This window comes from Henckelia pumila, chromosome 2 (assembly GCF_033568475.1).
Source record: "Henckelia pumila isolate YLH828 chromosome 2, ASM3356847v2, whole genome shotgun sequence".
Lineage (NCBI taxonomy): Eukaryota > Viridiplantae > Streptophyta > Magnoliopsida > Lamiales > Gesneriaceae > Henckelia > Henckelia pumila.
Window position 1 is genome coordinate 101,494,463 of NC_133121.1, and position 60,948 is coordinate 101,555,410.

Genomic DNA, 60,948 nt, shown 5'->3' on the forward strand with positions numbered 1-60,948 from the left:
GAGGGTAGTAAAATCGTTAAAATAGTGGGAGTGAGATTCATAAAATAAATTTTGCCTTATTTTATGTCTTAGTAACTTAATTAAACAATCACTGATTATTGTCTGTTTCTTTTCAGTATTTCATTAAGATGAATTCGCGCAATCCACTATTCTCTATTCTCGAACAAAACAAACTGACTGGCGCAAACTATACGGAATGGTTTCGTAAATTGAAGATTGTCTTGACCTCGGAGAAGATGTTCTACGTGTTAGAAAAATCTCCTCCGAAGGAAGCACCAGCTGATATAAGTCCGGAAGAGTTGGCCAAACTTGATAAATGGTGGGACCATGATATCAAGGCCAAATGCTATATGCAAGCTTCGATGTCTGATGAACTTCAGAGGTGATTTGAGGATACCGTGAATGCTGCTGACATTCACGCACAACTCAAGGAACTTTTTGGGGCTCAATCGAGAGCTAAAAGGTTCGCTACTGTAAAAGAGTTAATGACGTGTCGCATGCGTGAAGGGACTTCGGTCCGTGATCATGGGGTACGCGTGATTTGGCTCATTCAGAAGTTGGTAACGCTTGAATTGGTATTGGAGCATGAAATCAATGTGGACTTATTACTTCTCTCTATTCCTTCATCGTTTGACGGTTTTGTGGTGAATTTCAATATGAACAAGATAGAGGCCTCCCTTGAAGAGATGGTCAATATGCTTGTAACTTATGAAGCCACTTTAAAGAAGGATAAACCGGTTTTCTTGGTGGGCTCCTCTTCTTCTACTAAGAAGGGGCCAAGTACAAAGGGTAAGAAACGTTCTGCCCCATCCAAGAAAACCGGACCCGAGAAGAAGAACAAGATAAAGGCTTCAAACATGGAAAAATCCAAGGATGTTTGCCATTACTGCAAGAAACCCGGTCATTGGAAACGTAACTGCAAGGAATATCTCGAGCAGTTGCGAACTGCGAAGGGTATGTTTTATATTGAAATAAATGTTTCACTTAATACTACTTCTTGGGTATTGGATACCGGATGTGGATCTCACATTTGCAATGATTTGCAGGTGATGACAAGAAGTCGCAAGCTTAGGATGGGTGAGACCCAGCTGAGGCTCGGAAATGGTTCTCGAGTTGAAGCCAAAGCTGTGGGAGACATTTGTTTAATTTTGCATAATGATTTTAAGTTATTTTTGAGAGATGTTTTATATGTGCCAGATTTGGTTAAAAATATTATTTCTATTTCTATGCTTGATAGAGATGGTTTTTCTTGCAATTTTGTGAATGAGATTTGCAATATTTACAAGAATGAATGTTTAATTGGATGTGGACAACTTGAAAACGATCTATATAACTTAAAATTAAAAGACGTTCCAATTAATTATGTTGATAAACCGGTAACAACGAACAAAAGAAAAATCGATAGTCAAAACCCAGTAAACCTTTGGCATGCTAGGCTAGGTCATATTTCTTCAAGGAGGATGAACAAGCTAGTGGGAGAGGGCATGTTTGATATGTCTGATATTAACTCTCTACCTACTTGTGAGTCATGCCTCAAAGGAAAAATGACTAAATCTCCTTTCAAAGGGAAGCCAGTGCGTAGTCAAAATCTATTGGATTTGATCCATACAGATGTTTGCGGTTAGTATTGGTACAAAATTTGGTCACACCTACTTCATTACCTTTACTGATGATTATTTTAGGTATGGGTACTTATATTTGATGAAATATAAGTCTGAATCATTTGAAAAGTTCAAAGAATTCAAGGCTGAAGTAGAAAACAAACTAGGTAAGAGTATTAAAGCACTTCGATCAGATCGAGGTCAGGAAAAATACTTAAGTACCGAGTTCTTGGATTATCTAAAAGAGAATGGGATTCTCTCTCAGTGGACTCCTCCTATGACACCTCAGCTGAATGGTGTTTCGGAGCGTCGCAATCGAACCTTGTTGGACATGGTTCGATCTATGATGAGCTTCACTGAGCTCCCACCTTCGTTTTGGGGCTATGCTCTTGAAACGGCGGTATTGTTGTTGAACAACGTCCACACTAAAGCAGTGGACAAAACAACATACGAGTTATGGAATGGCAAAGCTCCTAAGTATTCGTACTTGAGGATTTGGGGATGTCCTGCTTACATGAAGCAGACAGTGGGAGATAAGTTGGATAGTCGATCCACCTTATGTTATTTTGTAGGATATCCGAAGAATTCAATCGGATATTATTTCTATCATCCTACTGAAACAAAAGTGTTTGTTTCAAGGAATGCCACCTTCTTGGAGAAGGAGTTCTTATTGGATAAGAAAGGCAAGATGATGGAACTCGAAGAAATTCGAGAAGAACCCGAGATACAAAATAATGATCCTACACCTCAGGAACCATTGATTGACACGCCTATTATTAGAAGATCCGAGAGGACTTCTAGGCCTCATATTAGATATGGTCTTCTTCTTGAAGAGGATCAAAGTGAACCCGACATTGGATGTGATCCAAGAAACTTCAAGGAAGCAATTTCTGATGCGGATTCGAATTTATGGCTTGAAGCTATGCAGTCGGAAATAGATTCGATTCATACAAACCAAGTTTGGTGTTTAGTAGATCCTCCCGATGGAATTGTTCCAATAGGGTGTAAATGGATCTACAAGAGAAAACTTGGGCCTGATGAAAAGGTACTGACCTACAAGGCACGATTGGTGGCAAAAGGTTATACTCAAAGACAAGGTGTTGACTATGATGAAACTTTTTCACCAGTCGCAATGTTCAAGTCCATAAGAATCCTTATTGCCATAGCAGCATGGTATGACTATGAGATATGGCAAATGGATGTGAAGACTGCATTTCTTAATGAAAACATTAAGAAAAAAATCTATATGATGCAGCCCGAGGGATTCACATCCATGGGAAGCGAGCATAAGGTATGCAAGCTTCAGAGATCGATCTATGGTCTCAAACAAGCATCAAGAAGTTGGAACCAGAAATTTGATGAAACAATAAAGGATTTTGGTTTCATCAAGAATCCGGAGGAACCATGCGTGTACAAGAAAGTAGTTAAGGATGCGGTAACATTCTTAGTACTTTATGTTGATGACATCCTACTCATTGGAAATGATGTAGGGATGTTGCAGTCAACAAAGATATGGTTGTCAGGTAGATTCTCGATGAAGGATTTGGGTGAGGCGTCCTATATTCTAGGGATACAGATCTATAGAGATAGATCTAAAAGAATGATAGGACTTACTCAAGCTACCTACATCGACACTATATTGAAAAGGTTTTCAATGGATGAGTCCAAGAGAAGACATCTACCTATGTGTCATGGAGTCTTTCTATCCAAGTCTATGTGTCCCAAGACTGACGAAGAGATAGAAAAAATGACACACATACCATATGCGTCAGCCATAGGGAGTATCATGTATGGGATGATATCTACCAGACCGGATGTGGCATTTGCTCTGAGTGTCACGAGCAGATATCAAGCCAATCCCGGTCAAATGCATTGGAAAGCCGTGAAGGATATTCTTAAGTACTTGAGAAGAACTAAGAATGTATTCATGGTTTATGGAGGAAGAGATCTGAAATTGAAAGGCTATACCGACTCTAGCTTTCAAAGTGACGTGGATGACTCGAAGTCAACCTCTGGATTTGTGTTCATGCTCAATGGCGGTGCTGTCTCTTGGAAGAGTTCCAAGCAGGACACCACAGCGGATTCCACCACTGAGGCAGAATACATTGCGGCATCAGCTGTTGCTAAAGAGGCCGTTTGGATGAGGAATTTCGTCCAAGAGTTGGGCGTTATTCCTGAAGCTGTTGGTCCAGTCCCGGTGTACTGTGACAACACGGGTGCCGTTGCTCAGGCAAAGGAACCAAGGTCTCATCAAAGATCCAAACACGTACTGAGGAAATACCACATCATCCGGGAGATCGTGGAAAGAGGAGACATCACTGTCGAGAGAGTGGCCTCTGCAGACAATATCGCTGATTCACTTACTAAGCCCTTGCCAGGACCATTATTTGACAAACATCGCGAAGCAATGGGACTACGTAGTATGACTAGTTGGCTTTAGGGCAAGTGGGAGATTGAAAGAGTTGATGCCCCGCTAGCCAACTTGTGGCTAAGGGCTTTGAGAGTCTCTTTTTGTAAACAATCTTTGTTTAATATAATATACGTTCTTTAAATGACGTTCACTTTATCTTATTATTATATAATGATATACTGTTGCTATTTTGATAAAGACCTTGAATATACTAAAGTAAGATGAGATAGTGAATATAGAGAGATCACTGTCATGAAACACATCTTATGTTCACTGTATATTCTAAACAGTTCCTAGTCAATTGAGCCGTCCACAAATAAGGATAAGGATCGCTCGAGATTGAGACTAGCATTTGCGATGCCGAGTACCACGTTTTATTGGTATGGAACATAGAGATGTTCGAAGCATGCAAATGGATATTCATATGATGAATGATCGAACTACCCTATTCGGACTTTCCAAGTGGTTATCACTTATCGAGTGGATATAGTCCGCGGTTTTGGTTGTACACCATTAGTCCTTATTACTTGAAACATCATTGAGACTCTATATGTTAGTACTGTGCTTTGACTCGTTTATCGACTCTATTAGGGTCATCAGGTGTTGGGATTGGGTACATTTACGACACATATAGGAGTCGATGCTTTGTTATCAAGGATTCACCGCACACTTGCGAGTATGGATATCCTATGCAATCTGAGGAGATATTAGTGTGACGAATCTCTGGCCAGAGTACATGATGTGTTTTAGGTTACTTGGTTTCCTAGTAGCACATGCGATGTCACTATTTGATCTTCAAGATGCATTGCATAGTTATCGAATCTCGAACGACTCTCGATGTACCAATGATTGTTGATTCGATCGGGATATATGGATGAAGGGACCGTACTGTACGCTAACCAAAATCTATTGGTTCTTGCAGGCACTATCAGTGATACCTAGGGAATCATGGGGCGATGTTGCTAGGCGCTCTTACCATGATTCGTTGGGTAAGTCAAAAATTGTTGTTCCGAGTCACAAGGAGTTGTGAGCCCACGGCTAGCTGTATCCCTGAACTATTAAGGGTCACACAAGTAATGGATTTTTAATCCCCGTTGAGATAATTAAATTTAAAGAGTTAAATTTAGTGAATAAAGAAGTGAGACTTTTTATTTAAGAGTAGAGGGAGTAAGATTTCCTAAAATAACATAGTGATGGACATTTTTGGAAATCACTGAATTCGGATTCAGAAAATTTATCTTGACTTTAAAAGATGCAGAAATGATTTCTGTACACATTGGTGAAATTGGTTTATCAATCTGAGTCACGATGAATTTTATATTAATTTCTGAACATGCGGGCTTTGCTTGTCAGGCTTGAACTTATGACTAATGGGCCCTAAGCTGTTAGCAGCCCACATTATAAATAAGTTATTGCAGTACAGAAATTACACACAACAAGGCATAAAATTCAAAACCCTAGAGCTCTCTCTCTAGAGAATTCGGCCGCCCCCTCCCCTACTGTGTTCGAGAATTTCAATCTGCAAATTTTGAATTTGCAGTCTGAATTAGCAGATCAAATCTGTTATTTCTCTTCGTAGAAACTTCTGATAGACTTTCTAGTGCAGTCTGTCAGAGGGATTAAACTTCTGTTCGTGGACCTGATTGAAGAATTGTTCGTTCATCAGTTCCTGGGATATACAACAAGAGCAGTTTAATCTGTTGGTGTCCATAATCTCGCTTCGAGATTTTAAGGTAAAATTTACATTGTTTAAATTTTATGTTATCAATTTTAATCGTAGGAATTTGATACCCATATGGAATCGTTCCATATAAAAATTTTAAAACTTCCGCTGCAACGGGTATCATTTTTTTTTTCGATCACGAGAACGACCGTGTTCCAACAACAAATACTTTTAGAATTTTACATAATGAATTGAATTGAGCATTCAAATTATGTGAATAGTTGACAAACTATTGATAGTGCACAAAGATGTTAATGAATAAGCCAAAAGTTCTTAGATCGATAAATATGGATGTTTTTGAATCAAAAATTCAGAAGATTTTATGAATTTTTATTTATGTCTTAGCAAAATTGATAGCACTATTATAAAAGCTCAAATTGATAGGAGTCCCCATATTATCTGGAATGAATAAATGGCATGGGCCCACGAAGCGCATCATGATTTTTGCGAAAATATTTATTGAGAAAAACTTTCAGAATATATAATCAAGACAAGCTTGATTAAAAAAGAGGATATGCATATCAATTTTATGATTATAAATACGTTGGTTTATTGATTTATTTTGCCTCCAATCAACTATTAAACCATGAATATAAATGTGTCATATTTGGGGATATCTGAAAAATATATTGTAAATATTATGTCAATTGATTATATATGTTGAAACTTAATGCTTGTGTGATAAATTCATTACAATAAATCTCTTGAAGGGAATATAAATATGTTGGAAATAAATTGAATCTTATGATTAATTATTTTGAGCAATGAGATTTTATAACGCAAAATTCTCATTTGTTATTCTTTTGAAATAATGTTTCCAACATTGAGAGATCAGGGGCGGAAATAGAAGCTATAAAAATAATTTTGAGATCGATCTCAATGAAATATAAAATGATCATGATGTTCAAAGTTTAAATCTCAAAATAGATTATTTGATCTTGTGTATAAGATATTTTATACTACTTAGCTTCATTTATGTTCAAGTTGAACAATGTATGTAAATCATATTTAGTGAAAAAGAATCTCTTTAAAGAAAATGAGTGAATATTTCAATGTGAAAAAATAATGGAGGTCGGTCGTTATAAAATAAATAGATGTCATGCAGAACCATATCTTATATTACTTGCAAATAAATGAAAAAAGATGCTAGCGTGAACGACCAATTATTTCAATGAATACAATTTGAATTATTTGTTATTCTTGAAGAATAACAAGTATATTAAAAGATGAGATTTCACCAATTATTTGAGATCGAAATCATATAATAATTCATGTGGTTTTTCTATTATGCAAAATGATTATTATTTTGAACTAAAATTTGTATATATTTTCAATAACAAATGATATGTGGCAATATGATCAAATTAAGTTTCTCAAAATATTTCAAGCGAAGTATGAAAAAAATATTTGCACTTATCATGGATGCACTGATTTGATGGTAATACATATAGAAACATCCTCGAATGATTTGATGCTCAAAATATTATTTTTGCCTACTTAAATAAAAATAAGAAAAGATATTTGGTCTTGATAGTGCAAAAGCTGAAGTTAATTGAATGAACTTTAGTGTTTTAAGCATAGCTTTTATGTTTTACGAATACTTGGAAAAATGAATAAATATAGCTAATTGCCACGTGGATACTTGGTTTAGGGAAAAACGAAGCAATTTTGTGCAATTAAAACTGATGTCTTTTGATGCAGACATAATATTTTTGTAAAGAAAAACGTAGCAGAGTAAACTTATGCAGAGATACTCAGATAGCATATAGGCTTGTTATGCTGGTGTGTGGCGTGATGATACATGATTATCAATTTTTAAACTTTCATAGTGTAACACCCATCTTGGTATACTTCTATCCTTCCATCCTTCGCATAAAGACTTCTCATGGCATACTTTTATAGTGCTACTAATTGGTCTTGCACGTTTTTGCAGCTATTGGTGTGCTTTTGGGTATTTATTCGAAGGTGTGTTTAACAGAATGCCTCCAATCTCTTGCATCTCTCACATTTAAGGACATATCGAGAAAGAAAAAGTCGATTCTTATTAGGTTAACATATTTTTGCTCTTGTAATATCGAAATCCTAATTTAGTTTTTTTCAGAGCAATGACATGGAACTCGGCAAATCAGAATGTGAAGCATTCAGAGCCTGTAGCTGTTATTGATCACGTGAGTATTGTTTCTATTTTCTTTAATATCATTTTTTGGGTTTGAAATGATTTTGGTTTTGAATGGATGTGTTCTTTTGGGTGCTTAATCTGTTGTTTTGTTGCATTGAGTTGATTGAAGTTTTGTTGGGACATGATTGTTGTAACTTGATGTTTTTTGAATTGTTTTGCATTTATCCTAATAATTTGCTGATCGTAATTAAGGGCTTTTATCTTTTTTTTGTGTTAGATGCTATGAATTAATTACCTATTTGTAGCATTCAGTTCTAAAAACTGAATATAATGATGAATTGAGTTGCGCAGAACATGCATAAAGTTGATTTTACTTGTTTCATTATGTGATTAGGATATTAGAAATTTCTTGGTATTAGAAAACAAATGTGTTGAAGCTTTGAGAATATGAATTTCATTTTATTTAATGGAATTTTGCAATCTGAATGCGTTGGATGGATAAATATTAGATGGTTTTGCCCGGTGGAAGATCAGGGAAATGGATCAAAATTTACCTGAGTTCTGTATTTAAAATTTCTGGTAACATCTAGTTTTGTGTTGGTTTTTTCTTTTTCATAGAATGCCATAATTTAGAGAATAAAATTTTAGACTGAACTAATCACAATTTGTCAGAAGGATTCAGCCCATTGTTAATGAAAACAGCTAGCAAGATCTCATTAGCTTTGATATACAAGCCGAGCAAATGATCTTGTTTATGCTGTATTATTTCTCAAGGGTTTTTCAATTTTTATGGCTTACATTCCTGGATATTAATGGCTGAAACTTTTCATGTTCTCTTACTGCTAAGTCGTTAATTTATCAATTTCCTTAAATTTCAAATTTACTTTGTGTTCACACGTTTTTACTCCAGGCTGCCTCGTTCTTGTATCACCAAGAGAAGATGAATATTCTTTTTGAACCTGAAGTCCACGACGTGTTTGCCAGGATACCAGGTTTTGGCTTCGTTGAAACTTTCTACAGTCAAGATATGAGGTGCGCAAACTTTGGGCCGTTGCTTAATTTAATTCTGGTTGGGCTCCTTTTTTCATAAAAAAATTTTGTTTCTGAAGAAAATTATTCATGATTTTTTATTAGAGATATGTGATGATTTTCTCCATATTTCATATTGTTGGCTACTGCAGCGACCTTCATGACAGGATAGATTTAGTAGCTTGCTTGGGAGGCGATGGGGTCATATTACATGCACCGAACTTATTTAGATGTCCTGTTCCTCCAGTTGTTTCATTTAATCTTGGATTCCTTGAGTTTCTAGCTAATTCACATACTGTGCCTCTTTCCTCCACCTATGATTTTGAAATATAAGAATTGCTCATATTATTTTATCTAAAAAGGTATTGTTGCTTCATCTCATTCACACAATAAGGTTATGGACATGTTATTTTAGCTATGTATTTAGATTTTTAAATGTTAAACTATATAATTTTGATTAGTTTTAGTGTTTGTTGTGGGATTAGTTTTATTTTTCCTTTGTTTGATTTTGTGTTTTGGGAGATATCTTTATCTTATTCTTTGATACACATTTTCATTAGTTTTTATGCATTTGATCTTCCGTGGCTAATTTAGATTAGCCACGATTTTTTTTATTTTCGTGGCCAATTTAGCCACGGTTTTTTCTAAATCGTGGTTAATTTAGCCACGGTTTTTTAAAAAACGTTTTTTTATTTCGTGGCTAAATTAGCCACGGTTTTATACAAAATCGTGGCTAATTTAGCAACGTTTTTTTAAATTTCGTGGCTAAATTAACCACGGTTTTGATTAAAACCGTGGTTAAATTTATCCACAGTTTTAAACCGTGGCTAAATTTAACAACGGTGGATTTAACCACGGTTTTTATCAATTTAGCCACGGTTTTGGCTGTGGCTAAACTCAAAGTTTTTTTGTAGTGACGTATGCAGTTGGACCAAAAAACACTGAAAATAAAAATTTAGTGTACCAAAACTCACATCGAAAAGATTAATGGATCAAAATAAAATATAGACAAGTTAATGGACCAAAAAATTATTTTTCCATTAATTTATGTTGAATTCATGAATCATGATTGGATAACTATCCAGCTTTTGGTGCTTAATCTGGGTTAATTAATAATCACATACCCATGGTTTTGAAATTCAACTTCTAATGTGAATTTTTTTATTAAAAAAAATACATAAGTGAAAGTAATTTTTGGTACATGCCACAAGAGGTTGGTGTTTGAAATCGGGTATCGGAAATCAGAGCCCACCCGATCGAGTAAAATCCAACCAGGTCGGATAGTTTTAAAAAAAATTGGATTCGGGTTCTACCCAAACCCAAAATTATGTTTTTTGGGTTGGTGTCGGGTAGTAATTATACTATCTTATCGGGTTCGGGTACCCAACATGTTTTTTTTTAAAAAATCAATATATATAAGTCTATGTTATCCAATCTCGTATTTGTATAAGTCTGATATTTAAAGCCCAATATTATTTTTCATCTTTTCTCTCCATTTCTATTATATTGTTCAACTAAATTGGTGGTTCGTTTTTTTTTTTTATTGGGTATACCATTACCATGCCAGACATTAATTCCTGAGCAATGATGGTTATTTTTTCACAAATCTCAATTATTAATTGTTTGATAAAGTTGATATTTTTTTCCAAAACTTGTGAAAAATAAGTAAAAGTCAAAATATAAAAGTAGTTCACAACCATAAATGTTGGATCGATTTAATATTCAATGAATCTGTAAAAAAATAAAAAAAAAATCCCGGAATTTCGGGTATGCAATTATAATTTTTACCCAAAAAAAAATCCAGTACCGACAATTTTCAGATCAAGTTGGGTAAAGTCATGTCAAGTACCCAACCTAACAAAATCCGACTGGTGTAAATACCTCCCACAAAGATAAAACTAACAACTAAAAAAAAAAAAAAAAAAAAAAAAAACTAACTACTAAATTAATTGTTTAAAAAAAACAACTAAATTAGTAATGAGTCTATTCAGTCACACTAAATAACTTACTTTATCGAATATTCAAATATAATATAATGTTATAAATATATTGTGCATCGACGGCTAATATACAGACACGGTGTGTACTGCACCGTCCAGTTTGGAAAGTAATCTTTTTTCTTTTTTTTTTTTTTGAGAGGGTTTGGAAAGTAACCTTAATTAAGCTAAAAGGGACGAAAACGAATCTCAAACTGTATTTGGGAAATGTCTCTTTTTCATTCGTCCACTCCATTTTTGGCTACCTCCAGGACTTGCTGGAACACTTGTCCGCCTCTCACGTCTCGCTCGCTTTTGGTGAGCGTGACTCGCCGCCGACGCCATCCCTCCCGCCGCGTTTTCAGGCTCAATTCTTATCCTACAATTCAATGCGATTCGGCCATGGCCATTGATGGAGGGTCCAGTACTTCCAGTCGGGTATATTTCTTCCAGAAAGTTGTTATGTTTTTATGAGCTGTGGATATGAAATTGAGATGCTTATAGCCTGTGGAGTTGTGATTGGGAATTTTGTTTAGGACAAAACTAATCAATCGAACAAGGATTTGAGTGCTTTTGAATTGTATTTGGAGCTCCCTCTATGGAAATGCTGAATAAGGACAAAGTTAAAAAGTTTCGAACTTGACTCGGGTATTGGTTATTTATATTTATTGATAATGTGCTCTTACAATATTAAGGTATTGCTGGAGAGCTTGTTGTATTCTAGAGCATTTTGGGTCTCTAAATCAACAATTGCTTGGGATGTGGATGCTGGAGATGGTTCATGTTATCTTTATGGCAGTAAAACTGCGAATTTGTCTGTTGCAAATGGTGAAATTCAAGGTTTTGTGATGACCCTTGGTAACATTCTTTGATTTTTTGGGTTTGGAATATTAATATTCTCTACTTGTCATACAGGCTATGATGTGAAAATTGACCTCGGAAAAGGGAACGATAAACTTCCAGAACATGTAAGCTACATGGTGTGTTTGTGTATTTGTGGGATCACTCATTCTATTGTTATTAAGCTTTGATTTTCTTTGATTTTTGTATGGTTGTAGGTAATTGAAAGATTTCCTCACATTAGAGATTATAAATCTTTACAAGTTCCTCTGACTGTGGACGTCGCAGGTTTACTCAAATACCAATTGGCTGTTGCTTTTATAACCTGTAAGTTCAATATACTTGCTTCATATTTTACTTTTTCAAATGAGTGGCTGTAGTAGCCTATAGACATGTCATGCATCTGGGAATAGCTTGAGCATTCTCAAGTATTGTGTTTAACCTTTTAATCTCATCTCTGTTATCTTTTTCAATTGCATATTTCACCAAGCAGTATTTCATGATGCATCCTCGTATGTTCATTGTTAAGTTAACAACTCTTTCAACCAAATTAAGTAATATAATCTTGAATTTTCCAGCTTCAAGCCTTCAACAAAAAAGAAGTGTATCATAAAGAGATAAAATAACTTAGCAAAGGACTTCTGTTGATACTTGATAGATTAGCTGCTTGAATTTTTGGCTATTATTTCCCTTTACCAATCCCTTTATCTTTGACATATTAATTAGAGCTGTTCCAGACATGCCTCATGACATGTGTGTCCTTGTGTAGCTGGAGGAAAATGCACCACTATTACTGGCTTGCAGTTGCCTGGTGTTCTAGACGAATTATTCTCTTACAATGGCCCACTTGGCCCAATTTTTTCCGATGAATCCATTTCACTGTACCTTTGGGCACCCACTGCACAGGAAAGCACAATTATTCCAGTTTTTTCTTTTCTTCCCTTTTTTAAAACTTGTTAATTCCAATCTCACCCGACTTCAGTGTGTATCCTTTATGTATAACAGGATGTACGTGTGCTCATATATAGGGAACCAGAAGGTGGGGATCATTTGGAAGTTGTCCAACTAGAAGAGCAGAATGGAGTTTGGAGTGCTAGTGGACCACTAACTTGGAATTGCTGTTATTATGTCTATGAAGTATCTGTGTACCATCCTAGCACCTTGAAAGTTGAAAAATGTGTGGCAAATGATCCATATGCAAGGGCGTAAGTAATATAAAAATGGTTATTAATTTAAACTACTACTGAATAACTAGCATAGTGAACGGTTTACAAACACGGATATGTTGTATGTGTAGTCTCTCAGCTGATGGAAAGAGAACCCTGTTGGTCAATTTAAATTCTGAAACATCAAAACCTGAAGGATGGGATGACTTGGTTGATGAAAAACCTGTTCTTCTTTCTTTTTCTGACATCAGTGTCTATGAATTGCATGTGAGGGACTTCAGGTAAACAACGATCCTTACTTGTCATAAAATTACCTTTTGGCTTTCTGTACGTGGATTTTATGAGTTGTCTTGTTGAAATCTTGAGGAGTTGTTGAATGAAAAGGTAATCTAAATATCTAAGCATGCAAGTTTGATGGCAAAGGAATTTTTTTTTTGAAGCGATGGCAAAGGAATTTTGACAAAGTGGATTTGTTTTTTTCTTTTCTCTCTCTCATTCTCTTCCTATAATTGTAGTATTGTACCTATATCTTATCAAAAAAAAAATAAAATTGTACCTATATGGACTCGCAAATCAGCAAAGGAATTCAAACTTAGTAATCAAAAATAAATCCACTTTGTATTTATTTGGCCAAATAAGTTTCATTTGTAAGAACTTGTCAGCAAAAATCTTAACAAAAAGGCAGAGAAATATAGTCATTACCTTAAAACTTTTCAGCTATTTTTTCCTATTGTTCATCTGTCTGTGTTGCAGTGCCTGTGATAATACAGTTCATCCTGACATTCGTGGTGGTTTTCTAGCCTTTACTTCCATGGTAAAACTTTGAACCAGTTTCTTTTCAAACCTGATTTCAGTTTTTTTTATCCTATATTTTTGTTTTTTCTTCCACTCGATCTTTTCAAAATTAACACTCACACAGCTCTTAGTTTCTGATTATTATCAGTTTCGACAAACACATCTCTGCACAACTGTTAAGAAGCATGGCCTTTACCAAAGACAACAAAAAGAACTATTGGTACTCTTGGTAGTTGGTAGTTGTTGCTGATGGAATTTTTTTCCCCACTTGAAGGATTCGGCTGGAATGCTTCATCTTAAGAAGTTATCCAAGGCTGGTATCACACACATCCATCTCCTTCCAACCTTCCATTTTGGTGGTGTTGATGATGAGAAGGGTAAATGGGAACATTTAGGTATGGTTTTGTAAACTGTATTATCCTTTCTATTTATTATGTTTTTTTCCCAAAATTTTACATTCATTTGTTGGTTGAAAATAAATTTTCAATATTTATCGAATTGAGTTAAATATTTGACAGGAAATCCAAAGTTGTAGCTTGAAAATATCGTCCAACATTTGGTATTTGTGGATTTTCTCATTATTATATATTATAAATGTAGTGACCCGCACCGTGATCACCTACTAATAAGAAGTTTAAGCATGCATTTAACTTAACAAAATAATTAATCAGAAATAACAGTGGAAACAACTAAAATTCCAAATAAAATACTGTTATACAACCATATCGAAAAACAAATGTATTATCTCAAATACATTAAACAGTAAACTTAGAAATCACAGCTGGCCTCCATATCCTAAGCCCTCCTGGAACCACCCGCCTTATCCAACCACAAATCTGTTCCATGGAATACGGTGGCTAGAAACAACAAAGTACGAGACGTAAGCATGAAACACTCAGTACGAGAGTGAGTATATGTTATTATGCGTTCATGTATGCAAGTGAACTGGGTACCAAGATGCTCAGGTCAAGAAACGGTCTCATAGACCAGGCCCAGGGTACATAAAACTCTGCGCCGTCGCCTCAGGAGGTGACTCCTGTACCTGGTGGATAATGGTGACCTTATACTAGTACAAGTGTCCAACCATAACGGTGACCTGACACAAGACTTGCGTATCCAACCATTCACAAACTTGTAGGGTGATCACCCTACTACAGGATATATTTAGGATAAATGCTCAATATGCTCATGTATGCAACATACAGTCATGATATGTTGTATCATATAAATCATGCAATCACATAATACATGCATACTCAATCTATATATCTCGAATAATACTTTCGTACCTCATATACTAGGCAAGCTAAACCAGCTCCATGTTCAAGCCTATAGTCCGCACTACAATGCAAAGTACTCATGCATTATAATCTTATTCTAACAGCCTTAACTAAACTATAGCATACTCCTTATTTACTATAAGGAGCTAGAGCTATACCTACGTCCGTCGTCAGCCCACTGATGACGACTGCCCCAGAACTTGGGCACCTCTCTGCTGCAACCCCGGAACGCCTCGCGAACACCCGGACCAAGCCTAGGAAGGCCGAGAGAGAAAGTTGGAAATGGTGTGAAAAAATGAGAGCTCGGATCACCTATTTATTGGCAACGATCGGAAGCTCCGATCGCTTGATCGAAAGCTCCGATCCCCGCATAAATGCCACGTTGCGGAAGGTCCAAATCGGAAGCTCCGATCCCTTCTTCGGAAGCTCCGATCTTCTACGTGTCTAAACTCCTTGACACGACTTAAGTGTGATGGCCTAACACCGATCGGAAGCTCCAATCTTACTTCGGAAGTTTCGATCCAAACGTAGCCTCCGAACTGTTAGAGTAGGTGCCCATAAGGCCAACTGTTGGCAGGACATTATTGACTCTATGTACAAACAATCTTTATTTAATACAATTTATCTTCTGTATGGCAATCTTTATCTCTATACCCATGCAAGTTGCATTGATAAAGACCTTGAATATACTATAGTGCATGAAAGATGAGATATCATTGGATGATAGTCATGAAACAAATATTTATTCCACTGTATATTCTAAACATAGTTCATAGTCGATTAAACCACCCAAAAGAAGGATAAGGGTCGCTTGGGATTGAGAATATCATCTGTGATGTGGAGTACCATGTTTCATTGGTAGTGGACATAGGATATCCGAAGCATGCAGGATGTGTTCATTGAACAACCCTCGTAGGACTTTCCAAGTGGTTATCAGTTTTCGAGTGGATGAATCCTGATTATGGTTGTACATCATTAGTCATTATGACCCGGGACAAAACTAGGCTCTGTGTACTAATACTGCACTTTGATTAGTTTACTGGCTCCAGGAAAGCACTACAGTGACATGGTTGGGTGTAGCTATGACATACATGAGAGTCAGTGATCGTAGTCGGAGATTCACCGCACATTTATGAAATGTGGATATTTTATATGATATGAGGAAATGATAGTATATTTAGTCTCTGGCCAGAGCATGATATATGTTTTAGGGAAATGGTTTCTCTAGTTACGTATACAATATCACTATGCGTTATCCAAGATGATATTATATAGTTATCGAATCATAGGCAACTCTCGATATACCAATGTTTGTCGATTCGATCGGGATATATGAGATGAAGGGACTGTACTGTACGTTAACCATAATCGACTGGTTCTTGCAGGCACTATCAGTGATACCTAGGGAATCATGGGGCGGTGCTACTTGACGCTCTTACCATGATTCGGTGGGTCAAATCAGAAATGAGTTCTGACATTTTATGATCAAAGGTTGATACATAAAATGGGGCTAATAAGGGTAAGCCCACAAAGAAAATGTCCTGAATCACAAATAGTTGTGAACCCACAGCTAGCTGTATCCCTTAACCATTGAGGGTTACACAAGTACTGGTTTTCCTGTTCCGTTAAGATAATAAATTCAAAGAGTTGAATTTATGATAAACAAATTTGACTGGATCAATAGATAAGCTTATAAATTGTTTATAAAGGCTTATAGAAATTTTGAGAGCAAAATTAATTAAAAGAGTTTAATTAATTTTTTCGAGTTGGACTTGGATTTAAATGACCACTAATATATATATATATATATATATGGATATATGAAATATATATTTATATTGGTGGGACCTTTGTTTATAATATATATATATATATATAATTGTTATATATATGTTATATTAAAAAAAATGAAAATAAAGAATTAAATGTATTGTCGGCAATCATGGCCGACAATACAATTAATTCCCTTCAATCAATTGTTTTAATTGATTGAAGCGAGGATAGAAAGATAGACATCTGCTTCATTTTTCTTTGGCTTCGGCATTCGCTCTTTCATTTCGCTCTTGTCATTCGGCAGAATAATTGATACGATCAATTATTAAATTCAATTTTCTCAACGAAAAATTTCTTCTATTTCTTAAGTGCATTTTAGAAGAGTAACATTCGTGGAACTGATTTGAAGAAAAAAGTAAAAATCCAGTTTATTGTTCGTAGGGATATACAACAAGAGCTATTTTCGATTTTTCGAAATATCTTCGATAACAACAAACTTACTGGACCAAATTATTCTGATTGGCTAAGAAACCTAAAAATTGTACTCGCGTCGGAGAAGTTAACATATGTACTAACAAAAACACCTCCAAAAGAGGCAGCTAAAGACATCAGCCCTGATAAGCTGAAAAAGCTTGAGATGTGGTGGGACCATGATCTTAAAACAAAGTGTTATATGTTGGATTCGATGTCAAATGAATTATAAAGGCGATTTGAGAAGGCTGTGAATGCTGCTAGCATTCAACTACACCTACAAGAGTTGTATGGTGCACAAACAAGAGCTGAAAGGTTCACAACTGTAAAGGCACTCATGACTACACGTTTGCGAGAAGGGACTTCGGTTCATGAGTATGGTGTCCGTATGATTGGGTACATTGAGCGGTTGGTAAGCCTAGACATGGTTCTTACCCATGAGCTTTTAGTTGACGTCCTGCTATTGTTTTTACCAGATTCATTTGATGGGTTTGTGGTAACTTCAACATGAATAAGATTGAGGTCACCCTTGAAGAGTTGGTCAACATGCCTACTTCATTTGAACCAACCATGAAAAAGGAGAAACCGGTTCTCCTAGTTGGCTCTTCGTCTCGTGCGAAGAAATGGCCAAAGGGCAAAGGCAAGAAACGTTCTGCCGCAACCCAGAAAAACAAACCCAACTAGAAGCGTCTGTTGAACGCTCCCAAATCCGACAAGAAAGACGATGTATGATATCACTGCAAACAGTCAGGGCATTGGATGCGAAACTGTAAGGATTATCTAGCTCAGAAACGTTCTGAAAAAGGTATATTCTACATTGAAGTAAACGTTTCAATTAATTCTTCTTCTTGGGTATTAGATACCGGATGTGGTTCTCATCTATGCAATGATTTGCAGGTGATGACAAAAAGCAAGAGGCTCCAAGAAATTGAGACTTTCTTGCTGCAAAAGACATTGGAGATGTTTATTTGTTGTTGAATAATAATTTCAAGTTGTATTTGAAAGATGTTTTATTTGTCACTGATCTTGTAAAGAACATCATTTCTATTCCTATGCTTGATAGAGATGGATTCACTTGTATTTTTGCGAAAGTGTTTTGTAAAATATACAAAAATGAATGTTTGGTTGCAAATGGAAAATTGAAAAACGATCTATACAACTTAGAAATTAAAGAAATCCCATTGAAAAATATTCAAACAAAAAGAAAGGTTGATAGTGTCAACCCCGCACACTGGCATGCTAGACTTGGACATATATCCCAAGGAAGTATGAATAGGCTAGTGGGAGCAGACATGTTTGACATGATCGATATAAGATCTTTACGAACCTGTGAATCTTGTCTTAAAGTAAAAAATGACCAAGTTACCATTTGATGGTAAAGTCGAACGTGCACATAACCTATTGGATTTGATCCATACAGATGTGTGTGGTCCACTTAGTATTGGTACTAAGTATGAACATACTTATTACATTACCTTTACCGATGATTATTCAAGGTACGGGTATGTGTACTTGATGAAATACAAATCTGAATCTTTTGAAAAGTTCAAAGAATTCAGAAATGAAGTTGAGAAGCAAAGAGTTGTGAACCCACAGCTAGCTGTATCCCTGAACCATTGAGGGTTACACAAGTACTGGTTTTTCTGTTCCCGTTGAGATAATAAATTCAAAGAGTTGAATTTATGATAAAAAAATTTTGACTGGATCGATAGATAAACTTATAAATTGTTTATAAAGGCTTATAGAAATTTTGAGATTCAAAAGATTCAGATTTGTGTTTCATCAAGAACACATACCCGTACCTTGAATAATAATCGGTAAAGGTAATGAAGTAATTATGTCCATACTTAGTACCAATACTAAGTGGACCACACATATCTGTATGAATCAAATCCAATAGGTTATGTGCACGTTCGACTTTACCATCAAATGGTATCTTGGTCATTTTTCCTTTTAAGACAAGATTCACAGGTTTGTAAAGAGCTTATATCGGTCATGTCAAACATGTCCGCTCCCACTAGCGTATTCATACTTTCTTGGGATATATGTCCAAGCCTAGCATGCCATAAGTATGCGGGGTTGAGACTATCAACCTTTCGTTTTGTTTGAATATTGTTCAATGTGATTTCTTTAATTTCTAAGTTGTATGGATCGTTTTCCAATTTCTCATTTGCAACCAAACATTCATTTTTGTATATTTTACAAAATTCTTTCGCAAAAATACAAGTGAACCCATCTCTATCAATATCAAACATAGGAATGGAAATGATGTTCTTTACAAGATCAGGGACAAATAAAACATGTTTCAAATACAACTTGAAATTATTATTCAACAAAAATAAACATCTCCAATGGATTTTGCAGCAACTCTTGCTCCATTGCCCAATCTCAAGAAGTCTCACTTTCTCGAAGCTTCTTGCTTCTTGTCATCAGCTGCAAATCATTGCATAGATGAGAACCACATCCGGTATCTAATACCCAAGAAGAAGAATTAATTGAAACGTTTACTTCAATGTAGAATATACCTTTTTCAGAACGTTTTTGAGCTAGATAATCCTTACAGTTTCGCATCCAATGCCCTGCTGTTTGCAGTGATATCATACATCGTCTTTTTTGTCGGATTTGGGAGCGTTCAAAAGACGCTTCTTGCTGGTTTTGTTTTTCTGGGTTGGGGCAGAACGTTTCTTGCCTTTGCCCTTTGGCCATTTCTTCGCACGAGACGAAGAGCCAACTAGGAGAACCGGTTTCTACTTTTTCATGGTTGCTTCAAATGAAGTAAGCATGTTGACCAACTCTTCAAGGGTGACCTCAATCTTATTCATGTTGAAGTTTACCATAAACCCATCAAATGAATATGGTAAAGACAATAGCAGGACGTAAACTAAAAGCTCATGGGGAAGAACCATGTCTAGGCTTACCTACCGCTCAATTTACCCAATCATACGGACACCATGCTCATGAACCAAAGTCCCTTATCGCATACGTGTGTCATGAGTGCCTTTACGGTTGTGAACCTTTCAGCTCTTGTTTGTGCACCATACAACTCTTGTAGGTGTAGGTGAATGCTAGCAGCATTCACAGCCTCCTCAAATCGCCTTTGTAATTCATTTGACATCGAAGCCAACATATAGCAGTTTGTTTTAAGATCTTGGTCCCACCACGTCTCAAGCTTCTTCAGCTCATCAGGGCTGATGTCTTTAGCTGCCTCTTTTGGGGTGCTTTTGTTAGTACATGTGTTAACTTCTCCGACGCGAGTACGATTTTTAGTTTTCTTAGCCAATCAGAGTAATTTGGTTAAGTAAGTTTGTTGTTATCGAAGATAACAGATAATGGATAGCGATGAGCCATATTCGAAATTTGTACTGAAATTAGAAACAGATAAAATGTTATTGATTATTTAATCAATTTAATAAGACATAAAGTATGGTCTTTTATTTTATGAATTACCCTCCCACTGTTTTGACATTTTCACCACCCTTTAATGAAAACGACAAATCATATTTCCTCTGTGAGAACATGAAGTCCAAAACATGAAGTTCAACTGGCTAATTTTGATCCCTGAATAATATCAGCTGATCTCAATTTCCAAATGTAGTTTCCAATTACATGTAATGTAACCTTCATGTTATTCGCCTCATGATTATATATGAGCCCAATAATATGACGTCTCATATAAATTTCATGTCAAACCGACCCATCAATGTCGAGTTACAGCGGACGGTCCCATAAGATCCCCCAATAATATGAGCCGAAGTTATGGGAGTTACACCTAACTCACATCACATATGTCAGTGGAAGTCACAGCTTTCCGATGTCCAGGCCTCCCCAATAATATGAGCCAGACCTGATCATGGGTAGCGTTCATCATGCAACCACCGTCAATGGAAGGCAGGAATCATTAAACAATTTAATTTTTTCTTTTAACGGTCTTGATATAAATTTTGAATCATATTCAAAATAATGGATTTTAATTTTGAAATTTATCTCATCTTTTGAACATTTCAAAATCGTGTCATGTTTGTAGTATGTTTGTCGGATTATGCAATTTTGTTATCGTATAACACACATACTAATTTACCATTATATCGCATATATATAATAAATATTTAGGATGATCGATCACCGAGATCTATGCCGATCCTTGTTTTACCGAGACAAGGATCTAGGTCGTACTATAGTTAATGTAGGTATGCAATGCAATCCTATTACATTGTACCATTTATTTTACACATCTTCGGTCTTAAATTTTTATTATCATCTGCATTGTCTTCGAGCTCCCACTAATTCTAATGTCGTACATTAAAATTTCATGGCACATAAAGGAATACATCACAAGGGGTGGGGATTGAGCTATAGACCAAACTCATTATGCAGTGATAGTTCATTATTACAAAACCGAATGAAAAATAAATCCTATCATTCACCTAGCACATTGGTCATGGCTCTCGATCATCCATGGAATAATAATATCAAATATTATATAATCCATCAAGTCATGTATCTTGTAATTTTATTATTAACCGCACAATTATTAATGAATTAACAAATTAAATAAACATCTTTATTTAATTTCTAATTAATTCAATATTAATTGATTTTCTTGTAAAACTCATTTTACTATAAATAATTAAAATCACATTCTAATTATTTATTTCATAAAAAAATATTTGAAAAATCGCATCTGGTCCGAAACTCCTTTCGAAATACCCACTGCCCGAACAATTCGGTCAGCCATTAAGTGGACCGTGCAAAATAATTGATATTCATACACAGTATTCCATGCAATTCACGAATTGCAACCATTGCAATTATTTATTGGCTATTGGCCCACTAGTTATCATTATTAAATATATATATATATATATATATATATATGTATCATTATTTGAGAAAATTTCAGTTGCTCAACAAATGATGCCCAACTCGTCCCCGACCACTAAAACCCGATACCGTGTTTTAGTTATGCGAAAATTGAAAAAAAAAACAACTAAAATCCGGTATCGGGTTTTAGTGGTCGGGGACGAGTTGGAAAAATATTGTTGGGCATCTGAAAAGTACTCATCATATTATATATATCCATAAATATATATACATATATCGTATATATATATATATATATCGTTATTACTATAATATAACATATATCCATATATATATATATAAAATTTATGACGTAGCGATTTTTAAATTTTTATATGCGGTTAGAAACAAAAATACTCAACATGAAATAAACCATACGGTATAGAGAATCCGGCTCTGATACCACTGTTGGGATACCGGATCTCTCGTGCCAAAGACACAGCGAAAGTTTAAAAATATATTCTGACATTCAAAATAATCTTGAACACCCGTATGGTTAATAAATTATTCGTAGGGAGTTTATAAAGTTATACCTTCGGTGAACAAATTCACTAGACTCCAACTATTTCAAAAAATCGAAAATAGCTCTTGTTGTATATCCCTACGAACAATTTATTAACCATACGAGTATTCAAGATTATTTGAAATGTCAAAATATATTTTTAAACTTTCGCTGCGTTTTGGGCACGAGAGATCCGGTATCCCAACACGAACTTCCAATATTGCTTCCGAAATGATCGGAGGCTCTGATCCTGAGTTCGGACGTTCCGAACTCCTCCAAGCCAATTTCCAAATTTCTTTAATTAAATCGATTTAATCTCTTAATTAATTCCTTAATCATTCATTCCTTAATCATTCAATTAATCTTGTAAAATGAAGCCGTACTACTACAATAGTTAACTGCATTTTTGAGAACCCAGGATGATATTTATGTTATTTAGAACCAAGACTCCGACATTTAAGACTTTTGCTTAACTCTGAGTTTGTGTTAGGTACTTGGCCTTTGAGGGTTCTATTGGTTTGGGTTGTTGGGCCAAGTCAGTCAAAATATCTGCGATCGATTGAAGGTTTAATAATCCAAAAAAGGGGGAAAATATATAGAGTTTGAATGGTCTGGGGAAGGGGATAGAGAAATAATATGTTACCAGCAGAAATAAGGGAGAAGAGGAAAGATTTAGAAATAGGGGAGACGAGGAAAGATTTATTCCGTTAATAAGTTGTGGTATCTGTGTTTTCCAATACATTTTCTTTGAAAGGACTTTGATCACAATATCTTTAAAAAACTGCTGTTTCTATTGAAATTAATAACTTATCATTATTTCATCTCCATTGTTTGCTCTTGCTTTCTGCAAATCCTTGAACTTAAATCTGTTTTTTCTATCAGTTGCTCATGTGAGGCAAAATTAAGTATAAGATAAGACGCTTGAAGGTATTTTCTATTTGTTTTTCAAACTTTTGAGCTGTCTTTACTCTTAGCTATTAATCCACGTGAGAGAATGTGTGAGTACTATTTCTTCCATTTGTTGCTGAATCGTGCATAGTTCCATTTTTTTTATCGTTTTCCTAGTCATGGTTAATCTTGTTGAATGAATGTTTCCTTCCTTCTTGTTAATGAGATATGTTTTCATATTTTTCGGCCCGCCTCAGAATAATGTAAAAAAACAGATTTTCAGGTACTTGAATCATTTCCACCGGACTCGGAAGAGCAACAGGCTCAAGTCACTGCCATACAGAACGTCGATGGATATAATTGGGGGTGAGCCACTCGGTCATACTTGATCAATGCCATGGATATAATTGTCTATGTTTCTTGGCTGGTTACTAATTTGTTCAACGCCCGTTTGGCGAACAATTTTCCCCATCCACCTCTGAAAAGTTATAATCCTGTTCTCTGGGGTGTTCCAAAAGGAAGCTATGCAAGCAACCCAAATGGTATTAATCGCATAATAGAGTTTCGGAAGATGGTCCAGGTATAAACTAGGTTGACAAGCATATTCAGCCTTCTTCTTTTAAAAGATATGGTTGTGATGATATAATATGGTAATGCATTTAATTGGAGTCTCTAAGCTTCATTGGCTTTTTTATCGGTTGTGTCTCAATGGTAGTCAATGAATCTGATGGCAGGCACTCAATCGCATTGGACTTCGTGTTGTGCTTGATGTCGTTTACAATCATTTGTATGCCAGCGGTCCCTATGACAAAGACTCTGTCCTAGACAAGGTCATGTGACAGTACCTGTTTCCATTGTAATTCTGGTGTCGCAATTTTTTTTCTTTCCCTCTTCTCTATGTACCTATCCATTCTAATGTTACTTAATCCTGTATAAAGTATCACTGTACCAAAGAAAACTCTCCATAAAATTGTGATGGTGAAAACCATTTTGCTGGCTGAGGTGAAGCATTTTTCTGTACAGCTGACATTTTTTTTGCTTATAACCAAGAGTTAAATTTTTTTTATTATAGATATGGACGATATTTTCTCCCTCTCTCCGAGGAATATTATTTTATCACTACCTTCCACTCTGGTCTTCCCTTTTCTTTGTCAAGTGTTAACAACTCCAAGAGCCTTCTTTTACATCATGTTTTCATGATTACAAGAGCTGTCATCCACCTCGAACCTTATCATTCATTACAATCCTATATGTTCCCTCACACTTATAATTTGAATTGACTGAGCCAGTAGATGAGGTATTTCTGAATCACGAACTTATCAGGGTGTAGAAAGACATATTAAAATGTCACATAGCTATTCAACTAGTGGAGAGTGGTAGCTGAAGAATTAAACTAGAAGTTGGGATGCGGTGGAAAGTGGTCTTCAGCAACTTTATAGCATGGAGTCAGGCCATCAAATTTTGGTTTTTTTCTGTAGTAGTTCGGGAGATAGATTGTTGCTCAGGTATGGAAATTGTGTACACCAGTAAAGGCTATGATTAAGAAGATTGACCCTAAATATGGAAGGGGAAGAAAGGATGTGTTTTTTGTGAGCCTCCATATCCATGTGGAATGTATTGTCTGAACAATTTGTGAGCCTCCATATCCATGTGGAATGTATTGTCTGAACAAGTCCATTGTCGAAACAAATTTTGCGAGTTTAATGTTGAACTGCAACAGTATAAAATTTCTATTTGGCACATTTTTTGTCTAATCCGGGAGTCTAACTTTGTCATATTGAGGCAGTTCACCTTATTAATACCAGTGTTGCTGTTATAATTGTGATACTATGTGCTAATTGCAGATTGTTCCAGGTTACTACCTTAGAAGGAACCTTGATGGATTAATTGAGCATAGCACATGCATGAACAACACAGCCAGTGAGCATTTCATGGTTGAAAGATTGATAATTGATGATCTTTTGAATTGGAGTATCAATTATAAGGTGACAGTTTTGATACGCTTTCTCCACTTATCTCATATTACTTGCTTTGACAAGTTGCTTGAGTTTGATATTGGTCTCTTAATCAAATAGAGTTGATACAGTCATTGTTGCCAATGTTCTCAAATAATTCATGTTCAACCAACACAGAAAGGAACGGGGCATGCCAAATGTGAGAGCCATCATTGAGTGCATGCTCATCCATTCTAAATTCATAACATAGTTCTATACTACATATGACAGTAAGATTTCAGTCTAGTAATTTTCTGTGTCCCTTTTACTTGAATAGACCTAAAATGCCGCACTCCAAAAAATCCACCATGCAATAACACCTCCAAATTATACTTCTATGCAAAGGATAGGGCCCAACTCCTCAACAAAAAAGTGTTAACTAAGTTACTCTGTAATCTCCAATATGTAATGCCTCTCAGAATTTAGTTTAAAATTTTTTCCAGGCTTTGCTTTACGTTGGATTCTGCCTTAAATTGAGTCCTTGTAGACTAGCAGTCATTTTGAAATTCTCTACCCCTAAACGGCATTCTGAATGATTTTTCACAAGAGACATTTGAATGCACTGTTGTTTTCTAGTCATTTTAGATGCTTTACTTGTATTTATATATTTGAATCCTTTGGTGCTTTTGCAGGTTGATGGATTTCGATTTGACCTTATGGGGCATATAATGAAACGCACCATGGTATGATTTACATGCCATCACACACTTGACTTGTTGAATATATTTGAAAGTACCATTTAGTTCACTAACCACTTTGTTCATGCACTGATTGACATATAAACTAAAGAAATGAGAGTGTGCAAATAAATGTAGTAAATAACAAGCCTACTGTGGAAGATGTTAGATCGGATACCATTTCAATTGATAATAAAATCTTGTCGAACTTGTGATTTCTACTCAACAAGCATTCACGCGAATGGATTTGAGAATTAGAATAAGAAATAATATTATATAGAGGTCCGTGACTTTTTTAGTTTAGTCAAAGTCAAGGAGAAACTTTGCGTGAAATAAAAATATGCAAGGATCGTGAAGTACTTTGATATTGAATCAGATGCATGGTAGTCATTAAGTTGTTACTAAAAACTAATGAAGTAGCCTCACGTGTTCTGCATAAAGAGTAATGAAATAAAGTGTGCAATAATTTTTTATTTTACTGGTGTAGGTAAATGCAAGAACTGTTCTTAAGAGCTTATCGAAGCTGGAAGATGGAGTGGATGGGCCTAGTATCTATTTGTACGCTTGGAGGATTATATTTTTTCATTTTCATTTATAATGCATGTGTCATTAAGACATTCTGTTGTAGCTTATATTCTTGAACAATGAACATAATCGCTTTTATATCAGTTTCCACACCTTTTACATTTACCCCATGCTTCTAACATTCACTTTCAGATATGGTGAAGGATGGGATTTTGGAGAAGTGGCTAATAATGGGCGTGGAATAAATGCATCACAGTTTAACCTTGGTGGAACTGGAATTGGCAGGTAATAGTTCTCACCTCTCTTCCTGCTAAGAATTGTTGCAATGACTCGTGTTAAAATCTGATATTAACTCTAAGACCTGTATCAGCTTCAATGATCGGATTCGTGATGCAATGCTAGGTGGATCCCCATTTGGTCATCCTCTTCAACAAGGTTTCATAACAGGTTTGTTTTTGGAGGTAATTTTACTTCGCAATATCTACATTGTACCAGCAGTTGAATATTTGATATATTTGAAAAATTCATTTTGCTCTTTCTTCTGTGAACAACCACTGTTCTTCTGGAGTTGGTAACAATCCTTGGATGACACAACTTTTTTTGAGTTAAGTCTTATTGTAAAGGTTTTAATTAAAATTTTTTCGCTTTTATACATCTTCAGCCAAATGATCACGATCATGGTAGCAAATCTGCTGTAGAGAATATGCTTGCAGCAGCAAAGGATCACATTCAGGTACGAAGTCATTCTAATCATGATAGCTGTTGTTGCTCTGGTTTGAGGTTTCATGACAGCTAGTATGAACTGAAAGTAGGTGATAACTGAACTGAATGATACATGTTCGCATTCTAAAGAAGACTAATGAATAGTTGACAGGAACACAGATCTTAGTGGGAGTGGAATCATAGTCATCATCCCTAGATTGAAAATTGATTCAACAATATTTTGTAACTAGTGATCGATGCACATGCGTTCCTTGTGGGTAAAATAATACATAAATATAATGAAATTTATATATGTGATATTATTTTTAAAGTACTAGGTTTAATTAAGTTGTTTTACAAAATCATCAAGACATAATGAAAAATTTTAAGGCATAGTTTTCTCATAAATAGGTCTTTTTGTCCCTTTAGCAATTAGTAAGTATGAAGTTTTTTCTATTAATAGTTCATGGATGGTCAGGTTACCTATATTTGCTTGCTCTCTTATATTTTTGTTCTTGCTTCCAAGTCATTGAAGTTTTTTTACCTTTTTTTCATCTTGAATAAATTCTCTAACCGGGTATTTGTTGTGGAGGCCAGGTCGGCATGGCAGGCAACCTGAAGGAATTTGTGCTAACCAACTATGAGGGGCAAGAGGTAAATGAGTATCTTGGCACTACAAAAGCTGCTTTTTTTTCATTGCATCAATCTGTGTTTGTTAAATGTCTGCTTTCCTAATCATCCTACATGGCTTGAAAAATAGACAGAGAATCTTAGAGGTCAAGTCCACCTCATAGTGGAAGGAATAAATGATGTGGTATACTTTCAATTGTGAAAGAGGGTTTCTCCATTGTACCTTGTACTGGAGAGGATCCTGATCCCTTACGAAGAATACTAGTAAAACATCTTTTTTGCCATTTTGTGCTGAGAAATCATAGTTTATTTCACCCATTTGCTTTTGATCAGGCAAAAGGATGTGAAGTTCCAACCCACGATGGGGCACCTGTTGCGTATGCTTCTTGTCCCATCGAAACGGTAAGGAATACACATATTTGGAGAGAAATTCCCCTCATGATAGCCTTCCATTCTTTAAATTCTATTTTCTCATGGAAGGTGGATTCTTACTGAAATATCTCATTCATACATCTATAATGTTAATTCTTTGAGTTCAGGTAAATTATGTTTCTGCTCATGACAATGAGACCTTATTTGACATTGTGAGTTTAAAGGTAAATACAATTCTCGATGATACACATATATTTCATGTATTGATGCTGTCTCTGAGTACATGTTATCATTTTTAATAGACTCCTGTGAGAATATCTGTGGATGCAAGATGTAGGATGAACCATTTGGCTACTAGTATGATAGCACTTTCGCAGGTTTAGCTCAACTAAATTTGTAATTATATTATTTAGTTGCATTGCTTCTTGTATGTGGTTGCATATTGTTCTCAACTATTTGTGAAAAGGTTAACAATAGACTTTACAGTAACCAACAAACCCTTGTCAAGTAAAAGTTTTATTTACTAGGAAAATGGGTAGTTTAGGCTAGTATAGACAGATGTATTAATAGGTAGGTAGACCTTAGATAGGCCTAAGACTTAAAATTTAATATTTGGAGCATTTGGTATAATGAGGATATAATAGGAAATAGAGCACAATGGCCAGGTCTGTAGGAGTATCCATATAGACTGCCCCCCCACTTAGTGGGATAAACGCTTGTGTGTTGTTGTGGTATAATCATTACACTTACCGTGAGAGAACATTTGAGTTAAAAAATGGGTAACATTGTTTGTTCAATTGCTTATTTAACAGATTCTATCATTTAACCAAAATTTATTTAGCTTGTAGTTTAGTGTACATTATTGTCCATGATTTAGGGGATCACATGGACTTGCACTAAGGCTGGCTGTCTTTCTGTATTAATATTTGAAAAAAGTTAACTTCTATAATTTAGCATTTCAAGCTCTTGCTATTGGCTGTATTGTAAGCTCACAAGAGAAAAAATCTGAAGATCTGAGGATGAGTCATCTGATGAAATCATTTTACTAACAGCTCAACCATTGCCTTTTGCCACCTATCACCATAAAATGATTTACTTAACTCAGGCTCTAATATCCACCAGATGAGTGTATTTATAGTGAATGGGAATTTCAATATAATCTGAGTAGATTAATTTATTTCACTCCACAGGGAATACCTTTCTTCCATTGCGGCGATGAGATCCTGCGCTCAAAATCCCTAGATCGTGATTCATACAATTCTGGTGATTGGTTCAACAGGTGTTTCATTATACTAATCTCAAGTTTTTCCATTTCTTCATTATTGGTTGAGTCGTTCATTGTTCTCTTCTTCTATTTAAAGCGCACTGCATGTGGAATTGAGATGTTGAGGAAAAATTGTCATCACAATCATGTAGAATAACTGTGTTAAAATTTACACTCTTTCAGCATCCACTCCCTCTTAAGGTTTCTGGCAGTCGTTCCTTAGGTGACTTCAATCCAATCCCTCTCTGGATGGTTCATAGTTAGTCAGATATCATAATATTTGAAGTAATTAGGGAATAAAACATATGCAGTGTGAATGTTTCTGATTTTGAAGTTCCGTAGTTCAAATTCTCCTTTCAGGTTGGACTTCAGCTACGGTTCAAATAACTGGGGTGTTGGTCTTCCTCCAAAAGAAAAGAATGAGCGAAACTGGCCTTTGTAAGCATAATTCCCATTTTCATTTTTTATCTTTTCCATGTTTGTTGGATCAAGTTAAACGTGAGCCTTATATTATTTTGCTGCGCTCTCTATTAACCACTTTTCCCCCTTTTCTTCAGAATCAAGACCAGATTGGCCGATCCATCCTTTAAACCTACAAGGAGTCAAATCCTGGCAGCACTTGAGAATTTTTCAAGCTTTTTAAGTATAAGATATTCTTCACCACTTTTCCGTCTGAGGACTGCTAATGCGATCCAGGTCAAAATTGATGCTGCTGAGATAGTTAGATGACTTCTGCAATATTAATTTGACATAAAGAACGCTGGAATTTTCCTTAATGGTGATAATAATTTTTTGCTATGTGATATATTATTTGAAATCTTACTCAGAATAGTTTTGCTATGAGAGAAAACTATTATGCAAAATTTTTTCATGGTTTTGAGATCATTTAATTTCGTTTACATTTTCTGCCAATCTCAAAATTACTACTTTCAGGCAATGAAACCTGTTGTTTCCACGTTAATAATTCTCAAAACTTTTGACTCATTTCAAGAGCAAGGCATTGAGACAAGGTTGATCCCATTTAAAATTTTTCTATCTTCATCCAGGAACGAGTGCGGTTTCATAATATAGGTCCATCATGGATCCCTGGTGTCATTGCCATGAGCATCGAAGATGGATACGGTGGAGTTGCCGGACTTGCTCAACTGGATCCCACGTGGGTGATAATGAATTTTTGTCAGGATTTATTTAGTGGTACTAATTAAACGAATCGATGGTATCATGTGTTTTGTGTTTGCAGCTACTCTTACATTGTTGTCATCATCAATGTTGGCCCAACTGTTGTCACATTTACCAGCCCAGCTTTACAGGGAAGAAACCTACAATTGCACCCGATACAGGTTCTTATCTATCTCCATGCGCCAGTTTGTTTTCATATTTCTCCAAAACTAATGTTTTAACCCAGAGGCATCCTACTCAAAACACCCTAACTGGTTTAGCTGCTTAATCAAGTTAAAACAAGAACATATCCTCAACAGTCGGATCGTGCTGTAGTACTCTGCTTGTGTGACCTTTAATTCATCTCAACATAGACTCATAAATCATACCTTTATGTCAGTTCTACCTCTCAATAGTTGGCTCATGTTGTAGTTCTTTGTGTGTGGCCTTTAATACAGATGAATTCAACAGATGACATTGTTAAGGACTCAACATACTATTCACCTTCAGGTTGTTTCAGAATACCCTCTAGGACGACTTCTGTTTTTGTTGAATCTCGATCAAGTTGAGACACTGCATTTTTGTATATAGAATTTATTGGTTTGTTACCATGAATGAATATATCTGATTGTGTAGCATGTGTTGTTACGTAAGCAAGTCCTCTTAAATAAAAGATTTATCCTGGTCTTTGGCAAGGGAAGTCATCATAAGGAAAGAATCACTATTCACAACAAGAAAATTAAATATGTATTTCCATCATAGGAATCATGGCCGCGAATCAAAATACATAATCATTTTTTTCTAAAAGAACATTCGAATTATCAAATGAATACGAGGAAACTTCACCACCCTGGCTCAGGAGCTGGTGCACTAGCAACTGGAGCAATAGCTTCATCAAAAATCCCTGTAAAGACAACCAAATCGTCAATGCCAACTTGATACAACATTTTCAAAATGGATCGAGCTTTCGGATGGTATAAAACGTAAAGCATGAATATGAATCATGCGTAGCTAGAAATAACGAACCACATAGGAGAACGTTTTCGGGAGGAGGACGTTCCTTGGCTGGGTTGGGATCAGCATCATGAACTCTGATGTAGAGTTCTTGGCCCATGTACCAATGGAACAAGTTTTGGGATCTCAAATTCCACATCCCTGGATTGTCAAGGAATGCATACACTGCAGTCCATCTTCTGGGATACACTTGCACGGTGGACCGGACGACTGGGTCTAATAAGTTGTAGGTACTACGTGATCCAGGAGTCCATTCTCCTTCGCCGAACCTATGTTTTGTATGCAATTCAAACAATAGATCGATATAAGGAATTACAGATATATACACAATCTATATGCAGATTATATTGATTGTAATATAGGAACCAATGCATATGTGTTAAAGAAAGCAAAGCAACGATCATGTCAATCTAAAAATACATTTTTTTGCATGATTATCATATTTAGAGTTTAACTTTTACGAGCGATTCATAACCCTGAGCCGGCAAATCTATAACTTAAGAACTAGCAAACGAATAGGCCTTACCCCACGACATAGAACCCAAACCCATCCAAATGCCAGGAATCCATGTCATCAAGATCATTCTTGAACACAATCTCTATCCACCCTTTATGAACTCCTGTCACTACAGAAACGCCATATGCAGCAGCATCATTGACAGAACGGACCGGGAACTCATCGAGTTGATACACACCGGAGCCGTTTGTGAATTGATCTGCAAGTTTTAATGGTGTGCTGGGAGTTAGATATGATACATTGTTCACTGTATAGACTGGTACGCCATTGATGATGGCCTTGGATCCATGGAGGACAAATGTTTGGGTTAATGTTATGTTTGTGACATTGAATGTGCCTTGTGGATTAGGCCTTGCTGCACCTGCAGTCATATTCCATCTGACAAAACACGCACACACACAATCAAATTAAATACTTGTATAAAACTTACCATGCATGTGTAATAACATTATACAAATTGTGTCCTAAACTAGCATTTAATGATCTACCTGATAGATCTAGCTTGATTGATTGAAAAATCAATGTCGAAAGGATCTGGTCCCTCTGGAATAGGCCCATTCACCATTGAATTTGAATTTTCATAGTGTAGTATACCTTTGCCAACAAGGGAGGAACCATTGGATTTGCTACCAGTATTGACTAATTTTGGTGTAGCCACCATGTAGTAATCAGATTCATCTTGATTCGCTGTCACGAGTACCGAATATGACTGCCCTACGTGCACGTCCAAGGAGTCTAACACAATCTGGTTCGTGTAAGAACCTTCAGTTTCGACGAGCACCATTTGATGTTTCTGAATTCTGAAATTGAAACTGAACATGGTCCCCACATTTGAAACCCGGAGTCGATAGGCCTTGCCTTTTGAGACGGTGAAAGACTCGTATGATGTCGAATCGGGGCTTCCATAAGGAGCCTTGCCGTTCATTAAGAACACCTTGGGGTAAACATCAGTTGATAATTCACCTTGTAACATTGTCCTAACATCCTGCAGCACAATGTTCCAAGTAAAGAAAACCATTCTTGTTAATCAAGATTTTGTCAACAACTAATAGTACCAGTAGTTAAATGACTAGTTCAGTCTATAACATAAGTTTTCGAGTTTTCGCCGCTAAGAGAAAAACAAGAGTACTACATCATAACCGAGTCCATGTGTTACCTTAAACGAGTTCTCCATCCAGTCGCCAATCAGAAGATCAAATTCGGCTTCCGGCTTGGGAAAAGGTACAAGGATCACATTTCGATTGTTGACACGAATGGGACCGAATCCTCCTGCAGCCTTTTGAAAGTTGATGGAGGGAAAGTAAGAGTAGGTGCCAATCTGGTCTTTGGTCTGAAAGGCGTAAGTCCAGTTCTTCCCAGGTTCAATAGGACAGTTAGTGCCTGAAACCCCATCTTGCCATGAATTTAGCCTCTGTTGTATGCCATTCCTGAAAATTCAGACGGTTTTTTTCATTATTATGATAATTTTGATATTTTGGACGTCCTTGTTGACACTGCAAGGTGTTCATGTGAACATCGTGAAAACATTTAATGCAGTTCGTTTCTCAAGACCCAAAAAGATATGTAAGGATACGACTGACGTGACATTCCATGAAGTGTCCAACAACAGACGTCCAAAATATCATACATCTATGTATATATATAGTATACGTACCATGTGAAGAGCAAAGGCTCATCAAGATTGTTGAAGATATTAACATGAATCATATCATTGGTAGTCGAGTTTATAAGCGGCCCTGGAAACATTCCATTTATTTTGATCACCTGCACAATTGTCACATGCACATGCAAAATATTTACCATCAAATTAACCTCTCGTCACGACAATTATTTGATCGAATTCGCGATCTATTAATCGAAAAATTTCATGTATTACGTCATCAAAACACATATAAGATGCAGAAAAGTGATCACTTACAGGCTGAATATTTGACACTGGATAAACAAAAGTGTTCTCAGAGGTAACAATCCATTCAAGAAATATATCGATACATTTCACTTCTGAGATACAAAAGAGTATGGCCAAAGCAACAGTTAGCCACTTCGTGAAACACATCATGTTTATTAATTCGCAGATTTTAGTCTCTAATTATCTGAATAATGAATGCAACACATTGATTTATAAAGTAAGTTTATGTCCGGTTCTTGCTGAAAAATTCAAGTGAAATGTCCAAGAAGAAAAATGTTACAAGTTTTAAAAGTATGTACTCTTGGTATATATTCGGAAATTACGATAATATAGCCGGCATTTAATATAATTCTTTATGAAAAAACAATGTTTTTTTTTTCTTGTTTAACTTGGTCAAGCCAGCTGGGTTTAATTTAGCTAGAATATTAATAATTATCTTGATTTGTGATTGATTTCTTGTTGATTATTATTAAATTAAGTAAACTAATAAAAACATGACATGAAGTGGCTATGGGGAAAACATTTTATTAAGCAACTGTTTCTAGTAGGTTGTATTAAGATTGAGTCATTTGAAATCCATGACTTCAAGTTTATTTTTATTGTTAAATAAGATAGAGGAAATTTAAATTATTTGAAATATAAATATAATTATAGTGTAAATCATTTGAAATACATGACTTCTGCTTATTTACACAATGATTGGTATTAATCATAATGGATTTGAATTTCTTTCCTATAATTTATCTAGAGAGGAAAATACATTAACTTCATGGATTTCAAAAACTTACCTCCAAACACAACCTTCATGAATTTCACGTTAATCCATTATTTTTAATTAAAAAAAAGCAACCAAAATAAAAAAAAATGAATAAATTAAAACTTTCTATTTTTGAATGAAATGAAATTGAAAGCTGTCTAGTTACATCTGTCGATTTGGTAAGAAATAAATATAAGAATAAAGGACCTTTTTTTGGATTTTACAAATATTAAATTAAAGCATAAAAAAAACATGATGGTTTTCCTAGAATTAAGGGGAGAATTCAAATTAGCATGGTTTTTCAGCAAAGCAAAAAAGGAAAAGAAGGTGGTAATTAATTTACTTTTATAAAAAAAAAATTATAAAGTTGCCATATCTCATATGTCTCTGAAATTATATTAAGAGGATGTTTGGGAGAACTTAAAAGCTCTTTCAAACAGCTTCTTTCAAACAGCTTATAAGATGTTTTAGAACTTTTAAGCTCTCAAATTTTGTTTGGCAAAAAATTTTAAAAACTGCTTATAAGCTGTCAAAATAAGTTGTTTGACAGCTTATAAGTTGTTTTTAAAAAATTAAGAGGGGATGTACTTTTTTCAAAAAGATCTTATTTTAATATTCTATCTCTCTAAAATATCCTTGAATATTTTCATAATCTCCATCATATCCTTCGCCCATTAAATATTAAATATTATTTTTTAAAAAAATTACAAATCACATAAATTTTTCTAAAGTAAAATATTAAAAAAAATTATTTTTTAATATATATTTATTCTAAAACTATTTTCGTATGTGTATAACTTAAAATTTTATTTTTATAGAATTATACTTTTTTTGGTAATTTTGACAATAAAAAGATCTTATAATACCAAACATATCAACATTTTTAAGTTGTTTAAAATAAGTTTACTCAAATACTTTAACAAATTATTTTTAAAATAAAAGTTCTAACAGCTTATAAGCTCGTAAAACAGCTTTTAAGCATTAGGAGCTTATAAGCTCTTTTTAATAAGCTTAGTCAAGCTTAAAAGCTATTTCAAACAGCGTATAAGCTGTTTTAGAACTTTTAAACTCTGAAAATGTGTTTGGTAAATTTTTTTTAAAAACATCTTATAAGCTGTCAAAATAAGTTGTTTGACAGTTTATAAGTTGTTTTTAAAAAAAGTAAGGGGGAGGTAATTTTTTTTAAAAGATATTATTTTAATATTCTATCTCTCTAAAATATTCTTGAATATTTTAATAAATTTCTATTTTATCCTCCACTCATTAAATATTAAATATTATTTAAAAAAATTACAAATCACATAAATTTTTCTAAAAGTAAAATATTAAAACAATTTTATTTTTTAATATAGGTTTATTTTTTAAAAAAATTTGTATATGCATTATTTTCATAGAATTATATCCTTTTTGGTAATTTTGACAATAAAAAGATCTTAAAATACCAAACATATCAACATATTTAAGTTGTTTAAAATAAGTTTACCCAAACACTTTAACAGCTTATTTTTAAAATAAATTCTTTTTAATAAGGTTAGTCAAACACCATCTAAAAATGGAGTTCTCATGGTTAATGTCTCTACGGGGTGCCATGATAATACAGTGCCATTATATTACATTATTACCAACAAAAATCTAATGGAATATGAACACATAAAATAAATGTAACTTATGAAACAAAAAAAAGAGTTTTAGTTGAAAAAGAAATATTCAGCGGAAGCAATATATATTTAATAGAATTATAATTTCTAGTAAAATTGTAGGAAGAGTACTTGATTCCATGTTTTGAAAAAATAAGTGGAGGCTACATTTTCCAATCAAATAATATACATAACATAGGCCAAATCGTTACATGGAGAGCCTCATGTATGACACGGTACATCACTTGTAACGTATTTTCATATAATATGATCACAAGTACACAGGAGGTAACATTTCAGTATAACATAAAATGAGTTCATAGCATACAAGAAAATTAAAGCACAAAATTTTACAAAATTACTATTCTTATTTCGTTTTTACCCTCATAGAAACTTAATATGCCAACTCGAAAACATATATTTCTCTTGTACATAACAAGGTCGATCTCCTTTATGTAATTTATACACAACTGCCAGTGCATACGACCTTTATCTTACATGATAAAAAAAAAATACAAACTGTGTGTGACATATTCTGTGAAGATTTGAAAGAATAAAGAGGGGAAAAAATGAAATAAATGTAGACATGACAAATGAGAATTGCAAAAGGATGATCTTCCGGATTCATCACCACACGTGTGTAATGGATCGATCGTTTCAGTAATGATGAGAGACAGTAGGGCTGCGACACCATTATTGAACAGCAAGAACCTGGTTATTGCGAATATCTGGTGGTAACCGTCGTCATCAGAAATCGTTTTTTAATGACTAGAAGCAGCATTTCTGGGAATGTTTGGCCTGGTAAAATTGCTTCTGCTTTAAAACTTGGTTCTTCAAAGGTGTGGATCCTTGCTCCAGTAAGCTAGGTACTTCCAATATCTGTAATACAAGTCAGCTAAATATTTGGCATACACTGGGAAATACCAGAAAAATACGATGGCAAATCATATTAAATCTGATGATTCACGCGCTAAATAGCCTTGGTTGCTACAATAATAAACTTTTATCGGGGTCTTGATCAGGCTTGATTATTGCATGTAATGGAGAGTGTACAGAAAAGGGAGTAAATGAATACTACTCACATACTTGACTAACTTATCTCGGAAATAAAGTTTACAGTGTCGAAGAAAGCATACCTTGACAGCGAGTTCTTTAAAGCATTCCTTCACATTTTCTTGAGTCTTAGCACTACATTCTTGAAATAGACACTTGTGTTTCTTCGCAAAAGCCAGCCCCTCCTCCATGGCAACAGCCCTCTCACTATCCTGAAAATGAAAGTTATCGCTTTAACTGGTCAAATATACAGATGAATCCATCATCATTGCTTCCTCTACTCACTTCTCTGGCCAAAAAAAAGAAGAAGAGCAGGGATTCCAAGACAATTGCTGTTGGAAAAAAAGCATCTTTCTACATACATAATGGTTAACGTTCATAAGTTTATTGTGGTATAATTTCGCTATTAAGTTTGGAATTTTGCATACGAATTAAATATTACAAATATTAAACGGGACAATTTACAACCAGTCAACCAGCAAGAATGTACAAAAGAAAGTAACATGGATGGCACATGGTGATACTATCGCCCCATCAATCCTCTCAACAGATATATCAAGTTTCGAGATGTGGCACCCCCACCCCCAGTTTCTTATTTTACTCAAGTGTCATACATTAATGACATTTGCCTGCCTTAAAACTTGTCATTCGAGTGTAGCATGTCGAGGTACTAAACTACTGGTAGTATAGAACTTACCCTATCAACTTTGTTGCCCACTAGTATCTTGATACAATCTGGATTCGTGCAGTAAAGCTCGAGTTCCTTCGCCCAAATAGCTGACAGATTCGTAAAAGTCTCTCGTCTTGTCACATCATAAACTGAAATAGGAGCAAGCAATGGAAACAATAAAGGTCATTAGGAACATATCCTCGTCTGCCCATAGTTAGGAAAGTAGTAGAAAAAGTTTAATTGAAAGGATGGATCGACTATATATAACAGATAATGCCGCATATCTCTTTGACAGAAAAATGAAGAACTCAATGAATCAATATCATTTCCAAAAACAAGGAGAGATCTTGAGGCGGCGTTAACATACCGAGAATTAGTCCATGCGCTCCTCTGTAATATGAACTTGCTAGCATTCCGAACCTTTCTTGTCCAGCTGCAGAATAATGTAATGCAATATAAACACATGTAAACTTCCATGAACCAATTACTTCTATCAAATTTGATTTACCTGTGTCCCATATGGTTAGTTTCAGCCTTTTCCCACCAGTTGTTAGCAGTTTTATTTTGAAATCCACTCCTGTAAATTGGTCAATCAACACCAAACATCAATCTAAGCCGAATCATATTTAGGAATCAAGAACACAACACAAAAACAGTGCAGATGAATCAGATCAAACCATTCCATTTGCAACCTTTTTCTGTACTACCCTAAACATAATGAAGGCAATTTAATATCAAAATTGCAAACTTAAGCTCCTCATCTATCATTCTGCTTAAATTTCACCTCCTTCCTCTGCAACCATCAACTTCATTATTCCTTAGCATACCAACAAATACTCGAAAAACAACTACTTAAATGGAGAAAATGAAGGTAGCTTTCTGGTTTGATGCAGATACCATGCACTCTTGAAATTTTGTACTAAAAATCACAGACGAGGCAGCAGCATACCAATAGTTGGAGCAAGATCGTGAGGAAGCTGCTGACAATTTGCAATGAAACTGTGAAGAAGACTGCTCTTTCCAACACCTGAGTCACCAACCAACAACACCTTGAAAGAATAATCGTAATTACTGCCAAAGCTCTCGTTTTTCTTGGAACCCATGATTCGATCACGCAACTCCTCTCACCATATCCAATCGAAACTTCGTTCGAATTAAACAAGAAAAATATCAAGAATTCTTGGCGCTACTTGCCAGCTACTGCGGTTGGTGCAGAGTTGGCAAAGAATGAGGTTTAATTCGAAACATGCGTACGCGAGATACATGGTACAAATGTCTCGTTTTCATTGAGCCGGTTGTGAAATTTTGAATCGACACGCGCCGGCATTTGGAGCCCGCGGCGGTGGAACCCACCAGGAGTTTTGGATCATTGATTCGCTACCCGACCTTTTTGTTACATGGAATTGCTCAAATTTTGTTTGAAAATTGAATTTTTTTTTTTTTTGTAGCGAAATTCTTGATCAGGTTGTGGGGACAGAATCGGTATCAAGCCCGCTCTTTATTTTGGGACGAATTTTGAATTAGAATTCGAATAATTACAATTACAAAATTCAAAATGCGCGAATAATGGGTTTAGATGAATCATTTGATTTATTCGTTTGCACAAATACTTGTAATGTTTTTATAAAAATGTATTTTAAAATTTTGAATAATTGGAATATATTTTGAATTACAAATATATCTTTACTATCTTTACTATATAATAATAGATAAACCCCATAGAAAAACTGTTTTTGATACTTTTAATGAGTTTTCAAATATAACCTTGATTATCTTTTTATAAAATATAGTCAATCATTTTTTATTGATTATTAAATCACTAATTAGTCGTTACCCTAGCCGAGCATTATCTCTTCCACGTTTTAAAAAAAAAAACTACATCAATTAACTACCCCACTAACCCCAATCATCCTCACGTGTTTTCAATTTTCATCATATTTTCATTTGGCTTCTACTTTTTATTTTTGGCTTGAATTTTTTTTTTCCGACATGTTGATAAGAAGTAAAAAAATTCAAAAAGATAAAAATAAAAAATTGATCATAATTGAAATTATTTGTTACACACGCAACACGTGTGTCACATTTGTTAGGTCATATACAACGGCCGAGGATGTGGAGCGAGGATGTCCACATCCTCGGCCCACTTCAACTTCTCGCCCCTTTAAGGGGTGAGAATCTCGCACGCGGATGAGAAAGAAGCGGGCCCCGCGCGGAGACCCTCCGCGCGATGATGCCCCTTCTTTTTTTTTGTTTTTAATTTTTTTTAAAAAAAATCATTCAAACGGCTTTCTTCTTTTTTAAAATTTTTTAATTTCTTTTTTTTAAATTGCATGGTCAAATTAATCTGGTAGTTGGAGATCCAACGGTCCAGATTAATCTGACCTTTTAAATCATTAAAAATTAAAAAATTATTTAATTTTTAAAAAAAAATTAAAAAAAACTTCCAACGGCTAGTAACGGCTATATTTTTCAATCTTCTATATATATTCTTCATTACTCCTTGATAAATTAACAACTTCTTTTACGCTTTCATTCTACAAAACAAAAAATATATATATCTTCTTCTTTGATTTCATTCAATCCAAATCCGAAAATGAATCCATGGAACAATGATGATCTTAATTCTCCTCCACCAAATTTTTCACAATTCAATGCACAGTGGATTGGTCTTTCTCAATCTCAATACTCCGACGAGCAAATGTTGAGTCACATGTTCAATCAAACTCAATTTTTCCAAAATCCAAACGAAGTCCCTCCTCCTATTTTCGAAACTACATCTTCAAAATCAAGAAGGAAAGGGAAACAAGTTGTTGCTGCAAGTGGGGGTGACGCCATGACGAGGAAAAAGTGGTTGAAAGATGAAGATGAACCTCTTGCAAAGGCATGGTGCAACGCGTCTACCAATCCGGCACTTGAAAATGACCAAAACAATGCTAATTTTTGGGGAATGATTGAAAAAGAATATAATCAAGAGTTGCCAATAGAATGGAAAGTTCGTTCTAGGGACAATATGCGCCAACATTTTCAAGATCTTGCAAAACGAGTTTTCGCTTTTCAAAACAAAATGAGCGAAATAGAAGCCCTCAACCAAAGTGGATCTTAATTTGAAATGAAGGTATTTTTAAAATTTTATCACAATGTTTTATTCTAATTTGATAGTAAAAAAATTGCTAAATTATTATTTTTAATTAGTATGCTCAAGCTCAAACAATGTTTGAGAAAGATTGTGGAACCGCATGGTCCGACGAGAAAGCTTGATTAGTCCTTAAGGTCTAAGGATCAACCAAAATGGAGGATATGGTCGTTAGCAAAATACGAAGGCAATGCGGCAAATGCGACCAAAAAGCTGAAAAATATTGATGGTGAATCATCTCCATCTCCTTTCTCCACTCCCACTGATACGCCTACAGCCGAGGAAGGAAATGACGTGCAAGAAGTGGAGAAAACCATTAGACCAGTGGGAAGAAAGGGCTTCAAAGCGAGCATGAAAGGATCTGGATCAAAAAATTCCATGATAGATTTGTATGCAAAAATGTGTGAGGAGCAGACAAGATTTTATGAAATTGAGGATACGAAAATTTCTATGGCAAGAGAGCATTATGCAAAAATTGAGTAACGGATGTCCAAAAAGTACGAAATAGAGTTGAGAAAGCAAGAAATGAAGGAAAAGAAACAAGCGATGAAAGAGATGGAGGCCGAGAGAGAGTAAGAAAATCGAATCATGAAGAAAGATATTAATGATCCAAACATGAATGATGTGCAACGTGAATATTTTACGAAGATTCAACAAGCAATTCTTCGTAAAAGATTTGAGCAGTAATTTATTTTGTTGTTGGTAATATGCTTTAATTATTTGTATTTTTTAAATTTTTAAATTTTTGTATTTCTGAATTTTCTGTAATATTTAAATTTTAATTATGTGTAATTTTAATTTATTTCAATTATGAAAATTTATTTTGTGTTTAAATAAATATATATATTTAATGAAATAAAAAATTAATATTTCAACATTCTCTCTATAACATCATCTCATTCTCGCAAAACCAAGCAATGATGTTATCATCGCTAACATCATCATGCAATGAAGTTACCAACTTCATCACATCAACTTTATCTCACCTTTGTACATACTCTTAGTATTGAATAATTGGTTAGGTAATAAAAGTGAAATTAAATTTAAAATAATAATAATTAAAAGTTTAAAACAAATGGTGTCAATTAGAGCGGTCAAAAACGTGGCAGGGTGGGTCACCACTTGGGCAAGTTGGTAAATTTGATATCCTAACTCAGCTATATGGCAACGGACGATTCACCCGTTTTTGGTTATATACAATATATAATAATTAGCGGGTTGGGCCTGCAACTCGTCGTTTGGCCATTAGATAATGAACTATTGGTTCTATGCCATCTTTGACGATTAAACCTAAACAAACTTTATAAATATAAATTTAAATATTCATTAACTTTATTAAAACCACATTTTAGTTTTAAAAAAAAAAAATTAAAACCACATTTTAAGAGGAAAATATAATATTCTTCAATTTTATTATAATAATAGATTTTTATATATTTACCATAGATAAAAGTGAATATCTATGAAGAAAATATCAATACTATTATATTTTCATCTAAGAGTTAACTCACGAGCATATTAACGAATATGTTCACGAGCTAACGAGCCGAATATCGTAAAGCTCGAGCTTGTTTCGTTTATCTTAACTAGCTTCATTAAACGAGTTCAAATGAGTTTTTATCGAATCGAGCTTCGAATAGCTCACAAATGGTTTGGTTCGTTTGCATCCCTAATTGAGAAAATGCAAACCCGCTTGTTTAGCGGAATAGATCAATCTGACGGACTCAACACATTTAACAACTCTAGTATAATTGATACTAGTACCGAATTGCACGTGTTGCATGCTTATAAGTTATATAATATGTTTTTGCGTACACACGTTGCATGCTTGTACGGTTCGTTTTTGCGTACACGTTTGCGTTCATGTATAGTGTGTTTTTTATTAAATAATTGTAAAAAATAAAAAAATATTAAATCATTCTAAAAAAAATTAAAAATAAAGGTGCCACACCAACCTACCAACTTGGTTTGATCTCACACTTAATATAATAGAAGATATTTATGAATTAAAAAATATTTTATTTTCAAATCCAAAATCATTCTTATATTTATAATCACAAAAACTCTCATTTGAAACAGATATCTTATTCGATCCGACTCATTAAAAAATATATTTTTATATCAAAAGTATTACTTTTCATTGAAGATATGAGTCTGATCTACCCGTATATAAATTCATGAGACCGTTGCACAAAGACCAACTCATTTATATATAATTCACCTCGTTGTTTAAAAAATCAAAAACTTTGGTGCTAATGTTTTCATTAGGAAAAATTAGCATTTTGGTCCTGTATGTTGGCTTTTTTTTTGTTTTGATCATGTATGTTGGCTTGTTTTGGAAAAGATTCTGTAACTCAGTTTTTTTTTTTTGGATTTTAGTCCTATATGTTGGCTTATTTTGGTTTTGGTCCTGTAATTTGGTTTGTTTTTTGGTTTTTGTCCTGTATGTTATCATGTTTTGGAATTTAGAAGTTGATCTCTAATTATTTTTATAATAAAAATTTGTTATTCTTTCATTATTTATCTTCTTATTGGTTTGAGATAATTACAACTAACTAATAAAAAAATATTTTTTTACGCTTAAACTTTTTTTAATCTAAATAATTTAATAAAATCTAAAATATGTTAATTTAATGTATTAAATGTAACATACTTTTGTTCTTTTAAAAAGTAAGAAACAAACATTCATTTATATCGTTATCAACTGTAACTTCGATTTTTTTATTTATTTGGCACTAAGTGTCGCCCACTTAGCACCTATTAATGATCATATGACATAAATAAGTTCCAACCTAAATTAACAAAATTAGCTAAAAAAACTAAATTCTAAATTTAAAAGCTTAAGCGGTGAAGTTGGAAAGTCAACATCTAAATTCTAAATTTAATTTATTATTTTAAAATAAAAAACATAGACGCTAATTCTAACTTAATCGAGCTTAATTTGGTCAAAACCGTATCTTTTCCATGACCAAAATAAAAAAACAAGTCAACTAATATGACCAAATCCAAAAAAATCCAAATTACTGTACTTTTTTCCAAAACATGACTTGTATAGGACTAAAATCAAAAAGTAAACCAACTTATAGGACCAAAACCAAAACAATCAACATGTAGGACTAAATAAAAAAAAACAGAGTTACAGGATCTTTTCCAAAACAAGCCAATATACAGGACCAAAACCAAAAAAAAGCCAACATATAAAACCAAAATGCTAATTTTCTCGTTTTCATTATGTCAAAACTAAATATTTTATATTATAATTTGTTTTATCGTGTATAATATAATCTGGGATTGGTAGTATATAATATGTCGCTAGAATATATATTGGGGTCAACTGGATTACATGTTATGATGAAGTTCAATGTTCAAAAAAGTAAAATGTTAAAATACCAGGACCAAAAAAAAAAAAAAAAAAAAAACTCTGATTCCCCGAAAAATAGCAACAAATAATCTGTATTAAAAAAAATCATAAATGTAATTTTCATTCATGAATCCCTCGATAAGTGAAATTTGAAGATGAACAAATTAATGAACACGTTTTTAGAACATGTAAATCTAATGCAGTTCTTATTTTTCTTAGTATGTTTCATTACATATTAGAGCACCGATGACAAGTTGCGTGCATATACATTTTCTTTATCACTTATTTGATTTATATTTATATAGAGGTCATATCATGATTATAAAAATTGATGATGGACTAAAATACAATTTGAAACAATTTTGGCTCTATCACGCTTAAACTTACATATATATATATATATATATATATATATCTGATCCTCGGCGCACGCACAAAACACGAACTTCATTGGGATATAGAATGCCAATCTTCAAGTAAATATATATTTGGCAAGATCAGTAGCATTTCACCAGTAATGTAAATGTGCGGCAAAAATAATGACAATGCACCTATTATACATCACTAAGGTGTAACACAGAGCGTCTCTTCCCTGACAAAACTCGGAAATGACGAATATGGCAAGCATCAACCAAGCCATTGTTGAGCACGACGATCCCCACTCCCTCCAACAGAATGCCGGATGCTTATTTTCTCATTCGCGTACTTCTGCTGGAGCCACTCGAAACCATTTACATCAAGTTTACCAGATACAGATTTCCCTTGTTTTCTAAGTGCCTGTTGTTCCCTAATCGAAGCCCACAGTTTCTCGATGGCACGCCTTTGCCCTGTTGTGAATCTCGAAATATTATCAAAAGCATGTTTTGATAAGATGTCAATCGAAGTTTGGCACCTGAAAACGTAGCAAAGCTGTAAAGATCACCATAGAGAAGGGCGACTAATGAAATTAGGAGGGCAAAACTCGAAACTTTTAGAAAATTTTATAATTTTTATTTCTTTTTTATTTGAGGAGAAGGCAGTCTGCCTTCCCTTTCCCCCATTGCATCCACTCCTGTAGACTTTTAACAAAACAATCAAAAACTCATCTAACCATGGGGTTTTGTATCTTTTTGCAGCAATCTCGAGACAAGAAATCAAGGCTCCCCTCTGTGACTTGAGAAATCTCTTGTTCTCTTCTTCATCCTTTTTACTCCTGTTTAGCAGCTCATTTTTAACCTTTGATTTTTCATCCTTCTTAGTTGTATTGGTGATCAGTCGATCTAGTCCGAATGGATCGAGTTCTTCATGCTGTTCGGAGGTAGCATCGGGAGAGACTTCATTCATCTTTTCATCTGCACTTGCCAACTCGGTCTCTTCTTTGAGGGTGATAGCTTCTTCCATATCATCGTCTTCAGTTGCAACAGGCAGACTTGATATGGCATCTTTTATGCGTCCTGTTGCTTTTGAAAACTAAAATATATTCCAAGTTAAACTGCTTATAAGATTCTTGGTCTCGTAATGAAAATGAACAAACTGCCAAAACACTCCCAAATATGATAGGTACATCTGAATAACTTCAATAATCATATAGTTACTTTTCAAATGGGATTTTTATCATTTTACCACGTAACATATTTCCAGGGGAAACAAATTACGACCGACAATCGGCATAACACGAATAATTGCCACAAAAGGTTCTCCTTCGCAAGAATTCTTAAAAAGATTACTACAATTTCACAATCCTTTGGCAAACAATTATATTAATTTCCACCTGTTCTGGAACAGAGACCCCCCTAGGAGCTGAAATTCTGAATGTAGAAACTCATTCCATAGTAAATTGGGATAATAAGACGGGAAAAGATGCAATGGATAACATCCAGTGTTCTTTCAAAGGAAAGAGCCAAACTGAAATCTAAGCATAAACGAACGGAATATACTCTTTTTTTGGGTCCATAGTGATAGTACAGAGATGTAATCTAAAATTTGGGGTCATTTCTTCAAAAAACAACAGCAACATTTCTGTTAAAGATGTTAAAAAGAAATCAAGCAATCACACTAATATCTTTATACAAGTATGCTGACAAAAGTTTGCTGTGAAAAGAGACAGGCATCAATTAACTAGTCAATTGGAATTGGGTTACAGATATATCTGTTTGATTTTTATTTCTAGCCCACCTTTTTCATTTTCAGAAAATGAAACCAAACATTACAGTCTCTTCCCCAAAGCATATTTTCCATCAGTTTACATCTCCCCAACAAATACATAGTTTCGATTTGACTTTTGATCACTCCAGATATTACTCTATAATTATCTCTATCTCTATCTCTATTCTATAATCCTAATCGCTTTACCTTATTTGACAATATTACTTGAAAGATAATTTTCTTGAAAAACAAAAAAATGTTGTATAAGCATGCAACGGGTGTGCCGATTTACTGGTATTCTATTCTATTCTATTTTATTCTATTCTATCGCGATAATTTATATTTATAAATTTTAAAAGTACTCCACAAATGACACCCAAGTAATAAATATATAGATTTCTAACTTTACCGCTGGTGCAAAACATTCTTGCAGGATATGAAATCTGAATATAAAAATCTGCTTCAGTAAACAAGATCAAGCAAACATCATAATCTCTGATACATTATTCTGAAAATATTTTTTTCAGAAAACAAAGAATACAAACCAAAAATAATCATAATCTTTCCGTGCGTATAAAACACATTTATATGTAGAGATCAATAAACATACCACAAAGCTGTCATCTGTGAACAGATCATTCGCCCAGACAGACCTAATCGTCCATGCACTCAACATATTGTGTTGCTTCTTGCTAAGACCCTAGAGCAATAACGCCAAGGTAAGGAATTTTATGAATTATAACCACCTAAAAATAGTCAACATAACAACAAAAACGAAACAAAAGCTTACATCAGTTGCATCTTGAGCAGCTGAGAAGAGTGCGTGATAGTCGGCACGTAAAGAGGGATCACTGCAATTATTCAACGTCGACATTGCACCATCAAGTATTGCAAAGAAATGATTGCTAGTGGCTGGTTTGACACTACCAGCCTGAATTAGCTGTATTGTAAGTTTTGCTGCTCTACAAAATTTTGATGGATTCCTAATGTGAGATGCTATTTTTCGCATGGCATCGATTACTTGCTTTTCTGAGGCATCTGTAGTTGTTTTGAACCTTAAACGTTTTTCAGGAGCTACCGCTGCAATTCATAAAGCTCGTTACATGTAGTCTTGCAGTTTCAAACTACTTTTAAAGTAACTTTCATAAAGAAGAAGGTTAAAGCTTGATATTAAATTAAAAAAACGCAAGTGTAAGCAGCAGAAAGATCAATGGAATACAAAGACCATGAGCGTTAAGAAGTAAATGCCAAGGATTTATCTGCTAATTGAATGCCAGTGAGAGTAAAATCCACTTTGTAGGCAAAAAAGTATCAATGGAAACAGGAAATAAATGTTTTCTACGTCATGATCATGCGCATTCTAATTTCTGAAATCAGCACCAATCATTGGGAGTTCACCAGCATTTAAATCTTAACCATATAGCCATCAACAAAATCACCATCACTCCATCAGGGTTAGGTAGTGTTTGAGGGAGCTTCTACGAGGCACTTTTCAGCTTTTCTCTCAAAATTTTGTTAAGGAAAAATTGAGCTCCCAAATACTGCCTTAATATGGTAGACCCACTTGTGGTAAGGAAAACACCAAAATAATTATAAGTTTATAAAATGCCAATTTCACAATCAGAATCATGAAACCCACGTAACTCTCCTGAAACCACAATCAGAATCATGAAACCCACCATAACTCTCCTGAAACCAACAAATAATCACCTTAAACTCAAAAACTGACAAACTACTAAACCAAAAGGACTTTATACATTTGGGGTGGTCAACTTACAGTTTTTTCAAAATCACATAAAATTTCAAGCTTTTCTTCCGCGGACGCCTGACAGCCCACCCAACAACACTTAACCGATAGTAAACTGAAAAACACAATCATAAAAAGAATCCACAATGCCGGGGACTAAATATGCACCACAAATATATCGGAAATTCGGTGAATAGATAGATACCTTCAGACTGCAACTCCGGCGGTGGCTTGGGACGTTTTAGAGCGCTCTTCAGAGCAGGCGGCGGCGGAGGTTTCTGCGAAGAATTATCAGAGCCAGCCGCAGTCTCCGGCGGTGGCTTGGGACGTTTTAGAGCGCTCTTCAGAGCAGGCGGAGGAGGAGGTTTATGCGAAGAATTATCAGACCTAGCCGCAGTCGAAGAGTGTGTGGACGCAGTTGGAGGTGGCAAATCTTGAAATAGGTCACCCGCCATTGATTTGATTTTGCCCTTTCCAAATGTTGCCGGAAAATAAATCTGCGATTGCAATGGAAAATTACATTTTAGTACCTTACATTTGAGAGGATGTTGAATTTGGTCCTTTGAATTCAAAATACTGACACTTTTAGTCCACACATTTTGAAACCAATTTCAAATTCATCAATTATCAGACCATTGACTTCAGTATCATCCCTCGTCTCTCTTTTGATTAAAAACAAGTCCAATTGTTTGTCTTTTGACTTAAATGTTTTTTTTTGTCTTTTTTTATATAATTATTCAAAATAATTCAAATAAAAATATAATAATGTTGAATGCGATAATTGTCTATGTTAGAGGAGTGATCGAACCGTGATTCTTGGGTTGTTGTATGGTTTAAATGATTTTAATTGCATCATTAACAACAACAATAACTTTGATAAAACAACAATTGTTAAGTTTATAACTAATATCATAATTAATGTTAAGATTTCGCTTCACATTAATCGCAAAGAATGCAATTATCGAAAGATGAATTGTTAGGTACAAAGATTAAAATTAGTGGACAAAATTTTAAAAAAACACACATATAGCATGTTTATATATCATATTTATATATTTTCGAATAAAAATATTGATTAAAACAATAAGATAAATATGCAATGATCATGAAGTACTTTGATATTGAATCAGATGCATGGTAGTCATTCAGTTGTTACTAAAAACTAATGAAGTAGCCTCACTTGTTCTGCATAAAGAGTAATGAAGTCAAGTGTGTAATAATTTTTAATTTTACTGGTGTAGGTAAAAACAAGAACTGTTCTTAAGAGCTTATCGAAGCTGGAAGATGGAGTGGATGGGCCTAGTATCTATTTGTCCTTTTACTCCTAATTGAAAAAAAAAATGAAAATTTTTTAATTTGAAAATTACAAAAACATCATTATTAGACAAACATTTCATCATAATTATATTTTAGGAGTATATTACGATATAACGTGTGTAGAAATATTGTGTTTCGGGTTTTTTTAAAAAGAAAAATCTGAAGCTAAAAACGAAGCCATAATTTTTAAATCTCGTCAATACAATTTTTTAAAAATTATAAACCGCAATCATGTTCTAAATAAATATAGCACATTAAAATGTGCAAGCACAATTAGCAAGACGAAGGGACCAAAGGAAATAAAAATTAATAATTCCTCGTCAAAGGAGAAATTTATTGTTACTACATTTAAATTTGAATTTATCAGACGAAATTTTAGAAGCAAAAATATATTTACTCTGGCAAGCTAGATCTGGATTTTGTGAACAAAGAGAAGTCGAATGCAAATGTAAACATAGTCGGTGATCTGTATGTACAATGGTAAGTCTCGACTGAAAAATAAACCTAAAAGGTCAAAAGGAGCAATTCATCTGAAACTGTTCTAATCGGAGATGTGGTCGTAGTCACCGTTCTCAGGAGACTGGTGCAGGCCATGGTGAACTGTGTTGCCCCTCCATTCCATTGAATGTGAAGGAGTCAATTGCATGCTTGGGTGTTGCACCAGAAATTGGCTGCCCAGCCCCATTTGATGAGTTCCTTCAACGGGCGACCGAAAGTTTAAACTTGGCACTGATGTCAGGTTTGCTGGTGATGGCAGCTTACCAGAGGCGGCTTCTCCTTTGGTGTCTTTCTTGGAGTCGGTGAGGAACGTACCGACGATTATCTAAAACATAAAAATATTTCGTTATTCCTGCCTAAAATCTTGCATGGATAGATTTTAATGAAAATAAGTGTTTGTGAAAGGAACCAAAGCTGATTGCCGGAGAATAACCAGGACTAAAATTCGATGATATAAACAAATTGAGAGTACCACCACTACATAGTTATAGCATATAGGACCAAAAATAACATTTATCTTGACTCTAACCTTCAGCTGTTGCTATTTAAAAGACGAGAGATGTGCATGGAAAGAAATAAATCAAAACTACTCATTGGTAAGAAGATGAAAAAAAGTATAACCTGAATTGGGCCAGCTGCCGTGAGTGGCCCACCAACTCCACCACCGATGATTAGGCCATCAGAACTGGACAAACACACACCAAGTCCTCCGGTTTTCCCTCCAGTTTCGGTACGAATATAAGATCCAGAGAGAGAGAGGATATCAAAGTGCCCCTAATATGAATTTCAACATGATATGATCTTATTAAAAAGAACTTGCAATTGATCAGAGAAGAAAAATTACTCTTGATAACAACAAACAAGTTCCCTTGTTTTGAGTAACTGGCCTAATTTTCTAGAGCCAAAGTAATTTAATCAAAACATTTATGTTGTTACTTCTCTAAACAACAAAAATATATTTGAATATATTTGAAATCCATGGATTTGAAATCATTCCATCCAAGCACAACCTTAGTTTATCATTTATTGCACACTACAGTAACTAAAACAAACTTCAGAGAAAATTTAGGAGTGCATGTATTAATAACAAAAACAGATTATACCTTGTGAGTGAAACATTTAGCTCCACTAACCAAATTTAATTTATTTGATAGATAACAACTCGACAAACAACTTAAAAACTATGACAGCTTGTACCTTGCGGGTGAAACATTTTAGCTCCACTAACAACAATTTAATTACTTTGATGGATAAAAACTTGGCAAACAACTTAAATTCAAATTACACCAAAATAAAATTCATCATTTCACTGGATAATACTACCATACTTATTCCTCTTATGTTCACATAAACACCGCCCCTGATTTTTGGATTTGTTATAGACAATTCTCTGACACTATTAGTCAAAAATTCTCATAAAAACTTTATTGCAAATTATAATACCAAATGCTCGTATTCAGATGCGTGTCAAAAACAAATGACAGCTTTCAAAATATCAAATGAGCTTAAAATGCACAAAAAATGCGAGCAACTAAAAATAATTTAGGCAACATTCATCATTGGCAAAGAAGATCATAAACTTTTATAGATGAAATACATTGCATCATTTTGAAAAGAAAATCAAAGTTCAACTGCTATCAGAGTATCAATACCCAAATTAAAATAGCTAGATTCTTTCTAAACTATTGATGATCGTATTAAATTTAAAGTTTGGCCACTTACATTTTTTAAAATTGTGTACAGTGAAATATGACTCCTCGGGATTTTAGTTATTTTACATGTAAATATAAATTTAAACTGCTTATAATAATCAGTAAGACCATATCAATTGAAAATTCAAGTCAACTTCTTTTTATTAAGTAAACTTTTTGATTTTTTCAATAGAAAAAATTGATTTCTAGTCAATGAAAACATTAACATGTAGGCTGTAATTTTATTTTATTTTTTTGGTATATTTCATTATTTCTGAAGAAGCGTAAAATTTAAACATCATTTCATTTTTTTAAAATTGAAAATATACATGTTGAGTTATCAAAAAAGTTCTCTCTCTTTTCACTTGTACAGATAAGATAGATAATGCCAAAAAAGTCCTTCAAACACAAATCCCTTTCATGTTCTTTCAAGCATTACATTATTTCCTAATATTTATGTAATCTCCAGCAGTCAATTAAAGAATTCTTTAAAGAACATATATCTAACCTTTTGAGTTATGACTTGTGCCATTTAAAATATTGTCATTTAATTCTTGGAAAGGCATCAATTGCATTTCATAAGAATTTAAAGTAAGCAATTTGTGCAACTTAACATGATAATCTTTGGCAATATAGTGCTGTGAAGGGTACTTGTCAACTCAGGAACAAGGGGGAAATGCGAAAGATCAAACCTCAAGGATGTTGCATTCAACTTCCTTAATCCTTTATGTTTTGAATTCATCAGAGTACCCTATCCAAGGCATATATGAGAATACAAACCAAGCCTCCAAGAAATTTGGGAATTAGAGGAGGAAACCAGATGATTGAAAATCATTCACCAGTATATTCATTATCATTGAAGGACAAAGTCTATCAAAGAAAAATCAAGGTATCAATTTACCTCATATGTAACACTACCCCCAGATGTGGCCGGTTGACGTAGAGATGCATTCGAGACAGAACCAGATGCTGAGATAATGCATATTTCACGTTGACTTTGTTGCATAAACATCATTATTTTTTGATTCACGTCCTATTAGAAACAATTAGTTGCATCAGGTTCACTGTTATAGATATGACTTCAGAAGGTTAAAAATTTGCAAGTACTTATCGAGCTTGAAATAGAGAAGAAAAGTGAAAGTCCGAAACATCATTGATTGCACAGCATCATGCCCGACAAAGCAATTCACACAATACTTTCCAGCGACTGGAAAACTAAACTGAACCAGATAATTAATTTAGCTTTTTAAGTTATAGACTTATAGTAGAGATATTCGAGCCAGCTACTATCGAAGCAGAACTTGAGACCTACTCCATAATAACCAATTTAACTGGAGAGTAAGAGCTTCAAAAAAGTTTTGAAGGGGACTTTGCGTGAATGATCCAAAGCGGCTGGCAGAATAAGCTTATTTGCAATCTCAGTAAAAGAAGTACGCATGAAGCTACATAAACAAGTAGGAAAAATGGAGAAAGGAAGAAAAAGTATTGGGTGTAACCCACATAATTCTTTTCCTCCCAATATCTTCCCCAACTTTCCTCAAGGTACAAAATTTTACATACTTCCCAATTTTTTGCGGCACTCCATCACTGTGTGTCACTTTCAAATCTTGACCAAAACTGGCATCATGTTACAATTTTTAGTCATACAAACAAGTCATAGAACGTATTCCATAACTAGGATTAGCCAAGCTTACGTTGATAGCTTGTTATATGTAATCCAGTAAGTTAACGGTCAATACTTTCAGTTTGATTAATTCAAAATCAAATAAATTAAAGCTGTACATTCTTGAAAGTGAACCCACATTGAATATGATTATTCAGAAAAAGAGAAAGTGCATGCATTAATCTTGGCATAACTATATATCTGATATTGGCTTTTTTTTTCTTTTTCCTTTTTTGAAAAGATATCTGATATTGGCTTTGAACATATAAGTTGCAGCGACCACACATCTATCGTATGAAGAAAATGCTAACAATCAGAAATACTATCAAAAGCAAGATAAGATTAAATTTTGGCAAACCATTAAAATATTGAGAGAGAACAGAATTTTGTGTTTATCGTAACATGAAAATGCAAGGAAGGTTCTATAATTAACATGTAAAAACGTACTTCTCCAGCAGCAACAGTAATAATGTGAGGACTGAAGCTTTGACCCACATTACCTGCATCAACAAGATAAGAAAAAGGGTGAATAAAAAGGATAATTTGGTATGGTAACGAATGGAGCTTGGTAAATTCTAAATGGCATCAAAAAGAGGTGTCCGCGGTAAAAGCGTATGTATACAGGATTAGTATGGCCATTGGCCAGCATAAAAACCCAGTGGAATGACAAAAGATACGGAATGTTTTGGTGCAAAATCAGAATATCATACCAACCAGAAGTTACAGAACACAGAACTGGTTTAACACCAAGATCCACCTCAATCCCAAGGAATCTCTAATTTTCTTAGACATCACCCCAAAAATTTACAATTACCTTAGATATTTATATCCTTTTTCGCAAAAATTTAAGTTGAATTTCTTCGCTTTGGTTTTTTTACAGAGCTAGGCGGTTCATACAAAAGCCAGAGTCCACCAGCATGACATATCACACAACTAGAGGAAAAAAGAGGCAAAGTACATTAGACCTTACATCATCAAATTTGTTTAAAATTTGAGAATAACATCCAGGCGAAGGTAGGAGAAATATTTCATTGCTTTTTTAAAATTTATATAAATTTTTTTTTTCTAAAAAAAAAAACGAAAACATTACTTCTGGATTTGAATCAAAGAGGTGAAGCAAATCTAAAGAAAAAACAGATTTATCATGCAATGGAATATCATGAAGAAACGATATAGTGTGTGAAAAATGGATATTATGTGTGAATAATGGCCTATTTACACGTAACGTCAATACGTCACACACATGCATCACAAAGACATACATCCAGTGAGAGAGTACAATAATACCGAAAGCAGCGATTTGAGATTTCTTCGAAGAATAAGCAGATGAGCCAGAGGTGGGAACGCCGGAACCTGCAGCCGGCCCCGACTCTCTCGTCCTCGGGGATGACGAGGAGGCAGAAGCCGAGAGTCGCTTAGCGGCGGCGGCTTGCTCTGGAGTGCCGTACTTCCTCGGCCTTCCCCTCTTCCTCTTCACACCCTCGAGTGACGAAGAAACCGCCGACGAGGGCACGGAGTGAGGGTACAATATACTCCCGGTGTTGCTGTTGGATATAATAACTCCATTGGTAGGTGTGGGGGTGGCGGCGGAGGGCGGTGGCGGGGGTGGAGGGGGTGTCGTTTGGTGGCGGAGTTGAGGGTGGTAGTAAGAGATGAGCCCGCTGCTGCTGCCGTCATTATTGTTGGATTCCATTGGAGATTTTTGTGATTTGGGGGTTTTTTTTTTTTTTGATATTTTTCTTTTTCTTTTTTTGTTTTTTAAAACATTATCTGTTTTTTTTCTTTTCTTTTTAAAACAAAACCAAAAGGATTATCTGTTTGGGGAGGTGCGTCATCAGCCATTGGATTCGAGTCGTTGCAATTTTTGACTCCTCATTTTGACTTTTTATAATTTTTTTGACTTTTTATTATTAGTTATTAATATATTTGAGATTTTATTATTTTATTTTTCCAATACTATTTACTAATATAAACTCTTATTAATTAACTAACTGCAAATGTATCATGCTATACATTTTTCTGCGACCTAGTATATCTATATTTTATTCAAAAAATGCTAAATATTGAGATTATCATAAATTCAATTGTTCACGAAATTTAAAACTATCTAATATTATCCAAATTTTAAATAATCGTAACACTCCTTATCAAAAAATTAGTATAAGACATCTTATTTGTTTTATATAAGAAATAAACTTCTATACGTTTTTGACAAATGAAAAATATTGATAAGTTTTTACTATTTCATACTTTTGTGGGATATCAAAAATACATACTTAACTTCATGAAAATTAAATATATGTCTCATATCTTTAACTTTTTATAAAAAAAAATTATATGATTTACCCTTGCTAACACAAAAAAATTTTAAATTGCGGATTTGCGGCAAAAAAACTAGTTTTGGAACAATATTACGTCAAGTGTAAAAAAATGTCCTTGTATTAAATTTCCATATGCACGGTCAAGTTGAGCAAAAAATAATAGAATATTCAAGCAAGACTCCATGCGTTTTTGCGGAAAAAATCTCAATTCAATGTTAGACTTTACGGCAATAGGGATACTCAAATGAGGGCCTCGGGTTTTGTTTGATCATGAAGGAAGGATTGACAAAATCGGAATTTGAAGAATTTGCAGTTCACTGATGGGCAGTTTGGAGGGAGAGGCAAAGATGTATTCGTGGAGAAGGAAGTACGATAGTCTCTCAGAACATTGGTTGGAGCTCGGCTCTTCTGGCAGACTTCAGTAAAGCACGAGATAGGTTGAGTATTCCTGATTCGAGTTTGGGCCGACCTCCGTAAATGCATCGGATTATGCTTAAGTTGATTGTGGATGCAAGTGTCAATGCGGCTCTAAACCGGTTTAGTGTGGGTGGTGTAGTTCGTGATCCGCAAGGGAGATTCCTCTTAGCGTTTGGCAAACAGATTAATGAACCACTATCGGTGGTCCATGGTGAACTTCTCGCTATTTTGGAGGGAGTTAAACTTGTGTATGACCGGAATTTTCGTAATGTTTAGGTAGCTTCGGATTTTTTATTGCCAGTGCAAGTAGTCACGGCTGATCAAGAAGATTTGGGTTATCACGATGAATGTGCTGCAGAGATCAAGAGGGGATGCTGGGAAATAGCATCCTAGATATTTAGTCGTACGACGAATTCTGTAGCTCATAGTATTGCTGATTTTTCTTCTTCCTCTCATTTATCTTTTGTATGGATGAATGATGAATTTTCTTCGTGATTGGTTAGACTTGTAATAAACGATTTGAATTAATAATATTACAAGTTTTGCATCCAAAAAAAAAAAAATCAATGTGTAGTATGATATCAGGCGGGTATATATAGAATTGTTTTACTCAAATCTCATAAGTTGCTCTTTAGTCAAATGTATATGTTCAAAGGACTAAGTGATATTCTTAAGTAATGTTTACAAAAGATTATGTTTTTGTAGAATTGATTAAATTTATAATTTATAAAAAATTTAAGCAAAAATCCAAAGTTGGTAGTGTTTGAAACAAATGTGAAAATCTAAAAATCAAAGTTGAGTAGTCTTTGATAAATAAGTGATTAGAGTGATTTTAACATTGATTTTTTTATTAGAATCACTTTTGGAGAATCATAATCACCATATGACTAGCTTTTGGAATTCAATTAAGTTAGCATAAACTAACTTTTGGAAAAGTTATTAAATGAATAATAATTGAAATGGGCTTGAAAGACTTATTTGAATTGTGTTGAAACAAATTTGAAATTTGGTGAATAAATTGGAGGGAAAACTTGTTTTGATTTGTCCCACATTGAAACATGTTCAATGTATTGTTCACCTTATATAATCCAACTTTGGATTATGGGATTGGGCCCTTAGGGCACCGGATGTTTTGTAAAGGGGCAAGACGCTAATCGATGCAACAAACAAGAGCACGCGTGGCCGGCTCGGCGAGGCGAGGCGAGGTCTTATGATCAATTATCAGCCCTCGTCTGCAAAACAGTAGGTTGGTCAAAAGTTGGGCGCTCGATCGGTGGAAATTTACCGACCGAGCGCAGCATCGTTTGAGCGAAACAGAAAGTTGGTAAAATATGGGGCGCTCGATCGGTTAAAAATTATCGACCGAGCGCGCCCTCTACAGTCCGAAACGTTGCATCTGTTTCTGGTCTTTTTCTGTCATGGGTTGCATCCTTAGGCCATGAGACGTATTGTTTGAAGTCTTAGGCTATATATATGATCAGTTATAACGTCTAACGAGATGGAAAAACATCTGAAACGCAGACAATACATCTGAGAAAGTAAAACATCAGAATTTTTGCTTTCGCTGCGATTTTCTCCCTCTCTCTCAAAAGAAAGTTGTTTGCATATTTTAGTTCGCTGAAATTCGAGATATTTTCTGTGCTGATATATCTCGTTCGCAAAGTCGTTGTATCTTAAAGACGATTACCGCCAACGTTGAGCATTTTTAACGGGCAATTTCGTCTTGCGGATAGAGAGACTCTCTCGCCTCGACTTGTTCTTTGTTGCTGCTGTTGATTGTTAAGTTCTTCAAAATTCGGAATATTATCCTCACAACAATCGCAAGATGAAATTTGTATTTCTCGGATTCTAAAAATGTCTACTGTTTCATTCACTCCGCTTGCTTCCGCCCCTGCACATGGAGAAAAACCGCCAAAGTTTTCTGGTTCCGACTTCAAACGTTGGCAGCAGAAGATGCTGTTCTATCTGACAACACTCAATCTGTCTAGATTCCTGAAGGAGGATCCCCCTGTCGTCGTTGAAGGCGATTCTGACACCCAAAGGAGCACCGCAGTTGATGCACGAAACCACAGCGATTTTTTGTGCAGAAACTACATATTGAATGACCTTGATGACACTCTCTATAGTGTCTACTCCTCTGTCAAGACGGCCAAGGAACTCTGAGATTTCTTGGAAAAAAAATACAAAACTGAAGACGCGGGAATAAAAAAGTTCGTGGTTGGCAAATTTCTGGACTTCAAGATGGTAGACTCAAAAACTGTGATGAGTCAAGTGCAAGAGATACAAATCATCTTGCATGACTTATTGGCCGAAGGAATGGAAATCAATGAACCATTCCAAGTCGCGTCTATCATTGAGAAGTTGCCTCCGTTGTGGAAAGACTTCAAAAACAACCTTAAGCACAAACGTAAGGAGTTAAAACTTGAAGATCTTATAGTGAGACTTCGCATCGAGGAGGACAACAGAAATATCGAGGCCAAGTCACATAAAAAGATGGAAACCAATGCCAAAGCAAATCTGGCGTAATCTAGTACGAGTCAAAAGAGGAAGCGCCCCCATGATGGAAAGCAAAAGGGGAAAGCGAAGAAATTTCAGGAAAGTTGCTACAACTGTGGCAAACCAAATCATATAGCAAGGGATTACCGACTTCCAAAGAAAAACAACACAAATCAGAAACTAAAGCAAGTAAACATGGTTGAACAAAGGTATGTACCTTTAAAAATTTCTGATATTGATTTAAGTGTTGTTATTTGTGAGACCAACATGGTGGATGATCCAAGAGGATGGTGGATCGATACCGGCTCTATGAGCCACATTTGTGCCGATAAATATATGTATTCCACATATGCCACCGTTGGGAATCGAAAGTTGTTCATGGGAAACTCCGCAACGTCTGAAGTTGTTGGAGTGGGAAACGTGGTGTTGAAAATGACCTCGGGCAAAGAGGTAACGCTCAAGAATGTGCTGCATGTTCCAGAGATTATAAAGAACTTGGTTTTTGGTTCACTCTTGAGAAAGGCTGGATTTAGAATGGTATTTGAATCTAATAAATTTGTATTAACCAAATCTGGTGTATTTGTTGGTAAAAGGTACCAAGATAGTAGTCTCTTTAAATTGAATGTAATGAATGTTTCCCGCTTTGAGGCGAAGAATAAAATTGTTGGTTCTGCTTACTTTTCTGAAAGTTATGATTTATGGCATGAACGTCTAGGACATGTTAACTTCAACACGTTGCAACGACTTGCAAATTTAAATGTAATACCAGCGTCTAAAAGAAATCCACAAAACAAGTGTGAGATTTGTGTTGAAGTGAAAATGGTTAAAACTCCATTTCATAATATCACGAGAAGTACTGCGCCACTTGAATTAATACATACTGATGATGTATGTGATTTAAAAATAGTACAAACACGAGGTAAAAATAAGTACTTTATAACATTCATTGATGATTGCACCAGATTTTGTTATGTATATTTATTGAAAAGCAAAGATGAGGCAATCGAAGCTTTCAAGAAATATAAGACTGAGATTGAAAATCAACAAAGTTCAAAGATTAAAATGATTCGAAGTGATCGAGGTGGAGAGTATGTGGCTCCTTTTGAAGAATTTTGCTCAACTTCGGACATTATTCATCAAACGACAGCACCTTACTCACCTCAATCTAAATGGCGTTGCAGAATGCAAGAATCGAACATTGAAAGAAATGATGAACGCGTTATTAATAAATTATGGCTTACCTCAAAATATGTGGGGTGAAGCGATTCTCTCAGCAACTCACATTCTAAACAAGATTCCAATCAAAGAAAAAGATGAAACACCATATGAACAGTGGAAAGGTCGAAAACCTTCTTACCAATACCTCAAAGTGTGGGGGTGTTTAGCTAAAGTCGAAGTACCAAAGCCAAAACAAATAAAAATTGGTCCTAAAACAGTTGACTGCATATTTATTGGTTATGCATACAATAGTATTGCATATCGATTTTTAGTGCATGAGTCAACGATTTCTGATGTAAAAAAAGGCACAATAATGGAGTCAAGGAATGCTGTATTCTTTAAAAATATCTTTCCATGTAAAAAAAGGAAAGAAATTAGTTCGACCAAATGAACTCATGAAAACACAACTGGAACTCCACAAAACAACGAGAAACCAAGACGCAGCAAGCGTGTAAGAGTTGAAAAGTAGTTTGGTCCTGATTTTCTAACATACATGTTAGATAATGAACCAAGAACTCTTCAAGAGGCTTTATCAAATCCTGAGGCTCCTTTTTTGAAGGAAGCCATACAAAATGAAATATATTTCATCATGCATAATCATACGTGGGAGTTGGTTGATCTCCCTCCGGGTTGTAAACCTTTGGGATCCA

The 60,948-nt window shown here is 34.7% G+C and overlaps 5 protein-coding genes across 9 annotated transcripts; 1 reads left to right on the forward strand and 4 right to left on the reverse strand.

The window, feature by feature from the left end:
• Positions 1–11,039: 11,039 nt before the first annotated feature.
• Positions 11,040–31,432, forward strand: LOC140879740 (pullulanase 1, chloroplastic). Of its 5 annotated transcripts, none has more exons than XM_073283604.1 (28): positions 11,041–11,296; positions 11,554–11,698; positions 11,774–11,826; positions 11,917–12,025; positions 12,468–12,622; positions 12,704–12,903; positions 12,996–13,145; positions 13,618–13,678; positions 13,934–14,054; positions 23,709–23,799; positions 23,920–24,013; positions 24,168–24,263; positions 25,278–25,418; positions 26,060–26,110; positions 26,592–26,662; positions 26,822–26,914; positions 27,000–27,090; positions 27,291–27,362; positions 27,929–27,985; positions 28,295–28,363; positions 28,501–28,557; positions 28,636–28,710; positions 29,524–29,612; positions 29,958–30,035; positions 30,155–30,293; positions 30,644–30,753; positions 30,838–30,937; positions 31,214–31,432. In XM_073283604.1, the coding sequence occupies exons 1-28, from the start codon at positions 11,087–11,089 to the stop codon at positions 31,322–31,324; spliced, it is 2,889 nt and encodes a 962-aa protein (XP_073139705.1). In that variant the 5' UTR covers positions 11,041–11,086; the 3' UTR covers positions 31,325–31,432. The 5 variants fall into 5 exon arrangements, 4 of the variants coding, with proteins under 4 accessions (XP_073139704.1, XP_073139705.1, XP_073139702.1 ...); XM_073283601.1 differs by having other exon boundaries at positions 12,468–12,600; positions 12,700–12,903; XR_012149498.1 differs by lacking the exon at positions 31,214–31,432 and having other exon boundaries at positions 11,040–11,296; positions 12,468–12,600; positions 12,700–12,903; positions 30,155–30,375; positions 30,838–30,855.
• Positions 31,433–31,597: 165 nt separating this feature from the next.
• Positions 31,598–34,345, reverse strand: LOC140878032 (monocopper oxidase-like protein SKU5). The gene is made up of 7 exons (XM_073281633.1): positions 34,205–34,345; positions 33,941–34,050; positions 33,443–33,713; positions 32,775–33,271; positions 32,296–32,664; positions 31,782–32,038; positions 31,598–31,659 (listed from the first exon to the last, which is right to left on the reverse strand). Exons 1-7 carry the CDS (start codon positions 34,343–34,345, stop codon positions 31,598–31,600), a joined length of 1,707 nt encoding a protein of 568 aa, XP_073137734.1.
• A 2,632-nt stretch (positions 34,346–36,977) lies between these two features.
• LOC140883692 (ras-related protein RABC2a-like) lies at positions 36,978–39,678 on the reverse strand. Its single transcript, XM_073290254.1, has 6 exons — positions 39,262–39,678; positions 38,821–38,889; positions 38,680–38,745; positions 38,340–38,461; positions 37,726–37,854; positions 36,978–37,468 (listed from the first exon to the last, which is right to left on the reverse strand). Exons 1-6 carry the CDS (start codon positions 39,413–39,415, stop codon positions 37,358–37,360), a joined length of 651 nt encoding a protein of 216 aa, XP_073146355.1. The 5' UTR covers positions 39,416–39,678; the 3' UTR covers positions 36,978–37,357.
• Positions 39,679–45,250: 5,572 nt separating this feature from the next.
• Positions 45,251–49,185, reverse strand: LOC140882570 (uncharacterized). The gene is made up of 5 exons (XM_073288643.1): positions 48,883–49,185; positions 47,721–48,010; positions 47,541–47,630; positions 45,897–46,255; positions 45,251–45,698 (listed from the first exon to the last, which is right to left on the reverse strand). The coding sequence occupies exons 1-5, from the start codon at positions 49,130–49,132 to the stop codon at positions 45,434–45,436; spliced, it is 1,254 nt and encodes a 417-aa protein (XP_073144744.1). The 5' UTR covers positions 49,133–49,185; the 3' UTR covers positions 45,251–45,433.
• Positions 49,186–50,313: 1,128 nt separating this feature from the next.
• Positions 50,314–55,580, reverse strand: LOC140882400 (AT-hook motif nuclear-localized protein 14). Its single transcript, XM_073288386.1, has 5 exons — positions 55,134–55,580; positions 54,294–54,346; positions 53,085–53,216; positions 51,114–51,266; positions 50,314–50,817 (listed from the first exon to the last, which is right to left on the reverse strand). Exons 1-5 carry the CDS (start codon positions 55,537–55,539, stop codon positions 50,536–50,538), a joined length of 1,026 nt encoding a protein of 341 aa, XP_073144487.1. The 5' UTR covers positions 55,540–55,580; the 3' UTR covers positions 50,314–50,535.
• Positions 55,581–60,948: the final 5,368 nt, after the last annotated feature.

Coding starts and splice junctions, on each gene's coding strand:
- LOC140882400 (XM_073288386.1), bottom strand. CDS start 55,539: ATGGAATCCAACAATAATGACGGCAGCAGCAGCGGGCTCATCTCTTAC. Junction 51,267..53,084: donor GGGGTAGTGTTACATATGAG/GTAAATTGATAC, acceptor AATTCATATTAG/GGGCACTTTGATATCCTCTC. Junction 50,818..51,113: donor CGGCAGCTGGCCCAATTCAG/GTTATACTTTTT, acceptor TTTATGTTTTAG/ATAATCGTCGGTACGTTCCT.
- LOC140878032 (XM_073281633.1), bottom strand. CDS start 34,345: ATGATGTGTTTCACGAAGTGGCTAACTGTTGCTTTGGCCATACTCTTT. Junction 33,714..33,940: donor GAGCCTTTGCTCTTCACATG/GTACGTATACTA, acceptor CTGAATTTTCAG/GAATGGCATACAACAGAGGC. Junction 32,665..32,774: donor AATCAAGCTAGATCTATCAG/GTAGATCATTAA, acceptor GTGTTTTGTCAG/ATGGAATATGACTGCAGGTG.
- LOC140882570 (XM_073288643.1), bottom strand. CDS start 49,132: ATGGCGGGTGACCTATTTCAAGATTTGCCACCTCCAACTGCGTCCACA. Junction 47,631..47,720: donor CTGCTCAAGATGCAACTGAT/GTAAGCTTTTGT, acceptor TTATTGCTCTAG/GGTCTTAGCAAGAAGCAACA. Junction 45,699..45,896: donor AAAAGATACAAAACCCCATG/GTTAGATGAGTT, acceptor CTACGTTTTCAG/GTGCCAAACTTCGATTGACA.
- LOC140883692 (XM_073290254.1), bottom strand. CDS start 39,415: ATGGGTTCCAAGAAAAACGAGAGCTTTGGCAGTAATTACGATTATTCT. Junction 38,890..39,261: donor CGATCTTGCTCCAACTATTG/GTATGCTGCTGC, acceptor ACCAATTTACAG/GAGTGGATTTCAAAATAAAA. Junction 37,855..38,339: donor TGGGCAACAAAGTTGATAGG/GTAAGTTCTATA, acceptor TTTCATTTTCAG/GATAGTGAGAGGGCTGTTGC.
- LOC140879740 (XM_073283604.1), top strand. CDS start 11,087: ATGTCTCTTTTTCATTCGTCCACTCCATTTTTGGCTACCTCCAGGACT. Junction 23,800..23,919: donor GTCGATGGATATAATTGGGG/GTGAGCCACTCG, acceptor ACCTCTGAAAAG/TTATAATCCTGTTCTCTGGG. Junction 28,711..29,523: donor GTATGATAGCACTTTCGCAG/GTTTAGCTCAAC, acceptor TTCACTCCACAG/GGAATACCTTTCTTCCATTG.